This window comes from Mustela nigripes, chromosome 1 (assembly GCF_022355385.1).
Source record: "Mustela nigripes isolate SB6536 chromosome 1, MUSNIG.SB6536, whole genome shotgun sequence".
NCBI lineage: Eukaryota > Metazoa > Chordata > Mammalia > Carnivora > Mustelidae > Mustela > Mustela nigripes.
In genome coordinates this window covers 36,567,099-36,624,725 of record NC_081557.1, presented here as the reverse complement: position 1 = coordinate 36,624,725, position 57,627 = coordinate 36,567,099, and the positions used below count along the sequence as shown (strand labels likewise).

General features: G+C 40.8%; 1 protein-coding gene and 1 pseudogene across 6 annotated transcripts; one reads left to right on the top strand and one right to left on the bottom strand.

The window, feature by feature from the left end:
- The first annotated feature begins 16,344 nt into the window (after window positions 1-16,344).
- LOC132022666 (triosephosphate isomerase-like) lies at window positions 16,345-17,153 on the top strand (annotated as a pseudogene).
- A 6,947-nt stretch (window positions 17,154-24,100) lies between these two features.
- On the bottom strand, window positions 24,101-37,836 carry LOC132022625 (vitamin D 25-hydroxylase). 6 transcript variants are annotated; one of them, XM_059407886.1, is made up of 6 exons: window positions 37,171-37,250; window positions 35,753-35,895; window positions 28,368-28,509; window positions 27,143-27,775; window positions 26,210-26,539; window positions 24,101-25,384 (listed from the first exon to the last, which is right to left on the bottom strand). In XM_059407886.1, exons 2-6 carry the CDS (start codon window positions 35,780-35,782, stop codon window positions 25,209-25,211), a joined length of 1,311 nt encoding a protein of 436 aa, XP_059263869.1. In that variant the 5' UTR covers window positions 35,783-35,895; window positions 37,171-37,250; the 3' UTR covers window positions 24,101-25,208. The 6 variants fall into 6 exon arrangements, with proteins under 6 accessions (XP_059263869.1, XP_059263873.1, XP_059263878.1 ...); XM_059407890.1 differs by lacking the exon at window positions 35,753-35,895 and adding an exon at window positions 34,412-34,532 and having other exon boundaries at window positions 37,171-37,249; XM_059407895.1 differs by lacking the exon at window positions 35,753-35,895 and adding an exon at window positions 34,412-34,529 and having other exon boundaries at window positions 37,171-37,240.
- Between the last annotated feature and the right edge of the window lie 19,791 nt (window positions 37,837-57,627).

Sequence of the window (57,627 nt, the reverse complement as noted above, 5' to 3'; positions counted from 1 at the left end):
CTTGGGGCCCCTGGGTGGCTCAGTGGGTTAAGCCTCTGCCTTCAGCTCAGGTCATGATCTCAGGGTCCCAGGATGGAGCCCTGCATTGGGCTCTCTGCTCACCAGGGAGCCTGCTTCCCCCTCTGTCTGCCTGCCTCTTTGCCTACTTGTGATGTCTCTCTCTCTCTGTGTCAAATAAATAAATAAAATCTTAAAAAAAATTATTTTGTAGGCCTTAAAATCCTGGATAACAACATGTCAATCAAGAGATGAAGTTAAGGGTCTTCCATGGCTTCAAAATGGAAATTAAGATAGTAACTTTAGACTTTGTTAAATTAGGAAAAAATCTAAAATTAAGGAGAACTACTAAAGTTTTAAAAAAGTATATAACTTCTAAACTGATAGGAGAGTAAAAAAAACTTGATCAAAATGTCGTAAATGAGAAAAGAAACAACAGGACAAATAGGGAGAAATAAAGCAGGAACAAATTTTAAAATATTTTAAATAATATTAAATAATTTTAAAATATCAATACTACAAGAAATATAAGAAGTCACTATTTTGGATTGGCACATCTAATCTATCAGGATTTTTTTTAAGCCAGCATTTAGGTAGTACTTACAATGTACTAATGTTTAACAGTGTTCTTAGTGATTTGTGATTTGGTGTTAGTTTACATTATCACCACCCTTCTAAGGTAGACATTGTATTTACTATTCTGTTTTGTAAAGGAAATTTACCAGGTACATAAAATACAAGTACATACCTAATAGTCTTAAAAATGCATAAGCCAAAAGTTGTTAGAACTACAGAGAAAAAAAAATGTCACTTTTACGATCTGGATGGAAGATCTAACACACTGAATAAGTTAAACAGACCAAAAGTTAATAAAAATGTAAAAACAGCATAGTGAACAGTCTTATAAAACTCGACCACACACTTGTGTATAAAGCAAGTCCCAATAAGTTTCAGAGAATATGTATCATATAAACCATGTTCTCTGACCACAAAGCTATTAGTCTTCGGTTATTTTTTGTTACCTATTTCTGTGTAAGCTTAACAGATTAAAGAAATTGCTCCTAAATAACTCCAGGCTAAATAAAGAAATCATAATGGGCACTTAAACATAAGTAGAGGTGAACAGTTAAAATACCTGTACTACTTTCCAAAAATTAACATGTAGTGTAAATGACACTTGAAAAGAAACTGAGGGCATTAGAGGTTTATATTAAAAAAGAAAAAAGGCTGGTAAGTTACTGAGCTAAGGATCTAGCTTAAGTTAGAAAAACAATACAGATATACTACATTAACCAAATGAAGGACAAAAATCATGATCCCAGTAGAGCAGTAAAACATAGGATAAAATTCACCATCTATGTATGATAACACCTCTCAACAAAGTGGGCAATGGAAGAAACATCATAAAGACCATGTATGGAAAAGCCCACAGCTAACCTAAAATAAAAACCAAAGATGCTACACTCACCATTTTTATTCAACATAGTATTGGAAGTCTAGCCGGAGACTCAGAGAAAAAATGAAAACTTCCAATAAGAAAGGAAGAAGTAAAATGGTCTCTACTTGCAGATGACACGATGTTATATACATATGGAAAACCCTAAAGACTTCACCAAAAAAAAAAAAAAAAAAAAAAACAAGTTCAGTAAAGTTGGTGGGTGCAAAATAAAAAATTTCTTTCATTTCTATAAAATAATGAAATATGTGAGAAATTAAGAACCCCATTTACAATTTCAAAGGAAATACATAAAACACAACTAAGGTGAACAACATAGGGGTGGCATGGTTGCTGAAGCAACTGCCTCTTGGTTCCAGGTCAGGTCATGCTTGGTTCCAGGTCAGGCTTGTGAGACTGAGCCCAGTGACTGGTTCTGAACTTCACAGGGAGTCTGCTTGGATCCTTTCTCCCTCTCCCCTTCCACCTCCCCTCCATGCTCATGCATATGCTTTCTAAAATAAAACTACCATCAAAAATCAATGATGTATATTATATGTTGGCTAACTGAGCATAATAGAAAAAAATGAATCTTCAAAAAAAAAAAGGTGAATAACACAATGAAGAAAATTGAATTAATGCAAAATTCAGTGCTCATGTTTGAAAGACTAGTGTTAAAATGTACAGACCACCCAAAACAATCTATTCAATGCAATCCCTACCAAATTCCAGTGGCATTTTTAAGATTGAGATATAATTGGCAAATTGTATGGAACCATAAGACATAGCCAAAGGAATCATAAAAAATGCAAAACTAGGGACACCTGGGTGGCTCAGTCAGTTAGGCGTCCGCCTCTTGATTTTGACTCAGGTCATGATTTCAGGGTTGTGAGATCAAGCCCCACATTGGACTCTGCAATCAGTGTGGAGTCGACTTCTCTCTCTCTTCCTCTGCTATCTTCCTGCTAGCTCTCAAAAAACAAATCTCAAAAAAAAAAAAAAAAAACCCCAAAACTGAAGATACCGTGCTTCCCGATTTTCACCTATATTGTAAAACAGTTATCAACAGATCAAAGGACCAGAAGAGAGAGCCCAGAAATAAATCCATATATATGGTCAATTTATGAGAAAGAAGCCAAGGATATCCAATGCTAAAAGAATAGTCTTCAATTAACAGTGCTGGGAAAACTGGGCAGCTTCCTGTGAAAGAATGAAACTGGACAACTTTCTCATGCCATATGCAAAATAAACTCAAAATGGATTAAAGACCTACATGTGAGACCTGAAACCATAAAAAACAAACCTTGGCATGGATTTTTTTTTCCTTTCTTTCTTTTTTTTTTTTTTTAAATTTTAAAAAGATTTTGTTTTATTTATTTGAGAGAGAGAGATCACAAGTAGACAGAGAGGCAGGCAGAGAGAGAGGAGGAGGAAGCAGGCTCCCTGCCGAGCAGAGAGTCCCATTTGGGCTCGATCCCAGGACACTGAGATCATGACCTGAGGTGAAGGCAGAGGCCTAACCCACTGAGCCACCCAGGCGCCCCGGCATGGATTTTTTTGATAGGTCAGCAGGAACAGAAGCAAACAGCTGGGACTACAGCAGACTGGAAGCTTCTGCACAGTGAAGGGAGCCACCAACAAGACAAACAAGGCAACTCACTGAGTGGGAGAAGATATTTGCAAGGGCCCTTCTCTGATAAGGGGTAATACGCAAACTGTACAAAGCACTCATACACCTCATTAGAGAAAAACACAAACACCATGAAAACCAAAACCCCATCCGGTGTAGAAAATGGGCAGAGGCTCTGAATGGACCTTCTTCCAGGGAGGAGAAACAGGTGGCCAAGATGTGCACGGAAAGGGGCTCAACATCACTCGTCCAGGGAAGCGCAAAATCAGAAGTGCAATGAGTGATCACCTCGCACCTGCTGTCTTTTTTTTTTTTTTTTTTTTTTTTACTTGAGAGAGTGCACAAGCATGAGAGGGGAGATGGTCAGAGAGAGAAGCAGACCCCCTGCTGAGCAGGGAGCCCGATGCGGAACTCGATCCTGGGACTCCAGGATCATGACCTGAGCCAAAGGCAGATGCTTAACCAACTGAGCCACCCAGTGCCCCTCTTTTTTGATAGTAACCATTCTAACAAGTGTTAGCAAGAAAGAGGAGAAAAGGGAATTTTTTTAAAAAAGATTTTATTTAATCATTTGACAGAGAGAGACACAGCAAGAGAGGGAACACAAGCAGGGGGAGTGAGAGAGGGAGAACCAGGCTTCCCGCTGAGCAGGGAGCCCAATGCAGGGCTCAATCTCAGGACCCAGGGATCATGACCTGAGGCAAAGGCAGATGTTTAATGACTGAGCCACCCAGCTGCCACTAAAAAAGGGGAATTTTTTTCTAAAGATTTTATTTATTGGGACTCCTGGGTGGCTCAGTCGGTTAAGCAGCTGCCTTTGGCTCGGATGGAGTCCTTCACTGGCCTCTTTGCTTAGTGGGAAGTCTACTGCTCCCTCTACCTGCTCTGCCTGCCAACTCCCCCAGCTTGTGCTCTCTGTCAAATAAATAAATAAATAAAATCTTTAAAAAAAGAAAAACATTTTATTTATTCGTAGAGAGAGGGGGAATGGTGGTCAGGGGGAACTCTATGAGGGACTTAATCCCAGGACCCTTGTCATGACCCAAAACCAAAGGCAGACATTTAACCTACTGAGCCAACAAGGCACCCCAGAAAAGGGAACTCAAATGTGCTATTGGTGGGAAAGTAAACTGGCACAGCCACTATGACAAATATATGAAGGTTATCCCCAAAATAAAAAGAACTACCATATGATCCAACAAGTCCACTTCTGGGTATTTATCCAAAGGAAACAAAAACACTAACTCAAAAAGGTACACACACCCCTAAGATCATTGCAGGATTCTTTGCAATAGTCAAGACATGGAAGAAACCTAAGTGTCCACTGATGAATGAATGTACAAAGAAAATGAGCTATGTATGTCCAACAGAGTACTATTCAGTCATAAAAAAGGAAGAAATCTTGCTATCTGTGACAACACGGATAGAACTTGAGGTCCTTAAGCTAACAAAGTGAAATATGTGCGAGAAAGAAAAACACCATACAATCTTCCATATATTTTCAATCTAAAAGCAAATGAGCAGAAATAAAAACAGATTTGTAAATAGAGGTATTAAACTGGTAGTTGGGACACCTGGGTGGCTCAGTCATTACGCATCTGCATCTGCGTTCAGCTCAGGTCATGATCCAGGTCATGATGCCCGGGTCCTGGGATCCAGCCCTGCATCGGGCTCCCTGCTCAGCAGGAAACCTGCTTTTCCCTCCCCCACTCCCCCTACATGTTCTCTCTCTCTTGCGCGCGCGCTCTCTCTCTCTCTCTCTCTCTGTTAAATAAATAAATAAATAAACTGGTAGTTTCCTAGAGGAGAAGGTTGGAAGGATGGGTGAAGTAGGTAAAGGGCATCAATGCGCAGGAACTTCCGCTTATAAAATATACCGGTCACATGGATGTGAACTGTAGCTCAGGGAATACTGTCCACAATAACGCGGTAACGTTGTACTGTACATGTTGGGTCCGCAGCTCCAGGAATGCAGGAGGAACAATAGAACCGGCCGCCTCGCCATCGTCTTCCACGCCGCCCCTTCTTTAATCCATGACTCTCCCACGGGAAGGACATATGCGGAGGACATGTCACCAAAAGTAACCCGATACCTAGGCAGGAAACAGGAACATCAGGACTCCCCCTACCCTCCAATCACCAAATACCTTACCTTATATGGCTTATCCGCCCTGTCTTAACCCAGATAAAAGACCCACTCGACCCCTCCCGCAGGGGACTTCCCCGACTCCTCTCTCCGGAGTGTCAAAACCTAGCGGGAGGGCGTCTTAAATAAATCTCGCCTTGCGCCTATCTCGCCTGGTGTCCTGTTCATCTCCCCTGTAAAACCTTACAGTACAGATGGTAAACACCATGGTAAGGGCTCCCAATATATTTCAATGTTGAATCACTGTGTGATAACACTTGAAACCGAGCACAATATTGTAGACCAGTGTTATTTCAATTAAAAAAAAAATGTAATTAAACACATTAGTCCGTTAGAAAAGAAAAAAGATCATCTCAATAAAGGAGATAAATAATTCACCCTTTTATCATTAAAGTAGAAGAAAACAAGAATGATAGAAGGATGGAGGGTAGGAAGGGGGAAAAAGACAAACTTAGAATAGAAACAAAATGAAGCTCTAGGGGCCTGAAGAAAAACTGCAGTAAATGTCCTGTTAATGGTGAATGTAAAGTTTTTCTGGCGAGATGAACACAACACCAGGCAAAGTGGGTGCAAGGCAAGATTTATTAGAAACACTCTCCGGGGAAGTTTCAGGGCTCAGGAGAAGGGGAACCAGAAAAGTTGCCCCTGGAGGAGGTGGGCACCCTGGGGCCAGGTTCCCCGACTCTGGAAAGCAGAGTGGTGGAAGTCGCGCCCAAGGCAGGGAGGAGGGGACTTTTAAGGGGCCTTGAGGGGAGTTCAGGGGTCTTTTGGCAAGTTCCCCTTATTTGGATATTTCGCCTGCTCGTCAGGGTCCCATTGGTCCACTGAAGCCCGGGGCGGGGGGTCTCAGATTCCTGCTTGTCAGGGTCCCCTTGGTCCATGGGAGCCAGAGCCGGGAGGGTCTCAGATTCCTGCTTGGGTCTTTGTTCTCCTGTCCGAGTTCAGGTTTTGTGGCGGGAACTTTTGCCATCTTAAGTAGCCCTTTCGGCCAGGCCAACAGTGAAAGGTCTTTCCTTTAAAAGGGTAAGAGTGCTCACTATCCTCCCTTTCAGCAACACTGACTAGAGCTTCTAAGCTTAGTAAGAATAACCATAGTAATTGGAAAGGAAGACACAAAACTGTCATTATTTATAAATGATATCATTGTTTCTGAAAGAAAGCTTAGCATTTTTGTCATGTGATATCAGTGTACAAATTTCTACTGCATTTTTATAGAACAGTCTCAAATTCTGCTGTTACCTATTTCAGGTTGGAAATGGATCCCAAGCCTAGGGTCTTAGACTCATTTTAATTCTCTTGAAAAAGCTTCACATGGTCCAAATTCCCATTTGGGGCTTCTCAGATTTTTTAGGATAAGATTTTAATGAGAATATTCAAATTCATTTCATCAGAAAAACAATTAAGAAGGCATCTGTTTGCTGGTTTTATCTTTATTTTCTCTGTTTCAGTATTATCAGCCTGAATGAAGACACAGAAGATCAATAAAGATATGAAAATCCACCATCAAGTTGATGAAATTCATGAAGAACAGATTCCTTGCATTATTTAGGTTCAAATAACTGCTGTTAGTAAAGGATAAATGAAGGGCTGGTTTAATAAGACCACTACCATTAAAAACACTGGGAGTTGTTGTTAATTACCTGTTTTTTGTTTTTGTTTTTGTTTTTTCTGGTTTAAAAAAAGAACAAGCTGGGGTGTAGGGGTTTCTTAAACTCCCTTCCTCAAAACAGTGTGTTTGCATACACAAATCCATGGGTAAGGAGAAGAGATCCAGATAAGAATAATAATGACCAAATCATGTAAAGAACCTAGAATATTTAGCCTGTAGAAGCAGATTCACAGTGTAACGCAAGTGAGAGCTTTTTTCAGAAATTTTAAGTGGAGGCCACATATTTAAAGACCAGACAGAAATGATAAATTAATGGTGTGGACTTGGTGCAGTAAATTTGGATATATCATGTAAAAAGCCAAAACTAAGCTATGTATATATATATTTGGGAATCAAAATGCCAGCCCAGGGGCGCCTGGGTGGCTGGCTCAGTCGTTAAGCAGCTGCCTTCAGCTCAGGTCATGATCCGGGGCCTGGGATGGAGCCCCGCAGAGGGATCCCTGCTCCAAGTAAGCCTGCTTCTCCCTCTCCCTCTGCCTGTTGCTCCCCCTGTCCTGCTTTCTCAGAGAATTTAAAAAAATCTTAGAACAAAACAAAAGCCAGTCCAGCTTTGACAGAACTTCATTTTTAAAGACTGATTGATTGATTGATTGATTTGACAGAGATCACAAGTAGGCAGAGAGGCAGGCAGCTGGGCAGGGTGGGGGAGGCAGGCTCCCCACCAAGCAGAGAGCCTGATTTGGGGCTCGATCCCAGGAACCTGGGATCATGACTCGAGCCAAAGGCAGAGGCTTAATCCACTGAGCCACCCAGGCACCCACAGAACTTCATTTTTAAAGAAAGGCCCAAAATACAGAGTTTAATAAAATTCTAATTTTTAAGTGTTAAGGTTTATTTCAAAATTAAACCTAAAGTTTCTAGAACTGATGAGGGAGCAGAAGGCTGGCTGAGGACAAAGCAAAAGGCTGACACCTCGCAATCTCCCCCTCACCCCAAGCAAAAGGCTGACACCTCACAATCTCCCCCTCACCCCCTCCACTCCTGGGTGGGACAAATTTGACATTCTTTGGGAAAGTCCCAACTCTCTTTATGTTAATGGCTTGCTAAAAGGGAAAAACAACCTTGGGACCAACTTTGCCTCTCTGGTCCGGTACCTTATAGGTCCTCTTTAGCATATGAAAGTTCTATTGAACCTCCCTTTTCCTAACCTCCCCTCCAACTCCAGGGTACAGAACCTGCCATCCCTCACAACTCGGGGCAGCAGCTCTTCCTGCCCATGGGTCCTGTCCCCGTGCTTTAATCAACCACCATTTTGCACCTAAGATGTCTCAAGAATTCTTTCTTGGTCATCAGCTCCAGACCTCACCCCACGGAACCTCACCTATGTTCTAGAACTTCATCAGAACCAATTCCAATGTGGGAATGTGGTTTTATCACATTACCACCAAGTAATTAATTCTCCAACGCCAGCTGGGTTTCCTACAATTCAACTCGATTCCGACCCCATTGACCCAGAAATAGCATCACATTCCACAAGTTATGGGCTCAGTTCCACAAGACTGTCCTCTGCTTCAGACACCAATCACTGACCAATCCACTGACTACAGACCGGAGGTTCCCACAACCCCCTCCTTGGGATCTTAATTTGCTAGAGTCCTTCACGAAACTTAAAAAAATCCATTTACTCACAAGTTACCATATTACTACACAGGATATTAGAGGATACTAACCAACAGCCAGATGAAGAGATTCTGAAGTTAAGTTCCCAAGTTAGCTTCTGTCCTTAGGGAACTGTGGACCCAGCACAATAGCACAGGGAAGCATTCTGGCTCACCAGCTGTGAAGCTCTCCACACCACTTCTTCTGGGATTTCATGGAGGCTTTATTCCACAGGCCCAGCTAATTAAATCACTTACCATTGGAGATTGATTCAACCTCCAAACCTGTCTCCTCCCCGGAAATCAGGGGGTGGGACTGCAAGTTCCAACCTCTGGATCATGATTGGTTCCCCTGACAACCAGTCCTCACAGTTAGGCATTACCCTATAGTCACCTCATTAACATAAACCAAGCTGTGGGGGAAAGGGACTTGTTATGAATAACAAGAAACCCATTTCACCTTAATGGCTCTGAAGCATTTATTCAGAAACTGAGGACAAAAGACCAAACTTTATAGCAAAAGATGCTCTCCTTGCTCTTCCCACTCAGGAAATTCCAAGGCTTTTGGGAGCTGTAAGCCCGTAACTATGAACGAAGACCAAATATTTATGAGAAATATATTTTTGTTGTATCAATGGCTAGATATATTTCTTATAAATCTCAACATTGCAGACCTCTTATTAATCATTACTATCAGACAACATATGAAAAATATTCAGTATTCTTCATTCAGTATAAGGCTTATCTGCTTTAGAAGATAATTTATAAATGAAATGTTTTTACATTAAAAATGAGTACAATGAGGAGCACCTGAGTGGTTCAGTTGTTTGAGCATCTTGATTTCAGCTCAGGTTCATCTCAGGGTCATGAGACTGAGCCCTGAGTTAGGCTCAGTGTGGAGTCTACTTGTCCCTCTCCCTTGCCTGCACCCCACTGGCATTCTCTCAAACAAATACATAAAATCTTAAAAAAAAAAAAAAAAGTACAATGTGTAACATTTTTAATGTTTTTGTGAAATATACATGGGAGTATACAGAAATACATGCAGCAAAATGAGAGGCTATGAACACCATTCTGCAGCAAACATTGCTGTCTCCCCAGAAGTTCTCACATGCCTCTTCTCCATCTCAGTCCCCTCTTCTCCCTGCTGAAGGTGCTCACCTGACTTTTTGTCTGAAATGGCTTTCACCTTTTGGAGCAAAGGTTCTCAAGGCTGAGGGTAATATTCTAGATTATTTTCTTGCAGGATTTGAAGACACCAAGCCTTTGTCTTCTGGATAGGCACTGTTCCTATTATGAAGTTAGCTATCAGTTTTATTGTTGCTTTGAAGTGATTGCCCCCCTCCCCCCATTTACCCTGTATGGCCTTCATAGGGCTTCTCAAATTTCTGGCTTAAAAGTCTTTTTATCAGTTTTGGAAAATTCTTAGCCATTCCATCTTCAAGTATTACTTCTGTCCCATTCTTTCTCTTCTCCCCCTCTGAGTTTTCAAGTTCACAAATGTTAGATGTTGTTCTACCCCATACATCTCTTACACTTTTCTCATGTTCTATCCTTTATCTCTCCGTGCTTAATTGTAGCCACTCCTTCATTATATTTCAGTCTACTATTAAATCCATCCACTAAGTTCTTATAATTTAGCTAGCGTATGGTTTAGTTTTAGAATTTTCATTTTATGATTTTTACTTCTCTGATGAATTTTTCAATCTTGAACCTGTTAGGTTTCCTAGAAGCAGAGCCTGAGCTAGGGATTCTCGTGCAACTGACTTATTGCAGGGAAACTTCTGAGGAGCGCAGAATAAGGCATGGGAAGAAGCCTAAGATGTTGATGCGGCTGAAGTCCTCAGCCTGACCCCAGAGGATGGAGTTCTGAAGCACCAAGAATATCACATGGTTGTCCTCTTTGAAGCAAGCTGTCTGTCTATATAACTTAACTACTCCTGGATTAGTCAGTTACTGCCAGTTGGGGCAGGGATGAGGGGGTTCAGGCTAACTTTCTAAGGAATTCCAGGAGAGATGCCCTCATCAATTGAGGACAGTTCTGGGAAAGAGTATGAGCAGCTTACACTTGGGGGTACAAGTAGGGGCATAGGTGGAGTGAGTGAATCCACTTAGTAAATAAATCACGGTAGAGAACTAAGAGTGGGGTGCCTGGGTGGCTCAGTTGGTTGAGCATCTGCCATCCACTTGGGTCGTGATCTCAGGGTCCTGGAATCAAGGCCCATATCGGGCTCCCTGCTCTGAGGGGTAGGGGGCCTGCTTCTCCCTCTCCCTCTGCCTGCTGCTCTCCCTTCTTGTGTGCTGTCAAATAAAATCTTAAAAAAAAAAAAAAAAAGACTACGAGTGTCTACTACAAATGTATTAAGCATGTGTATTGTAAAGTTTGCAGTTGGTAACCCTATTATCTGGATCTGTTGAAGGTCTTTCTGTTGTCTGTTGTTTCTTTTAGTTTCAGTCATTATCTTGTCTCCTGACATGCTAGTTATCAGTGAGTGCCAACAATGTGTATGAAAAATTGAACTTTTTAAATTCAAAAATTTTTTCAGTTCAAAAATATTTGAGGCCTAGGATTTTTATCTTCCTCTAGAGGGGATTTGTTTGCCTTTGACAGGGTGCTGGGGCATTAGATTAGCAATTTTGAATCACCTTTGTCCAACAATGGACTGAAGCAAATCAAACCTGGGCTTCAACTTCAGTGTAGCCCTTTTTTTCACTCAGAGTAAGAATGAAAAGATTTTTTAGCATCCCTTGTTAGGCTATATTCTCCAAGTTTTTGGCCCCTAGCTCTGTGACTCTATCAGAAACTGTGCTTCTCAGCCTGTGAATTGCCTCCCCCAGGTTGGTTCACAACTAAAGGAGAAAATGAGTGTGATACAGTCCAAGCTCACTTCTCCAGATTTCCTCTTTTGTTTAGATCTTGGTCCCAGAATTCTGTATTACCTTGCTGTTATGAGCTTAATTATATACCCCGAAATCCATGTGTGGTCTTAACCCCTTAACTTGAAGTATTAACCCCCCAGTACTTCAGAATGTGACTGTAATTGCAGACAGGGCCTAAAAAGAGGCAATTAAGTTAGAACATGGCTATTATGGAGGCCCTAATCAGATGTGATGGGTGTCCTCATAAGAACATTGGTTATGTGTGTGATTTACACATACCTATTTCTTTATATCTCCATTCATGAGTTAGATTGGCTTATAATTTCCTTTCTTTAAATATACATGAATTTGGTATCAGAGTTATTCTAGCATGAAAAAAAATCATTTGGGGGTGTGTGTGTGTTCTTTTCCTATTCTCTAGAAGCATTTGTATAAGATTGTCATTAGAGTTCACTGGTGAATTTATTTTTATTTATTATTATTATTTTTTAAAGATTTTATTTATTTATTTGACAGAGAGAGATCACAGTCGACAGAGAGGCAGGCAGAGAGAGAGAGAGGGAAGCAGGCTCCCTGCGGGACTCGATCCCAGGACCCTGAGATCATGACCTGAGCCGAAGGCAGCAGCTTAACCCACTGAGCCACCCAGGTGCCCCCACTGGTGAATTTAGACCGAGAATTTTCTTTGTAGACATTTAAAGAAAATTATGAATTCAATTTCTTATTAGTTATAGCACTGTTTAAATTTTCCATTACTGTTCCTGTTAGTTTTGGAAAGTAGAAAAAGAGCTTCTCCTAGGACAGTGTTTCTATATATATAAGTTGCACATCAAAATCATTTGGGACCTTTGAAAATAACCATGCTTAATTTCTGTCCTTCATGCTTCCAATTTAATCTGGGTATTAGTAGTTTGTAAAATTTAAAAAAAAGATGAATTTTAATTTTCAAAAATAGCTTTATTTTGTGTGGTTTCAACTCTATAAGTATTCATCTAATATTTATATAGTCACTATGTATTTGTATTATACACATAATAAATAGTTACTGATAATCAAAAACTTAATAGAAGATGATCATACCAAGAGGTCTCACTTCCCTTCCATCCTCATTTGCCTCTTTCTCTCAGTGTCCTAGGATTGACCATTTTCATTAGTTTGTATTAATCCATCTATGTTTTTTATTCATACCTAAGTGCCTACATGTGTGCACACACACGTGCGCGCACACACACACCTTTTATTCTCCACTTCATACAAAAAGTGGACATATTTTATCCACTGTTCTTTGTACTCATTAGCTAATACTAAGAAATCACCCCACGATATACTGGTAATAATCACCTACTGTAGTTTTCTTGAGTCAAGAAATGGCTGCCCGAGCAATTCTGGCTCAGAATCTCTCTTAAGATCCCAGTCAGATGCCAACTGGGTCTGTAGTCATCTGAAAGTTTGAGGAGGATCTATTTCCAAGGCGGCTCACTCATGTGGTGAGCAGGCTGGTCCTGGCAGCTGATGGGAGGCCTTCAGTTTCTCTGTATGCAGGCCTCTCCACAGGACTGTTTGTAGGTCATCAGCACATGGTGGCCAGCTTCCCACAGAATGAGAGCTCAGAGACCAAGGTGAAAAATTGCAATGCCTTTAGACAGGCATTGGAAGTCACATGGCATGTCTAGTTCTATTTAAAAAACAAAACAAAACAAAACAAAAAACCGAAAACACCTGGTCACATTAAATGTATACATTTTCCCCCATATCCTTGCCATTCAATAGGTCGTCTTTTGTTAACTGTTTCCTTTGCTGTTCAGAAGCTTTTTATTTTGATGTAGTCCCAACAGTGTGTGTGTGTCTGTGTCTGTGTGTGTATATATATATATATAAATATATATATATATAATTTTTAAAAAAGATTTTATTTGACACAGATAGGAAACAAGCAAAGGGCATGGCCAGCAGAGGGAGAGGGAGAACTAGGCTTCCCATTGAGCAAGAGCCTGACGTGGGGCCTGATGCAGGGCCTGATCCCAGGATCTTGGGATCATGACCTGAGCCAAAGGCAGATGCTTAATCAACTGAGCCACTCAAGTGCCCTGCTTTTTTGAAATTCTTTTTAAGATTTTATTTATTTGAGAGAGAGAGAAAGAGTGAGATCATGAGCAAGGGGAAGGGTAGAGGGAGAAGCAGACTCCACACTGAGCAAGGAGCATGATGCGGGATGTGATTCCAGGACCCTGGGATCATCATGACCTGAGCCAAAGGTAGATGCTTAATGTACTGAGCCACCCAGCTACCCCAAGAGTTTATTTTTGCTTTTGTTTCCCTTGCCTGAGGAGGCATACCTTTTTTTTTTTTTTAAAGATTTTATTTGTTTATTTGACAGACAGAGATCACAAGTAGACAGAGAGGCAGGCAGAGAGAGAGAGAGAGGGAAGCAGGCTCCCTGCTGAGCAGAGAGCCTGATGCAGGACTCGATCCCAGGACCCTGAGATCATGACCTGAGCCGAAGGAAGCGGCTTAACCCACTGGGCCACTCAGGCGCCCAAGGAGGCATACCTTTAAAAACTGTTCCTATGGCCAATGTCAGAGAAATTGTTGCCTATGGTCTCTTCTAGGATTTTTATGGTTGTGGGCTTCATTTAGGTCTTTAATCCATTTTGAGTTTATTCTTGCATATGTATAATAAAGTGGTCCAGTTTCCTCAACACTATTTGTTGAAGACTCTCTTTTTCCCATTGCATATTCTTGCCTATCTTGTAGATTGACTGTAAAAGGGTGGGTTTATTTCTGGGCTCTCTATTCTGTACCATCAACTTATGTATCTATTTTTGCACTGGGGCCATACTGTTTTGATTACTTGGGATAATCTTGTAGTATATCTTGAAATCTGGGGCTCTGATACCTCCAGCTTTTTCTTTTTCAAGATTGCTTCAGCTATTCAAGGTCTTTTGTGGTTCTGCATAAATTTTAGGATTATTTGTTCTAGTTTTGTGAAAAGTGCTGTTGGTATTTTGATGGGGGGGGGCACTGAATCTGTAAATTGCTTTGGGTAGTATGGACATTTTAAGAATATTTTTTCTTTTGGGACGCCTGGGTGGCCCAGTTGGTTGGACGACTGCCTTCGGCTCAGGTCATGATCCCGGAGTCCCGGGATCGAGTCCCGCATAGGGCTCCCAGTTCCACGGGGAGTCTGCTTCTCTCTCTGACCTTCTCCTTGCTCATGTTCTCTCTCACTCTCTCTCTCTCTCTCAAATAAATAAATAAAATCTTTAAAAAAAAAAAAAGAATATTTCTTCTTTTAATCCATGAACATGGACTATCTTTCCATGTGCTTGTGTCATCTTTAATTTCTTTCATCAATGTCCAGGTCCTTTACCACCTAAGTTTGTCCCTAGGTATTTTATTATTTTTGGTACAATTGTAAAAGGGATTGTTTTCCTAATTTCTTTTCCTGTATTTCATTATTAGTATATCAGCTCAAATAGTTTTTTGAAGGCTACGTTTTTGGCAACTTCTTCTTTTACAAAAACTTATCTGTTAAACCTATTTCTTTTAGGGTCAATATTGGTATGTATATATGTATGTATGTATGTATGTATTTACTTAGAGAGAAAGAGAGCAGAGAGAGAGAATCTCAAGCAGACTCCACACTGAGCAGAGCCTGATGTGGGGCTCCATCTCATGACCCTAAGATCACAATGAGATGAAACAAAGAGCTGGACACCGAATCGACTGTGCCACCCAGGTACCCTAATATTGGTAAATTCTATTTTCATAGTTTATCAAGTCATTCAAATCTTCAAACTTCTTTGCGTTGAGTTATGTAAGTTAAATTCAAATGATTGTTAAGATTCTGTTTCTGTGATTATTTACCCTCATCATTTCATATTTTGAGTATTTATTCTGTCTCCTTTTTCCTTGATTAATAAAGTTGGCAAGTACTTAGCTTGCTTGTCTAATTCCAGAGTCAGCACACTTCTTTATATGGGGTGGATAGTAAGTATTTTAGGCTTTGTAGGCCAAAATATTATGTTGGTACTTATAGAACAGGAGTGAAAATTTTCTATAAAATTTTTATTGATAACATTCAAAATATAATAATAATTAAGTACTGAAAAGATAATATTGATTCACTAATGAGAAAAGAGGCATTCTTTTCTGGGAGATAAAATTTTGCTTAATTAGGGTTCAAAGTTCAAGTTTCTTATCATCAAAACATTACAAATGTTCATCTGTTAATGTTCATCTGTAATAAGATTTACAGATTTCATATTTGAAAGTGCCTTTTCACAAAGATGGGTACTGTCAAATACTGATATCAATCCATGAGCATCTGGTTTTAATTGAATATATTAATTACTGGGAAAGCATTGTTTTGAATCCTATTAAATTCTTCAATATTTGCCTTTTTTACCTTGTCATTACCAGACTAATCCCCTGCAATTGGAAGTTAGATGGAAGCTCTTTGATCACATAGTTAAATAAATTTTGAAATATGGAAATTTCCTTTCCATTTGCATTCAGGTCTGAAAAAGTGCTGCTGGAACTTTAGTTTGAGCTCACAAACATATCTGCTGTAAAAATGTGTGGGAATGAAGGCCTCATTTCTCATTTTAACTTCTTTTTAAAAAGATTTTATTTATTTATTTATTTATTTATTTATTAGAGATCTCAAGTAGACAGACAGGCAGGCAGAGAGAGAAGAAGGGGAACAGGCTCCCCTGAGCAGAGAGCCAGATGCGGGGCTCGATCCCAGGACCTTGGGATCATGACCTGAGCTGAAGGCAGAGGCCTTAACCCACTGAGTCACCCAGGCACCCCTCATTTTAACTTTTGACAGCACAAGAAGTATATAAAATAGCTTGATGTTAAATTGACACTTGAACAACACAGGTTTGGACTGAGCGGATCCACTTACATGCAGATTTTTAAGCTACAGTACTGTGAATGTATTTTCTTCTTCTTCTTCTTCTTCTTTTTTTTAAAGACAGAGAGTGCATTTAAATAAGGAGGGAGGGGCTGCTTCTGACCTTCAGGGTGTCGGTACCAGCGCCATGGCGCCCTCCAGGAAGTTCTTCGTCGGGGGGAACTGGAAGATGAACGGGCGGAAGAAGAACCTGGGAGAGCTCATCACCACTCTGAACGCAGCCAAGGTGCCGGCCGACACCGAAGTGGTTTGTGCACCCCCCACCGCCTACATCGACTTTGCCAGGCAGAAGCTGGACGCCAAGATTGCTGTGGCTGCACAGAACTGCTACAAAGTGACGAACGGGGCCTTCACTGGGGAGATCAGCCCTGGCATGATCAAAGACTGTGGAGCCACGTGGGTAGTCCTGGGGCACTCGGAAAGAAGGCACGTCTTTGGGGAGTCAGATGAGCTGATTGGACAGAAAGTGGCCCATGCCCTGGCAGAGGGACTTGGAGTAATTGCCTGCATTGGGGAGAAGCTAGATGAGAGGGAAGCTGGCATCACTGAGAAGGTCGTTTTCGAGCAAACCAAGGTCATCGCAGTTAATGTGAAAGACTGGAGCAAGGTTGTCCTGGCCTATGAGCCTGTATGGGCCATTGGGACTGGCAAGACTGCGACACCCCAACAGGCCCAGGAAGTACACGAAAAGCTCCGCAGATAGCTTAAGTCCAACGTCTCTGACGCCGTGGCTCGGAACACCCGTATCATTTATGGAGGTTCTGTGACTGGAGCAACCTGCAAGGAGCTGGCGAGCCAGCCTGAAGTGGATGGCTTCCTCGTGGGCGGGGCTTCCCTCAAGCCAGAGTTTGTAGATATCATCAATGCCAAACAATAAGCCCCCCCTCCCTCCCCCAGCCGTCTTCCCTGTTCTTCTACTAAGCCAGGGACTAGATAGCCCAGCAGCTCAGTAACAGTGCTCCTCCCCCACCCCCCACCCCACACATGCTTCTGATGATGTCGCCCCCTTTGTGGACAAGTATACCTCTTAATGTTTACACCTTCCCCTGTAATGGCTGGGACCAGGCCAATCCCTTCTCCACGTAACAAACAATTGGAACGAAACAGGTCACCAAGGTGGCTTCTCCATGGCTGAAAGATGGAAGGGGTGGCATTTGTTCATGGGCCCCCTCAGACCCCAGTGAGGGCAGGAGAGAGAAGCCATCCTCGTCTCCCATCTCGCTCCCTGAGGCCAGGGGCTGAGAGAACGCCCTGTCCTTCGCCCAGAGGCGCTGCTCTCTCCCATGATGCCAGCGCCTGTGTGTGTTGTGTATGTGAGCAATCCCACGTGTGAGGGGGGCAATAAACACCTGGCACTGAAAAAAAAAATAAAATAAAATAAATAAGGAGGGAGGGGCAGAGGGAAAGGGAGAGAGAATATTAAGCAGGGTCCATGCCCAGTGCTGAGCCCAACAAGGGGCTCAATCTCACCTGACCCTGAGATCATGATCTGAGCTGAAATAGAGTCAGATGCTTAACAGACTGACTCAAGCACCCCTCTTATGATTTTTTTTTAAGATTTTATTTATTTGACAGAGAGATCACAACTAGGCAGAGAGGCAGGCAGAGAGGCAGGGGGAAGCAGGCTCCCTGCTGAGCAGAGAGCCTGATGCGGGGCTGGATTCCAGGACCCTGAAATCATTACCTGAGTTGAAGGCAGAGGCTTAACCCACGGAGCTACCCAAGTGCCCCTTACGATTTTCTTAATAACATTTTTTTCTCTGATTTACTGCAAGAATACAGTATATAATATACATAACATAGTATTAATCGACTATTTTATGTTATCAGTAAGGCTTCTAGTCAAGAGTAGGCTATTAGTTTTTTTGGGAAATCAAAAGTTATGCCCAGATTTTCAACTGCACAGGGGTTAGTGCCCCTAAGTCTTGCATTGTTCAAGGTCAACTATACTATGCTTCAAAGTGTTATTAGGTTGTTGAAGCAACTTCACCTCAGGATGTTTCCTATGCAAGTACTATTTTGCCACATAATTTTAGGTTAAACTCATTAAGAACAATCAAATCTGCTGTAAAAGCTAGTGTCTAAAGCCATTCAGTATCTGGTAACAGTGGCTGACAGTGGTTGTTCTTATTCAGAAAAATTTCACTTTTGGTCCTGAGCTAAAAAGCTTGCCATAAAATGTTATCCCTGCTAAGTCACTGAATTGTGGCTTGGTAGAGCAAGTCAGGACAGGCAGCTTCTATTTCTGAGAAAAATTCACAAAACTAATGATGGTAAAGGCCATCAGAATAAATGAAGCTTCCTGTTAACAACACCAGTTTTGTAATGCATGACAGATTCACGTATTTTGTGCAAAGTACCTGCTGATAAGCCACAATTTGTCTGTGCCCTTTTTGTGAATTAGTGTTTTTTCCTCTTCTTGGAAAATATCCTCTCCTGCAGTTGTTCCAATGCAGACCAGTCACCCAGGCTAAATTTTTGGTCAAATTTGGCATAGATTTCTTGAATAAACAACTGAACAGTATGAGTAACATGTGTTTATTCATCAAGAGCCTGGAAAATCACTCAAAATCATCTGTATTGTTTTTAATTGACTATCAACCTTGCTCCAATGTCCTCAGCTCTGAGCCACTGTTCTCACTGAACAACTAGGAGTCTTATTACATTTTGTTTTCTGGACACATTTCTTTGGCTGCTTCAATTAAATACAATTAATTCACAAGTAATAAATGTCTTTCTCTGCTTGGATAACAAATGAGCCACTCAGAAACTCACTTTGATTGCAGCTTCATTTTCATTTTTCAGGAAGAAATTGTTAGACTGTTAGATATCATTAAAAATACCTAATTTTTCTTACTGTTGCTGTCCTATGTGAGGGATATGGTGGGGAGTGCTTAGTGTGGTAGTGTCAAAGCAGACTGTATTCTTTTGGCAGAGCTACAGTGTTATTCCATTATAAACATCAAGTTTTGTGACCTAATTTGGTGAAAATAATCCATACTCCACTATCCTAAAAGCATGACATTTAAAATCCACTTTTCTCTCTCTTCTTGTTTTTGTTTGATGTGATGCGTATGCACTGGTAAAAAAATTACATTTAAGTTTAAGGTTTTTAAATAAAACGCTACAACATGTAGATATGCACAGAGTTGGGAATGCTGCCATGTTCTAACTACATCACTGACGTGCAGTGTGTCGAGCAGCATGTAAAGGGATAAGACATGAGAGTGCCACATACACTTTCTGTCACACTACTCAATTCTGCCATCACTGCACAAAACGCTGCTGTAGGGAATATATTTTTAAAAATGAGTGTTTCTGCATTCCAATGTAACTAGGAACACTCAATTTGAAATTCAGAAAATTTCCACGTGTCATAAAGTATTTTTTCAACCACTTAAAAATGTAAAAGCCATTCTGAGTTTGTAGGCCATACAAAACAGCCAAATTTTGACTGTAGGGTATAATTTGCTGCCTCTTGATCAAATGCAATGATTAAAAAAAAAAAAAAAAAAGACCTGGAGTGCCTGGGTGGTTCAGTCAGTTAAGTGTCTGTCTTCAGCTCAGGTTATGATCCGAGGGTCCTAGATTCAGCCCTAAGTCATGCTCCCTGCTCAGTTGGGAGTCTGCTCTTTCTTCTGCCCTCTCCTCTGCTCATGCTCTCTCTCTCTCTCAAATAAATAAATAGAATTTTTAAAAAATGATCCAACTTACTAGTTCTATTTCTCTAATGTCTAACTCATTAATTCCTGATTGTCAGGAATTCATAATTCCTTTCTTATGCTTTCCTTTGGTTTTCTATTTTTAAAAATACAGTATGCTTAATTCATTTTCAACATTCCATTCTTCACTGAAATAAGTATTTAGGACTATGAGTTTTCTTCCGAGGACTACGTTAGCTGGATTCCATCGATCCTGATATTCAGTTTTTATCATTTTCTAGAAATTCTGCAATTTTGGTTTGTTTTTCCCTTTTACCCAAAGTTTGTAATTTTTCTTAAAATTTCAAGATATATGGGATACCTGGGCAGCTCAGTTGGTTAAGCATTTGCCTTCGGCTCAGTGATGATCCCAGTGTCCTGGGATGGAGTCCTGCATCAGGCTCCCAGCTCAGTGGCGGTGGGGGAGGCTGCTTCTCCCTCTGCCTGCTGCTCCCCCTGCTTGTGTTCTCTCTGGCAAATAAATATAATCTTAAAAAAAAAAGAGAGAGAGGGAAAATAAAATTTCAAGGTATGGGGCAACTTCATTTTCTGACTTTATTTTTTTATTAATACCCATCCTTGTTGTATTATTTTCAGAGAATGAAATCTGTATTATTTATACTTCTCGAATTTATCAAAGTTCACTTTTCTCATCCACTGATAAAGTCAATTTTCATGACTGTTAGATGGCACTGGTAAAAATGGCATATTCTACTAATACATATTGAATTTGGTGTGTATTTGTCGGATCTACCACTGTACTGATTATGTAGTATGGGTCTTCTTTACTTCATTTTTCTTTTCTTTCTTTCTTTCTTTTTTTTTTTTGGTCCACATAATTTGCCTTAGGCTGAGAGAATTGAATTAGTCTCCTAGTATTAAGGTACTTCTACATATTTCTCCATGTAGCTCTTGTTTTTTGCTTTAAGAAAGATGCTATTATGTTATTAGGTACAATATTTATTCATAACTGTCATAACTTCCTTGAGAATTAGTCTTTAGGATTAGAAAGTGCATTTCTTTGTCTTGCTTATGTTTTCTGCTTTGAATTGTACCTTGTTTTATTAAGACCATGAGTCCTGTTTTCTTTTTATTTGCAAGTTGCCCTTGCCCACCCTTTTTTCACCTTTAATCTATTTTAGATGTTTCTTATGTACAGCACGATACAGAATTAGGTTTTGTCTGTGATCCAACCTGAACACCTTTTTATTTTAATAGAGGAGATACGCCTATTTACATTGCTTTCTGTGACTATTTGTAGAGACTTAGTTTAGTTCTCTCATATTTGCTCTTTACTAAAAAAAAGTAATTTTAGTTTTTTTAAGATATTATTTATTTGAGAGAGAGAGAGCATGAGAGGGGGGAGAGTCAGAGGGAGAAGCAGACTCCCCATGGAGCAGGGAGCCAGGTGGGACTTGATCCTAGGACTCCCAGATCATGACATGAGCTAAAGGCAGCTGCTTAACCAACTGAGGCACCCAGGTGCCCTAAAAAAAGTAATTTTAGTTTTAACATTTAGAAGGGTTTGTGATTTAGTGATTTTCTTTATACTTCCACCTTTCTGTAGTATCTTTGAATCCTGTGTCTTTGGACAGTATCTCCTTTTCTTTTATGAGCAACATTAGCTTGTACTTCCTCCATATCTTCCACTATCCAAGTTTAGGCAATGTTACTATCCTTTACTTTTGTACTCTTAAATATACTTAAAATTCTACTACTTGTCAGTTTTAAATTATTACCTTCGATTTGATTCTTATGATATAGGGGGCAATCAGGGAGCTTTATTCCACATTCTATCCTTTTTTTTTTTTTTTGTAGTTAGCTGTATTATTTCTTCACTGTCAAAGAGTAAAACATTTAGGTATTACTGTCACACTTATTCCCCTTTTGTTTTAGTCTTAGTTCTGTTGTTAAATGTGTTACATTCTTAATGCTAGCCATTTGCTGGCCTCTCCCCTGTAATTACTTGGCTGCTTGAAACTTGCCCTCACACCTGATTAACGGTTTGAATGATATAGCGTTTTAGGATCAAAATCAGACTGAACGAAGGGGCTGCCAATGTCGGGTACCAACCACTGTGTAGGAACACCATCATCTCTTGGCACAGGACTCCATTTATTTAGATTTTTACTTCAGCACTGGGGGCAAGTTCTATAGCTGCACAAGCAGGAACAGAAAGTAGAGTGAGGACAGGGCATCAGCTTGGTTTCTTTCCACTTTTTGTCCTCATGAGCTCCTCTCCTTATCAACTGATTTTCAGCTATGGAGAAAAAGCTCCCATCTCTACTTCAGCCTTGGACTATATATGGTCTTGTCTGTAGTTCTTCCAATATTACTCCATTTGCCTTCCATCTTTTAGAACTTGGAAGTATATAATTCCCTAATATTGTCCTCCAACCCCATTCTCAAAGACTTTATCCCCTTTTCTATCCTTACCGTTATTTCAATGGCATTTGAGGAGAAGTATGCTCAGCTGCGATTTTGAATAGGAAGTTAGATTTCCAACATTCTTGGCTCAGTGAATGACTGATGAGAAAGAAGGCATTTTCACTACAGTAGATCCATAGCCTGTTACTACATAATTCCCCAAAATAAATATTTTCCATTATGGATTACTTACTAATTCATGTTAGTTTATATTTTTCTGGGCACCTGGGTGGCTCAGTTGAGTGCCTGCCTTTGGCTTAGGCTGTGATCTCACAGTATTGGGATCGAGTCCCATGTCGGGCTCCCTCCTCAGCAGGGAGTCTGCTTCTCCCTCTCCTCCCTGCTCTTGCTCTCTCTTGTGATCTCTTTCTCTCAAATAAATAAAATCAAATAAATAAAATCAAAATTTTTTTTTTGTTTTTCCAAAAATTCAGTATTTTATTTCTACCACAGTTACTTGGCTCCAAACAGTCAACAGTTGACACTATATAAAAACCAACCTTACAATAAACTGTAAAGCGTAGTAAAAATCATTTGGAGTAAAAATATGGGATGAAGAACATGCCTTTGTAATGAATTAGGGAAATCACTTCCCCTACCTATCTGAACCCCTATTTCTTGGCTACAACATGAGTACAGTAAGTGAGATTAAAGCTCTTTTACCTTTACAAGTTAAAAATCTACATTTTGTAAAAGATTTTTGTCAGGTTGGTATTAACTTCAGTAAGAAAAATTAGAACATTCCTTTAGGTAATTTCTAACAGTAAAGAAAATAAATAGCATGTTCTTTATTCTCTGTAGATTTATGAAGGTCTTAATCATCCTAGAAAAAAAACAGTGATAGTATTCAAGAGCAAAATAAGACCTCCTTAACTTGGATTATAATCTATTCCAGTTCACTAAATTCTTTGCTCAGACCACAAGCTTACAGAAACCCCAGTCTATAGAGTTCAACCTAAGCATTTATAGGAGAAATGACAGTAAGTAGGAGGCCCGGGGATGACAGATTTGCTGTGTCAAAGTAAAAGCAAAGAACAAACAGTAATCTGAATGACCAAAATTGTCAAGAGTCAGGGAAGCAAGTGGGAAAGTTGCTTGGCTTAGCAAAAGGTTAGAGGGCAGTGAGTTAGATATCATAATTAGTCTGCTAGTCAGGAGTTTCCTCTTCTCCTCATAACTCTCCTTATTTTTGTTTAGGTAACTATACTGCCCCAATGTAGCACATGTACTTTGCAGGAAGCCAACTCCATCCATGGCTCTAGTAGTCAGGCCTAAGTGAACCATAATCCCACTCAAAAGACATAGGTTTAGAAGATGAGCACGTAACTTAGTTAGGACCTAAGGGACACAAAAAACAGTTTTGGGAGAATATCGAAAAAGCTCCCTCACTCCCCCAGAAACAATCCAAGCTCAGACTCAACAAGGAGGTAAAGCACATGTACTTCCGCAAGTCAGTCTTAAGATAAAGCTGAGACCATCTGGGAGGCAAAAATGAGGGATGTGAACAAGAGATCCTTGACGATCTATCCTATGACCTACATGCTCATACCTACTCTCAAACTGCCAAACTACCGCCTAATTTCTCCTTTATCATTCAAGTAAATTTGCCCAGGACTTTTTCCTCTTGCAACCAGAAACATCTTAATATATCAGAGATGCAAAGACTACTGATTCATCACACAGAAACTTGAAAATATTAAAGTTAAATTCATATTCTTAATAGAAGTCATTGTTAAGTGCATTTACTCTAAGGCTGTAACTATTCATGAGCCAAGTTACAAGAGCAGAAATCCTTGATGTATAACATTAGAAGAAATCACGTTACAACAACTATAAATGGGTGAATATACATAGCAGTTTGAGCAGGACAGTCACAGTTCACGCTTATTTTCCTGGCATCATTACTACTAGAAGCCCACCATCCTCAAATATCCCAATGTACACATTTACTCGGGCTCTAAAGCATGTTTTTTGGATTTGTACAGTATTCTCTTCAGAAAAATAACAGTAACCCAAGGAAATGGCTGGAGACCTTTAAAAGGTAAAACGATTCCAGCTTTAAAAGCTGTGATGGTTTAGAAAAAAAAATGGTACTAGGAAAAATGTCTGTGCCTATAAAGAATAATTACTTTTGGAATATCATTTTTTATTATAATTAAATTACTGTGATTTCCTTTTACTGACTTGTGGTAGGATGAATACCCAGGTCACAGGGACCCTCATTTGTAATAAGAACAAGGTAATTCTTAGGCAGACATAATAGGGAGCAAGATTTGAAAGCACTGGCAGTTTCTTATATACATAGATATTTCCTCTATTATCTGCCACTATGTCTAAAATATCTTTGTACTCCAAACTAATTTATTTAGGTTCTAATTTCTTTAGTCCTCTATTAAACTGGACTCCTACCACACTACCCATTAATGATAATATCTTATCAGAAGGGAACTGGCATTGGCATTTGGAAGCAAAGCCCCCTGGACAAGAGCAAGATGGAGTCAAGAAACGAAAAAGGGTACCAGGTGCTCAGAGCACCCATGGCCCGGCTTTCTTAAGCAACATCTGTCATTTGCATGTTTGTTTTCCTCCACAGATAATTCCACCTTAGAAGTCACAAAAGCTTGGAAAAAACCACAGCTAATGCTTATTATTGCTTTAGTACTATTTTCAAACACATGTCTGTGTTCATTTGGCTTTGTGATGCTGTGACTTTTTGTCCAAACACACACACACTGATTAGATAAACAAGGTTCAGGGCTAAAAGGCAACCAGATAACATTGTCCCACAAGATGTCCATGCACTTTCAGCGTCTTTCTGCACAGATGAGGTAGGGCTGGGGTTGCAATGTCATGCCTAATCTGGGCTTCAGATCGGGAACCAGCCCGTGTGGGAAATGCACATGAAACCGCTGGAGCAATGCTGTGAAAAACAGGAACATCTCCAACCGAGCCAGCTGCTCTCCAAGGCAATGCCTTTTCCCTAAACAGAAAAGAACAGACATAATTTTTAAAAATCCATAGTATTTACCAAAATTTACATCTACTATATGGGTACCATTCAGGAAATCTGGTATTTAAAAGAAAGTTAGAGGCAGTTATGCTTATTAAAAGGAAAAACAACTGGCACTTCAGCTCCCAGAGCCCATTTCTTTACCTTCGCTTATATCATGGACTTCTGTAAGCTTATTAATCCCCCTCCACACTTGCCTTGCACGCTGCAACACAGCCCACGATATGCCATGAAAGATCATATCTCAAGCGTGCCATTTTGTTCTATAGACCAGAAGTGCATTTCATTTCAAATGACTAAAAGTGAACCCTTTCCCAATGAAAGGAAGAGTTTCCAGTCCGTCTTCCATGTGTCTTGTGGTCCATGTACTTTTTCACCACAGAAGCAATATTTTTGGAGATGACGTACAATAAACGAGGAGCCAAGAAAGCTATGTTTCAGTTGCACTTCAAATTCTGATGTCATTTCTTCCCCCGTGTCTCAGTTTCTCAAGCTACCTGTTAGTGACTTCTAGCTCTACAGGTTTTGATTACAAGCCAAAATCCACAAGCAAAAAAGTTTCAGAAGAAGCCAGACCTTCTCAACACTTTCTTTCTAGTTACTGAAGTAACTGTTGAGTAGAAACTGGTGTTAATGACCTCTAATTATACCAATCTCTCCTGCAAGAATCACTGCTGTATTTTCAGAGTTGGAATCTTTACTTCTACAACAGAATGCTTCTGATTAAGATGTCATACATCATTAATCATCATTATCCTCTGTCCTAAAGTTGTATCCCTGTGAAAGTTCTCTTACCTAGGGAAAAAGGAACCAAAGCCTCCTTCTTGGCAAAATATCCACTGCTGTCCAGAAATCGCTCAGGAGAGAATATTTCTGGGTTTCTCCAGTACTTTTCATCAAAATGGACAGAATAAAGGTTGGTAATTACTGTTGTGCCTTTAGGAATGGAATAACCACGTACAACTGCATCTTCAGAGGTTGCATGGAAAATCCCTAATGGCACGATATTACAGAATCTTAAAACTTCATGCAAAACTGCCTCCGTATAAGGCATTTTGCTTTTGTCATCCCAAGAAGGTGTCTCAGTGGGTCCCATAATTAAATCGATCTCTTTCTGAACTTGTCCTGTCAGAGAAAAGTGTTCAAGTTATTATGCAATTCTTAGAATTCTATCCAAAGTCATTTCCCTTTGGATAATCTATAATAAGTCAACAAGGTCTGGTGACAGCTAAATTCAGATTTTTCACTATCTGGGAGTTCTATTTGAAAATATGCTATATATTGTGTGCCACCAGAAACCAATGTTCTGAGTATCTCTGTTGTGAAAAACACACTAAAAGTGATAAAAATAAAAATTAAATAAATCTACAATTGGAATAACATCACTCTCGGCAACGGAAATAATGAAACATAAAACTTGAATTAAAAAAAAAAAAAAAAAGCAGGGTTCAGGCCCCAGCTCTGCCACTCCAGGGCCTGAGCTTGGGCAAATCAGCTACTTAGCCTCTCCTTTCCTTTATAAACAAGCATAATAAGACCTATCTCTGAGGTTCTTACATGACTTGAGAGAACAGATATAAAACTCTTTAGAACTATGAAATATTTTTCTTCTTGGCTAGCACAGCAGAAATTCCTAAATAAAATGTTTTATACATAGATAGCCAAAGGCTCTAAAACATTGTGTGAGCCCTAGATGTAGGACAGCCCTGCAGTCAAGAGGACCCTCACCTTGAATGTTAGGATAAAGGGCCATGAAAAGAATTGCCCACCGTAGCACATTGGTTGTAGTTTCAGTTCCAGCAATGATGAGTTCACCCACAGAAAAAATGAGGTTTTCTTTGGAGAAAGTACATGATGGGTCATTTTTACCTTGATCCATCTCATCTAAATAAGCATCGACAAAATGCTGAGGTGACTGAGGCTTTCTGTTGATGGAAGCTTTTTCAGTAAGTCTGGAGAGAAAATCATAGACCACAGCTGCATTTCTAAACAGCTGGTGATGTTTTCCAAAAGGGAAGATGCCAATCCATGGAAAGGCATTATACAGGAAGACTGAGGCACTGGCAGCCAGTTCCACATTTTCACTAAATAACTCAATCATGCGCTGAAAATCAGTGTCTTCATAAGTGAATCGTTCTCCAAAAATGATCAGATTGGTTATGTTTGAAACAGCATTGGTTATTAACTGTTTAAAGTCAAAAGGTCTACCTTTGTATGTTTCAATAACATCAATAAAAAATTTGGTTTCTTCTAGGATTTTAGACTCAAAAGACTTTTGGCCATATCCGAAATAGCGGAAGCTATTTACAGCTAATTTTCTGTGATCAACCCATCCTCGGCCATATCTGGAATTGAGTAAGCCTGGGGGGGGGGGAGGAAAAAAGAATTAAAAAAACTTTATCATTCCTACATTCCTGTATCGAACACCTGAAAATGCTACAGAATAAAAAAGGATGGTTAGTCATGCTTCTCCAAATCTTTCTCTAAAACTAAAACGAGACCTTGTTCCCTGCCACAGAATATTGTCAACAGATAAAGCTTGCCTACTTTTTATCCGGGGATAGGCAGAAAAGACCTGTAATTCTCCCACCACAAGAAACTAGACAGTCCTGTGTAATTCATCCTGGATGAACTAAACCCAGTGACTTTATTATCGAACTATTACAATAAGTCTTATCTACAAAAGAAAAACCACTGCGTGTATCTTAGACTAAGAAAACAACTGAAAATCATCCTTATAGAATCAGAAATTTTCTGTTTCTGTTTCTAGATTTTAGAAGACAGATTTTCTCCCATTAAAGGCATATGCTACTACCAAGGTAACCCTGGGAGAGGCTAAGGAAGCCTGGATGAGGTGTCAGTGTGGTGGAAATACTCAAGGCAAAAGGAGGATACTATGAATTGAGTGTCTGTGTCCCCACAAAATTAACTAAATAGGTGAAAATAAACATACCTCCCATTTTTGTCATCTTCATGAATAAAGGAAGGCATGGTCTGTCTGCAAAAATCTCACTTTGGTGAACAAGGCATTCCTTCACTACATCATAGCCATTTAAAACCACAGCTGATATACCTCCGAGATCTAAACTGAAGATCTTTGAGAAGAAAAGAAAAACAACATTTAAATAACAAAATGGAGAAATGGAGAAATAAACTATGGAAATCCACAAGTGCTAAGCCCAGTTTTCCCAGTATTTGTTACTTCCCTGAAAATGGCAGGATGTACTATTCAACTGACAATTTCTGAGCGCCTTCTGTCTACAAGGCATAGTAACCATGATGATTTCATTACCCGGTCAGTGCCTGAAAACATAATCTTATAAATGGTATAAGGAAGAGAGTACTGGGCTCAGAAAGCCTGGATTCTAGTTTAAGCTTTGTCATTAAACAAATATAGGAACCTGGGCAGAACCCTTTCTGGGCTTCAGGGCAGCTGCAGGAAATATGATACTTGCTTTGGATGCTCTTTTTTAAAAAAAAATATTTTATTTATTTATTTGACAGAGAGAGAGATCACAAGTAGGCAGAGAGGCAGGCAGGAAGAGAGGGGGAAGCAGGCTCCCCACCGAGCAAAGAACCTGATGCGGGGCTCCATCCCAGGACCCTGAGACCACGACCCGAGCCGAAGGCAGAGGCTTTACCCACTGAGCCACCCAGGCGCCCCGCTTTGGATTCTCTTAAGATTCATTCCAACTCAATGCATTCAGTGAGATCTAGGAATCTCTTTTTATTTCCAAGATAAGTGAGGAAGCAGCATCATCTCTATATTATTCATTACTCCAGGCTTAGATAGGGGAGGAGGTTACCTGAGAGATAACTTTGAAGTATAAATGTATTACAATAAGGCTCATTTTATTTGGGTCCCTGACTTTCGTGAAGTTAACAGAGATGGCCCCAAAAGGAATCTGATCTTGGAGAAAAGGCATTTACCACATAGGCACAGGCAGATGCCCCTCAGCTAAGGGGAAGGCAAGACAGAATATCCATCCTGGAGCTTCTCATGCGCTTCACCTCAGGTTCACTTACAACGGAACACCTCCTGTAGTCTACTCCAGCTAGTCCAATGAGCGAACAATACTACTTATCAGTGCAGTGCAAAGATTCTCTCAAGGTCTGGCTGAAAGCTTTTTAGGGCCAAAATACTAAGTCAACCCTCATCTCTGTGCAAATAAGTTAGAGGAGTTTTAACTACGGTTTATACTAGTTTGGGGGAAAAAATCCCAAAAAGGAAGTTTAATGGGAAACAGGAAGTTCAGCAGAAGTAATGACAGGAAAAAAATTGTGGTGAAGACCCCCAAGTAGGAACAGAAGCACCCGCTGAACAAGAGTCTTTGGCATAGGGAAAGGCTCTGCCAACCAAGCAGTAGAAATGTCCAGAACTTTGGGGAAGTAGCATGGACTACGTGTGACAAGCAGTGGCATTAGTCAAAAGTGGTAGTGTAAGAGTTTCAGTGCCAACAGAATGGCTACCAGCTGAGCAAAAGTGGGACTCTTTCAGTTCCCAAAGCAGTAATGGAATGGTCTTAAAGTCATTTCCCAGAAGTGTAATTTTAACAGATATAAAGGGAAAATGCCTCCTCCTGTGTCTCCTATAATCTCAACACTCTACTTCAACTCTCTGACACCAGCTGTGTGGGTTTTCCACACCTCAGCAATTCTGGGACACCAGCTAGGTATCCTAGAATTTAACTCAGTTCTGACACTATCTACCCAGGGATTGTTCAGAGCCCACAAGTTAAGGGTTCAGTCCCTCAGGACTGCTCCCTGTCCCCACTTCAGACGCCATTAGCAAGTCCAGGTGCTTCTGACCAACAGGCTATAAATCAGAGGTTCCCACGACTTCCTCCTTGGGTCCCCTTAATATCCTAGAGTGATTCAGAGAATTCAGGGAAAGCATTACTAGACTAATGGTTTATTACAGCAGGACACAAATCAGGAACAGCCGTATGGAAGATATGCATAGGGAAGGTATGGGGAAAGGGGACTGGAGTGTCCAGGTTCTGCCCAGGCATGCTTTCTATCCTCTGCTCACCTCTACCCATTCACCAACATGGAAGCTCTCTGAACTCTCTAATTCAGAGGTTTTTATGGATGTTTATTAGCTACGCAAAATTAACTACATCATGGGTCATGGTAACTGATTCATCTTCCAGCCTCTCTCCCTTTCCCAGAGGTAGTAGGGGTATGACTGAGAGTTCGAACCCTCTAATCGTGATTGGCTCTCCTGGCAATAAACTCCCATTTTAGGGACTGTCCAAAAAGTACCTCATTAGCATAAACTCAGGTGTGGTTGAAGAGGGTTTGTCATGAATAACAAGACACCTTTATTAGTTTCAACATTTAGGAAATTCCAAGGGAAGAAACAAAAACCAAGTATGTATTTCTTATAATAAATCACAAGTATCACAGCAGGAAAGGATAGCATTAGTGAACAGGCAGTTAGTTGTTCCAATGCAGGAAAAAAACAGACGGATGGTTTCACAAGAATGGTAGAAGACCCCGTGGGTTGAAAGCTGTGTTAACATGGAGCAAAAACAAACAGGAGAGTCATATTGCAGGGGGAAGCTACCAGGTATGGACACTGGATTACAAAGACCAAGGAGGAGCCATGGCTTGAGAAAGCTGTTATACAATCTACCTTCACTCAAATATTTGGTCCCCTATTTGAGGGTAAAACTGGGGAAACTGTCATTTGAAGTAGCATCTATTCTAGTATATGCTGTCTTCAAGGACTTTCAGTAAAGGTTTTTTTTTTTTTTTTTTTAAAGATTTTATTTATTTATTTGAGTGACAGAGATGACAAGTAGGCAGAGAGGCAGGCAGAGAGAGAGGAGGAAGCAAGCTCCCCGCCGAGCAGAGAGCCCGATGCGGGGCTCGATCCCAGGACCCTGAGATCATGACCCAAGCCGAAGGCAGAGGCTTTAACCCACTGAGCCACCCAGGCACCCCTCAGTAAAGGTTTGTGAAACACTTTCTTTCCCTTCTAGAAGTCAGTCTGTGGTCATCAAGTTTCTTCCCCCTCCTGCAAACCAGCTCTGCCCACAATTTTTCAGTGTCTCGGTAATGAGCACTCCATCCAGCCTTCCAGCTGTTCAGGAGCCAAACTGCCTGTGTTGACTCTATTTTTCTCCCAACCCCGCAGCACTGCTTCAAATCCCATTCCTCCTATTTTCAGAATATATGCAGGAGACGGCAATTTCTTACCCTTCCATCCCTGACACTCGGATCCACGCCACCTTCATTTTCCCCCAGGTTATCACAACAGCCTCTCAACTTGTTTCTTTATAAGTGATTCTCAACACGACATCCTCCTGTTTCAGGGCCTTTGTATGTGTTCTTTTGGCCTGGAATGTTCTTTCCCCAGTTATTTCTAGACTTTGCTCCTTCATTTCCTTTAAGGCTTTGCTCAAATGTCTTCTTTGTGGTGAGGCCTGCTCTACCCCCAGTTAAAACTCTACCTCTTAGCCTTCTCCCTCTCCTCCCACCTAATTTAGCTGACTTCACACGCTGTACTCTGATGTATTATAGATTCACCTATTCTATTTATATTGTCCATCTTCTCCTCGCCCACCTCGGCACCCAAGAGAACGTAAGCTACACTAGGACAGGGATTTTTACTACTGTTTTGTTTACTATATATCTTCGCACCTAGGACAGTATGTAGCAGATGCTGGTAACTGATAACTGTATGTTGAATATGGAGACATACATCTAAGTATACTATTACAGACTTGCTAGTAAGAGAGGGATGAGAAAAGAGCCATTGATGAAAACTGATAAACGATTGTCTCCCACTTTTCAACCTTTGCTTGGGCTGTTTTCTCACTTGAAATGCCTCCCTTCACTGCCATACTGTCGACCATACCAAGTCTTTAGGAAACATCCTCTATGAAGCCTTTCTTGGTGTACTCTCCTTCTTTTTATTCTGGGGATGCAAGACTGTTTCAATACTCAAAAATCAATCCAAGTGATGCACCACATAAACAAAAAGAAAGATAAAAATAATACGATCAGGGGTGTTGGGTGGCTCAGTCATTAAACCTCTGCCTTTTGTGATCAGGTCATGATCCCAGGGTCCTGGGATCAAGCCCTGCATGCAGCTCCCTGCTCAGTGGGAAGCCTGCTTCTCCCTCTCCCACTCCCCCTGCTTGTGCTCCCTCTCTGGCTATGTCTGTCAAATAAATAAAATCTTAAAAAAATATATATGATCATTTCAATAGATGCAGAAAAAGCATTTGAAAAAATTCAACATCCATTCGCAATGAAACTTCTCAACAAAGTGGGTTTAGAGGGAATATACCTTAATATAATACAGACCATATATGACAAACCCACAGCTAACATCACACATAATGGTGAAAAACTGAGAGTTTTTCCTTTAAGATCAGGAACAAGACAAGGATGTCCACTATCACCACTTTCATTCAACATAGAACTGGTAGTCCTAGCCACAGCAATCAAACAAGAAAAATAATAAAAGGCACCAAAATTGGTAAGAAAGAAGTAAAACTATTTGTAGATGACATGATACCATATATGGAAAACCCTAAAGACTTCACCAAAATGGTATCAGAAGTAACAAGTGAATAAGTAAAGTTGTAGACCACAAAATCAATATACAGAAATCTGGGGCACCTGGGTGACTCAGTGGGTTAAATAAAGCCTCTGCCTCCGGCTCAGGTCATGATCTCAGGGTCCTGGGATGGAGCCCTGCATCGGGATCTCTGCTCAGCAGGGAGCCTGCTTCCTCCTCTCTCTCTCAGCCTGCCTCTCTGCCTCCTTGTGATCTCCCTCTCTCTGTCAAATAAATAAATAAAATCTTTAAAAAAAATACAGAAATCTGTTGCATTGCCATAACTAATAACAAAGTAGCAGAAAAAGAAATTAATAAATCAATTCCATTTATGATAGCACCAAAAATAATAAAATATCCAAGAATAAATTTAACCAAGGGGGTGAAAAACCTGTACTCTGAAATCTATAAAACACTAATAAAAAAATTGAAGATGACACAAATGGAAAGATATTCCATGTTCATGGATTAGAAGAACCAATATTTTTAAAATGTCCAAACTATCCAAAACAGTCTAAAGATTTATGAATTCCTATCAAAATACAAAGAGCCTTTTTCACAGAACTAGAAATTCTAGAACAAATAATCCTAAAATTGGTATGGAACCATAAAAGATCCTGAAAAGCCACAGCAATCTTGAAAAAGAAAAACAAAACTGGTGATATTGTAATCCCAGACAGATATCAAGATATACTACAAAGATATAATAATCAAAATACTATGATCCTGGCACAACAACAGACACACAGATTACTGGAACAGAAAAGAGAGCATAGAAATAAACTGCCGATTATATAGTCAATTAATCTACAGCAAAGGGAAAAAGAATGTGCAATGGAGAAAAGACAGTCTCTTCAACAAATGGTGCTGGGAAAACTGGACCAATACATGTAAAGAATGAAACTGGATGGCTTTCTTATACCATATATAAAAATAAACTCTAAATGGATTAAAGACCTAAATGTGAGTCGTGAAACTACAAAAATCCTAAAAGAGAAGATAGAGAGTAATCTCCTGGTCATTTCCCTTAGCAATTTATTTATGGATAGGTTTCCTCAGGCAAGGGAAACAAAAGCAAAAATAAACTATTGGGACTACACCAAAAGAAAAGTTTTTACACAGCAAAGGAAACCAATAAAAAAACAAAAACAGCAACAGCAACAAAAAACTGAAAAGGCAACCTACTGAATAGGAGATGGTATCTGCAAATGATATATCCAAAAAGAGTTTGATATCCAAAATATATAAAGAAATTATACAACTCAACACGAGAAAAACAATCCAACTAGAAATGCGCAGAGGACCTGAATAGGCATTTTTCCAAAGAAGACATACACATATCATATGACACATGAAAAGATGCTCAACATCACTAATCAACAGGGAAATGCACATCAAAGCCACAATAAGCTATCACCTTATACCTGTCAGAATGGCTAGTATCTGGGGTGCCTGGGTGGATCAGTCCCTCCTTGTGATCTCAGGTCTTGATTTCAAGGCTGTGAGTTCAAGCCCCAAGTGGCTCCACGCTGGGCATGGGGCCTACTTAAAAAAAAAAAAAAAAATGGCTGGTATCAAAAAGAAGAAATAATGAGTGTTGGCAAAGATGTGGAGAAAAAGGTTCCCTTGTACACTGTTGGTGAGAAAGTAAATTGCAGCCACTGCAAAAACGGCATGGAGGTGCCTCAAAAAATTAAAATTCAACATAGTATAGAGGGGCACTTGGGTGGCTCAGTTAGTTATGTCTGACTCCTGGTTTTGACTTACACAGTGACCTCAGGAATAACTCTGTGCTCAGGCGGAAGTCTGCTTCCTCTCTCCTTTTGCCCCTCCCCCAACTTGTGTGGGCCCATGTGCCCGCTCTCTCTCTCTCTCTCTCTAAAATAATCTTTAAAAAAATAGCATACAATTCAGTAATTCCACTACTGGGTATTTGTCTAAAGAAACTGAAAACACTATTTCAAAAAGATACATGCACTGCTGTGTTTATTACAGCATTAATAAGTACAATAGCCAATGTACGGAACCAATGTAAATGTCCATCAATACATGAATGTATGAAGAAGATGGAATATAGGGGCACCTGGGTGGCTCAGTGGGCTAAGTTTCTTCCTTCGGCTCAGGTCATAATTCCAGGGTCCTGGAATTGAGCCCTGCATTGGGCTCTCTGCTCAGCAGGGAGCCTGCTTCCCCACCTCTCTCTGACTGCCTACTTGTGATCTTTGTCAAACAAATAAATAAAAACTTTTAAAAAAAAGATGAAATATAATGTATACATACACAATGGAGTATTACTCAGCCTTAAAAAAGATGACAACATGAATGGACACAGAGGCTATTATGCTAAGTGAAGTAAATCCTACAGAAAAAGACAAATACCATATGATTTCGCTTATATGTAAAATCTAAAAACAAAACAAACAAAAGCAGAAACAGACTCATAAATACAGAGAACTGGTGGTTGCCAGAGGAGAGAGGATGGGTGGGTGGACAAAAGGGATAAAGGTGAGCGGGAGGTACAATGCTTCAGTTATGGAATAAGTCATGGGAATAAAGTGTACAGCACAGGGAATATAAGAAAAACAATTTCCTATTCTGCAAGACAGCATTTTACATAATTGGTTTAAAGATACTTTTTACGTTATAGGTCTAATAAATTCTTTTGCAATTAATAACCAAGAACATGTGAGTAGCAGTTTACTGGTTCTAATTATTATCATTACTCATGAGGAAAAATTAAAATTCAGAGAAAAGTTGAGTTTTACCTGACAAGAGGACTCAACTTCTAGTCTCATGCTTCCACACTTTAGAATCCTCTCTAGGATATTATGAGAATATTATGGTACCAACATGCCAGAGATCATATACATTCAATGGCAATCACAGAAATCCATTCATTCCTAGAGCACTGGAAGGTTGACAATAAAATGTAAGAATTATATACATCTGCTTTACATAAGACTACTTTCCCTTTTACAATGTCAACCGTTAGAGAGGTGCAGAAACCTAGGATAATTCCTATAAACACTGGTTTAAATAAAGACTTAAGCCCCAACCTGAAATTCCACAACTGGTATTGGTAAACAGCAACACTATATTATTCCTTCAAAGCATGCACAATTTGTGATCGATATTTAGAGGCGCGTGCTCTCCCCGGGCTCCAGCTCCCTAACATCAGGCAGTGTCTGCCTTCCTCACTGCACCCTCAGCACCTGGCAGAGCCTGGCTTGTTTGCTGCACAGGCGTGAAGGCACGAATGGATTCCATACCGAACAGGTGAGCTCAGCCAGCGCCAATGCTCTGGAAACTTCTGTCTCCTTCTGAGGTCACGACACGCTTCCCATCACACGCTGGAGTTCTGGCCTTCTGCTCTGCAGGGAGCAGCGGCCCGGCTGTGTGCAAGTCCCTCGGCATTTCTGTGCTGCACTTTGCTTCTCTGCAAAGGCCGGAGGTAGGTCGGCGGGACTGCTGTGAGTTTAGGTCAGGGCACCTTGGAAGGGAGGCTGGCCCGCCGGCAGCGCAGTCCCAGTGTTTGCTCTGAGGATGCTCCTGGCCAGTCAGGCCCACACTGCTCACTGCGCACCAATTTTTACTCATTAATTCATTTGCTCTTTCATACTTATTTTCCAGAGCCTATCTTGGCCTGGGGCCTTCTCCTGTGCTTTCTAAGACCCACAGTAGACGCCTAGACCAGCCATCCTTAGATTAACATTAATCTGGACCTAGAACTTGGATATCTCATTTTCACGAGAAGCCGCGGGTAGAACCGCACACACGTCTAGCACCCACCAGCCAACCAATAAAAAAAAAAAAACAAAAAAACCCACAAGCAAACGAACCACCACACCCCGAATAGCCCGGGGCCCCACTGCGCAGGTGCAGAGCACAAGCTTGGCGCCCTCGGGACCCGGGACCCACGGCGCAGGCGCGGGAGCACTGCCACAAACTCCCGCTCTGATCCCGCTAGGCGTCGGAAGGGTGGAGGTCCTGGCTGGGCGGGGTTCCCCTGGCGGGGCGCGGCCTCCGGTGGGACTCCTACCCACCCCGACTCCGGAAACCCGTTTCCGTCCAAGTCGCTAGTACGCGGAAGGGGCGTCTCGACAGGAAGGGCCCGGGAGCGGCCGTCAAGCTCCCGCCTGAGGAAGGCCCGGGCCCTCCCAACCCGCAGCCCGTGGGGCTGTACCTCGCCGTATATCTGGCTCTGCTTTCTCATGTAGACGTGGGGAAGCTCGCCGGAGGCGGCCAGTGAGTAGATGTTGCCGATAAATGGCAGCCCCGACGGCCCGGGGGGGAAGCCAGTCGGCCGCCTCTGCTTCAGCAGCTGGCGGATCCCCAGCGCGAAGAGCAGCAGGAAAAGGGCGCCTCCGAGCGCCGCGGCGCATGCCGCAGCACCCGGAGGGTTCCACATAGCCCGGCCGGGGGCTGGGGCTACCAACCCCGCCACCTTGGACCAGGCTCGCCCTCCTGCCCCGCCGCATTCCTATTGGTCGGACACCCCCCCCAGGTCCCTCCCCCATTCCCCGGCCATTGGTTGGCCGCCCGGGACAGCGGCTCCTCTTTCTGCGGGGCTCAGAGTCTAGGCGCAAGAGGCGGGTCCTACCCTTTGGATCTGGGCGTGGCTCCAGGCGAGGTGGAACGTGGGGGCCTTTTCCAGGGTGTTAACTCAGAGCTTGTGGAATGCTGCACAACTTCGGTCTTTGGGGTAGAAGGATCCTTCTTCCCTTGACCCCAGCTCTTTGGAGGTGAATTTTTAGGAACTCTTAAATTTTTAAGAGTGAAAAAACTGCATAGGTTATCAGAACTCAGTCCTGAACTAAACCTGCCGATCTTGAGAATTAACACTTGAGAACTGACTCATCAATAATAAAAAAAAGTTATCTGTGCTTTTTTACTCATTTGTTCATTTTACGCATTGATTTTTTTGTATGTGTTACTCCTAAGAATTCTGATTTCACAACATTCAGGTAACCTGAGTTAATCGTGTATCTTTTCACGCCTTTCTGGTCTTCCCAAACTGGTTACTTCTTGGCAATCACAGAGGACTCAGTAATCTGCCCTTACTTAGGGATGGTACTTGTGTAGGAAACAGGCAGAAGGAAATGTAGACAAAATTAAATGTCCTTATAACCTGCAGCCCATTGACAAATACTTTAGGCAGGCAGAGTATAACATTGTTCCAGGACGCTCCAAACTGTCCTAATGTGAATGCCTTTCTAGACAGAAGAATAACCTTGGCTTGACAAATAGCAAAGTCTCAGGTATTCAACATGAACATCCTTTTGGAACTTCCCTTATATTTACTTCCTCCAGCCCCAAAGTATATAATCAGTTGCTCCTCCCAATTCACTGGTGCAGTAGCTCTGTATGCCCAAGGGTCTTGTCCCTGTGCTTTAATAAAATCATCTTTTCAAGAATTCTTTCTTGGCCATCATCTCCGGACCCCAACAACACTACTCCAAACACTCATCATTTGGTGCTGGAACATGGGGCTTGAGTCTTTTCATCTGGACTCTGAGCCATGGTGCCAACTTGGTGAGTACTTTCCTCTCCCTTGACTCTCATTCCAGGGGTTTTTCGAGGAGTATGGTCTTATTGCAAAACTTTTGTGTTGATTGCTCAGGCTGCAATCATTTAGCTGTGGGTACTCTATGGGGAGAAGCCTGCCTGCCTTCTGGCTGGTAGTAACCTGGCCTGAATGGTAATAAGACCCAGAAACTTGATGCCCTCTCTTTATTCCTGTCCTTATACAAAATTCTGTCTTGGACATGGGATGACCACGTCAGTCACAGGATGGCTGCCAATCTTAAGACTCCTGTGTGAGTTTTCCTCTTCTTTGTCTGTTGTGATCTTCTCCACATCTGTGGTCTAGGCACTTCTGGCTACAAGACCCTTACTGGGAGTCAGCCAAAACCTGTACCCGACTGAATTATAACCCAGTGGGGGTCTATTTCCTAGCAAAGCTGGCTATAAAGACCTAATGTGTTGGAATTGTCGCCTGGATCATGATGGATTTCTATCTTTACTGTTCTCTGGCAATGTTCTCTGCTAACTACTTAAGTCACAACATTGGGAAATTTCCTCTTCTAAAACTCTTCTTAGTGTTTTCCATGGATTAAAAATAGTGAGTTCTTTGTGGTCTTCACTTCAGGGCTGGACCTTCACAGTGAGTCAAACTCATGTTCCATATGCCAGCGCCCATTGTAGTCTAAAATGTGATGGGGAGGCGGGGTGTGCGGGGGCAGGCCTCCCTCCTACAGGACCTTTACAGCTGGTGGTGATCTTAGAGATTTTGTTTGAGGGATGCTTCCTGATGCTTTGACACTCAGAACCTCTGACCTCCCCTGCGAATGGGGGACTACCCATGAGTTGGCAGAGGGATTTTCTTGGTAAAGGACCGTCTCTTTTCAGTTCACAGGAACTCTCTCTTGGGATGACTTTCAACCTACAGGAAACAATTCAGATTGCAAGATTTAAGGAAAGAAAATCTGTGTCTGCTCATCTGTCCAAGCTGACAGACTTTAGGAATGGGAGGCCTCTTCTTCTGTACTCTCGGCTTTTATCTGCCTTTCCCTCCCCACCTAATTCTGCACCACCTTGGTCGCAGGTGGTGCGACCAAGGTCGCAGCTGGTTCTTACTCCATCTGGGTGCCCCTGGCACCACTGGCTCCTCCTTCCCTCTCTGCAGAGAAGCGAAAAGCACCCCTTCGGACTTAACAGCATCCACTTCAGATTTCCTCACCAGTGTCCCCAGTAAAAAATGACAATAGGGAACAAATTGATTGACTTTTAATTGGACTTAGGTGGAACATAATTTGGTATTTAAAGTAACTGAAGGGCACATGGGTGGCTTAGTCTTTAAGCATCTGCCTTCAGCTCAGGTCACAATTCCAGGGTCCTGGGATTGAGTTCCACATCAGGCTCCCTGCTCAGCAGGAAGCCTGCTTCTCTCTCTCCTGCCTGCTAGCTAACTACTTGTGCGCTCTATCTCTTTGTTAAATAAATAAATAAAATGCTTTAAAAATAAATAAATAAATAAACCCAATTCCTTTAAAAGTACAGTGGTATAAGATTGAAATTCTAATTTTCTCTCTGTTCAAAAGACAAAGTTTTCTTGAATTGGTCTGTGCTTGATAAGAAAAAGTAAACAAAGTTTTTTCTCTTTTGTCTGCCTAGAAATCCAGTTTCTAGGTTTTGTCTCTGATCACTTGGTTAAAACTTCTCAATATTAAATGAGCTAAGTTTTGGGGCGCCTGGGTGGCTCAGTGGTTAAGCCGCTGCCTTCGGCTCAGGTCATGATCTCAGGGTCCTGGGATCGAGTTCCGCGTCCGGCTCTCTGCTCAGCAGGGAGCCTGCTTCCTCCTTTCTCTCTCTGCCTGCCTCTCCGTCTACTTGTGATTTCTCTCTGTCAAATAAATAAATAAAATCTTTAAAAAAAAAATGAGCTAAGTTTTGTTAATAACTATATAACCCTACATATTTGCCTTTGGAATCTCTTATTATAACGTTGGTGAAATGAATAAGTTTTGTAATGATCCGTAATCCTATTCAGCCATGTGTTATAACTTGGAGGTTTTATTTTTTTATTTTATTTTATTTTTTAAAGATCTTACTTATTTATTTGTCAGAGAGAGAACGAGCACAGGCAGGCAGAGGCAGACAGAGAGAGAGGGAGAAGCAGGCTCCCTGCTGAGCAAGGAGCCCGATGCGGGACTCGATCCCAGGACCCTGGGATCATGACCTGAGTCGAAGGCAGCCGCTTAACCAACTGAGCCACTCAGGTGTCCCAACTTGGAGGTTTTAAACAATCTTCCCAAGATCTAAATTGTAAATGAGGTCTCTTCACCCATAAGGCCTTTTTATTTGGTATATTAACCCTGTAAGCACTGTTAAACTAATCACAAGCCTTAGGTCGTATTGCTTGGATAAATGCTACAACTATCCTAGAGATGATATGCAATTCCTAATATTTTAATATGTTCTGGTATAAGGTCATCATTTAATATTCTTATTTTGAAGTGTGAAGTGTCACAAAATAACCAGACTTCCCTGACATTTATATTGTAACCTCTCATCAGATCTTCAACCATGTCCATTTTTTGTCTTTCTGTCATTTATAATTATTGTTTGTATTCTCTTGCAAAACATGTTTCATCTTCAAAGAGATTCATTAAAAAGACTTATAAAAATACAAGTTTTTTAATATCTTTAAAATCCACAAACTAAAATTGGTAAGAATTTCCAGAACTAACTAAACTGAGGAAGATTATGGTTTTTGTGACTCTTGTTTAAAACATTGCTGGTTCTCTAATATTTGCTCTTCCAGACTAAGAAAACTTCCTCTTATAATACCTATGGCACAAAAAATAGATAAAATATTCCTCTGTGAACAAACTGAAAACTAACTTTTCTCTTTAACTGAACCCTCTGAAATTTAAAAGGTCTCTGTAAGTATTCTTCATTTCATGGCAATTACAGTCATGTGCACAAGTTCAGTCAGAATGTGTTCTGCTTGTAATGGGACACCACTGGAAACATTAGTTATTTTACCAAGGCTTTGGCTGGAATGTCATATTTGAGAGACATGTATAGACTCAGATATGACCAGACAGCTTTAAGGAACTAAGGTTGACTTTAGGAAGCATGAAGCCAATAAAACCCCTTGGAAATGTTGGCATGATACTTTTTGTGGTTGTTGCTAAAGATTTTATGTATTTATTTGAGAGAGAGGATGAGAGGAAGATAGAGAAGCAGATATCCCACTGAGCAGGGAGACCCACACAAGGCTCCATCCATGGATTATGGGATCATGACCCCAGCCAAAGGCAGACACTTAACTGACTAAGCCACCCAAGTGCTGAGTTGGCCTGATACCTTGCTTACAGAGTTCCCAGTGGTCTTAACATGTGAGTAAAGAATGTCACTTCCTGGCAGGTATGGGAACCTCAGGATATACTGGGGACCTCTAGAAGAGGAATTTGCCCAAATCTACAGGTATTACAGGCATGTCTGACGGCAAGAACTTGGCTTGGCTTCTGGCCTAGAGAGGATACTAAAAGTTCAACCTAGAGATTCCTTATTACAAAAAGTTCCAGCAAGGCAAATTCTAAAAGAGCTATATGATCAATTACTACTTTTGTGGAGCTTACATAAATCATTAGGCCAAGTTTATTAAAATTAGACTTATTTTATGATTAAATTAGTCCTGTTTTGGCTATCTGATTAAAAATGAGAGTTACTATAGAGAGAAAATGTTTCAATAACACATTTTTGTAGATATTAGATTTTAAGCATTGAGACTCAAGAAAACTGGATTATTCTTTTACCATTAAGGCTTCTCAGAAGGGGGATTGCCCCAGAACAATCAATAGGGTTAAGTTCCTTTGAGTTACTATTTGGAAAACCTTTCCTCACTGTAGTCCTATCAACAGATGGAGACTATAAGGCTCCTAATTATTCACTAGGGACCAGGTTAATTCATAAATCTCTAAATGAATGCACAAACCATATCCTCCCTAAATCTTATCTGACAGTCACTAGCAACTCACCCTATATGAACCGCAGAGACATGGTTTAACTAGAGGATTACAAGTCTAATATAGCTGGGGATTTAACTTCAAAATGATAGAGGCCCTATTGAGTGGGCCATATTTGTGCTCCCACTGCAATACAATTAAAGGGACACCCTTCACACTTTATCTAGAGTAAAACCTATATCTCCTTCACAGGAAACCAATGAACAAACTAACATGCCTTCTTATTCCTGTGAACCTGTGGAAGACCTCAAATTTCTTTTCAAATGACAGTAAAGAACTGGAGGGCTGGAAGATAATTTTAGTTAACTATCATAGGTCTTTTTATTCAGAGTTCTCTTATTATAATACTAGCCTTCTTTTATTGTCCTTTCTGGTGTCTCCTTCCCTGGTGCCAAGATTCCTTCATTGCCATAACTTTGAGGTTTATATATGTTGTCTACCTTGGATTGGCTGCCTTTGCCTTTGGTTAACTACTATATATAAATTCCCCAACTGACCAATGTTGACCCAGAGGGTCATTTCTATGCTCCTATTCAGCAGGAAGAAATTACAGAAGGTAAGACCTTCCACCCCCAGCAACCTTAAAAATTTAAGGATCGAAATTCAGGTGGGGGTGGGGATGTGGGAAACAAAGACAGAAGGAAATGTAGATAAAATTAAATGTCCTTCTAACCCACAGCCCATTGACAAATACTTGAGGCAGGCAGAATATAATATTCCTCTAGGAAGCTCCCAACTGTCTTAATGTGAATGCCTTACTAGAGGGAAAAATAACCTTGGTTTGACAATAGCAAGGCCTCAGGAATCCTGTGAGTCTTCTTCAGCATATGAACATCCTTTTGGAACTTCCCTTACCTTTTACTTCCTCCAACCCCAAAGTATATAATCAGTTGCTCCTCACAAACCCAGGGCAGCAGCTCTTTCTGTCTGTAGCTCCTGTCCTGATGCTTTAATAAAACCACATTTTGCACCAAAAACATCTTAAGAATTTTCTTGGCTGTTGGCTTTGGACCCCAACAACACTACTCCAGATCACATCAGTACTTACTATTCAAGTTTGCTAAATTACCTGCTACTAAGCAGATGATTGCTTATTTGGGAATTCCCATCTGGTATTCATTCCTTTTCCTCCTTACTGCTGAGCAGTTCCTTGCAACATAGGACCTATCCATGCATGGGACTCTACTACAGCTGCCTTCTAGCTGTGATCCGCAGTGACAAGAGTGTTATGGTCTTCAACGGCTTAAGGCTCATTGTTATAAAAAATACTTTTTGGATGCCTATTAGGTACCAGTATCCTAAGCAAAGGAGACACATAGGTGAAAAGAGCAACAAAGTCCCCACCCTTCTAGAATTCACATTCTTGTGAGAAGGAAGAGGAATAAACAAAATAACTTTAGATAATTATAATCAAAGGAAGTGTGGTGAGATACCTTAGTGGGTGAGAGATGTTAAGAAATCTCTCTTTAAGATGACATTTGGGAAAAAAATGACTTTGGACGTTTATTAGTTTCCTACTGTTGCTGTAACAAATTGCCACAAACAGTGACTTAAAACATTAACACACACACACAAACACATTTATTATCTTACAGTTTTTGAGCTCAGAAGTTGAAAATGGGTCTTCCTGGGCTAAATGCGAGGTGTGGTATGACTGCATTCCTTCTTAGAAGCTCTAAGAATCCATTTCCTTGTCTTTTCCAGTTGACCACATTCTTTGATTTGTATCCCCAATCCTCCATCTTCCAGGCCAGCTGTCCTTGTCACACTGGATCTGACTCTCTTCTGCCTTCCTCTTCCACTTACAAAGATCCTTGTGGTTATTTTGGGCCTGTCTGGATAATCCAGGTGATCATCCCAGAGTCCTAAATCTAGTAACCTTAATTCCATCTGCAACCTTATTTCTCCTGCCATGAAACTTAACCTATTCATAGGTTGTGGCCATTAAGATGTGGACATATTAGCAGGGAAGAGCAGTATTCTGCTTACCACGGAGGCAAACCTTAGGGAAATCTGGGGGAAAATATTCCAAACAGAGTATCAAAGGCACGGGTCCCCACATATTAAGCAAGCCCTATCTTCTGAAAGTGTTTCCTGTTTCTCACTTCTATATTTCTGATGCAAATAGAGTGGAGATGAAGCCAGCCAATTAGGTAACCTTAGAGTTTGGCTGTTTAACTGTTTGGAGCTCACTGATTGGTATGTGGATATCCCCAGGGTCTGAAGATCTATTTAATTGGATCTCCAGGATTATCTACCTATTGAAACAGGGTGTTTCATAGCATCTCCAGGCACAGAATATTTATCGATTACCTATTTCAAATGACTGACAGATTATTACCTTTAGAGATTCCTTAAGATTCAGCCATGCCTGTTTCCCCAACATCAGGTGTGCCGTGTCTGGGCTGGCTACAACTGTTATTATTCAGTATTGGTATTCAGTTAAAGAACAGTCTTGTTCCATCATTTATTTTTTAAACGTGTTAATCTTCATTTCAAAAATAACCTTCCATTCACTTAAAGTCAGGAGTGTTCCTTTGGCATTCCCCCCTGCTACATTTGTAGGATAACTGGAGTCCTGACAAGCAGCCTGACAGATGAATGGCACTAATGAGCTGCTTCCTCCTTCACCCACACACCTCTTGGGAGATAGTGATGGTGGGGGGGGGAGGTCCTCAGGAACCATTTAACGTTCCTCAGAACACAGATCCTTTCTTGTCACCATTTATCATATTTTTTTCATTGCTCAGCAAAGAAAATTAGCTTACTTTGTTCCCCTTCCTGTATTTTCTCCTTGAGTGGTAGAAAATGATCAATAAAGTTTGTCTATGGATTTTATGATGACAAGGATGTTGGGTGGGACAGGAAGTAAAAGATTTTACTGTTTCATGCAGGAATCCCATCTTCAGTTTGTATGGTGGAATGAATGACTGGGGAGATGTGAAAACCCTGCATATGGCTCTGCACACTTCTGTGTGTGGATCCATCTCAAGAGAGGACAGTGTTGCTGGGCTGGAGCCAGGGCCTCTTTCTTGGTCTTTGAAAACAGTTCCTCCAGGGCTCATTCTGAGGGACAGTGTCAGATGAGTGTCTTGAGGACTCCCTGCCAGCTCTTGGATGGCTGCAACTCTTGTCTGAGCCCTGGGTACTCACCTCACTTTCCTCCCCCAGTGTACAGTGTTGGCAACCAGCACAAATATGTTTCTTCTGAACATTCCATTATGGACACTCACACCTGTGTTTTACCAGAATGGGAAGAAGTGCTCGACCCAAGGACCCCAGGATCACTACCTGAGCCAAAGGCAGATGCTTAACTGACTGAGCCATCCAGGTGTCCCAGTTTGGCTGAGATTCTAAAACACAAACAAACTGCTAGAACTTGAAGGATTAACTTCAGTTACCTAGAAATCTTGCTTTGGGAGCCCTAATTCTCTGACGATGACAAAGGGCAATCAAGATAAGAAGCCTTACAGCAGTGGCTCCCAGACGACACAAGAGGAGTCACATGGCTTCTGCCTTTGAGCCAAAAAATAATTTTAATCATTGTGGAACATAACCTGAGCCATTCTTTGATGTCATGTGTGGAACTTGTCTACTTCTCGGAGTGACCAACGTCGTCCATCACTCTGCATCTTGGACCATCCTATTCAGCTCATTTTCTTCCAAAAACTTTGAAAGTATCTTTTATACTTCAGAAGAGATGTTTTTACATGGCTGGTGGGACAGAAGGTTTATTTCTCTGGGGTTTGAAGACCAGCATTTTGAGTATGAGAGAGGGGATGGGCAACTTTCTGGGCCAACAGGAGATGGAGGGCCAGTGAGACTTCTGACAAGAATACTTGGCTTTCTAAATTCTGCCTATCCCAAATTATCCCACCCGAGACCCCTGCTGTAGGCTACTTTCACTGGAGAGCCTTACAATGTTTGGGGCCATAGTGACCTACACATGTGAGCAGCGCCAAACTTCAGACTCCTTATCACTCCGGTCAGCTTTCACCTTTCAGTGTTTTCTCCTTTTCATTAATCCTTTGATGAGAATGATTTCTGGAGGGTAAGATTCCTGTCTTATTCTCCTGAATCCTCCCATCCTTACACATGTTTAAGCACCAGGGGCCCCAAATCCATGCCAGATGATTGGCACTGGGAATGTCTCCTCTGTCAAGACTAGAGGGCTTTCTGGGGAGAGTATTGCAAGACAATTTGCAGGCTCCAAAAAAAATAAATGTTTTGTCTCTAGGTTGATTCATCAGGCAAATGCTTGGGGGGCATTTGTCCACAGCAAGGTATGGCACGATCCATACTCAAGTTATTCTCAGAGAAGCAAGGGCCTGGACACAAGGGCAGTTGTGTTTCAGAAAGCAGGAATAAGACCTACTGACACCTGGTCTGAGGGCATAGTGCTCTTTCCTCTTTAACATTCTTCTGAGAACCTCTCACTCTTCTGATCTGGGGCACGGAGCAGTAATGCTCTTGATTATGCTTCCCTCCACAATGATACAACATTGTACCCCTTGGCAACAGTTCTGGAAAGCTTAAGAAAGTAGAGTAGGGTCAACATGGCACAATGCTTACAGCAACTTTAGAGGATTTTAGAATTGGAAGGAAACTTAAGAAACATTCAATCTAATTCAAGCTATATTTTACACATGTGGAAGCTGAGGTCCTGAGAGGACAGATTCACTCACGGTTACATACTCAGTTGGAGGGCAAAAACAAAAACACAGTGTATTGATTCCTGGGGTTATCCTCTTTCCATTTGCTCAGTGGCCTCACTTGAGTTAGAGTGAGTTACACACCAGGTTTGACAATGTCAGGCTCTCGAAAGTCATTTCACAGATTTTTGAGTTCCAGTTTAAGCAAAATGGATTAATTTGGTTAAGCATATTTATAAACAGAATAAATTGAGTGGAGAAATTTTCTCCTGGTGCAAAGTGTCTCTTTTACTTTAATCTGTTTAATTATTTAGGAAATTTTAGGATTTACTCTGAAATAAGTGAGTAAATACATAATTTTCTGCTGCAAAACTGAAAGTTTCCCATACATATCCCCATACACATATCCTTGGGTAATTTATGTTCTGACATTTTGTCTTTCATTGTAACCAGTCTGGTTCTGAAAGGCCTGACTGTGTTTTCTTTTGAACACATGTATTTTCCTAGAGAACCGGATGCATTAGCAAATACGACAGAAAATAGAGAAGACTGCTGATGTACTTTAGCAAAAAGTCTATGGTGAAATTGCATAAATGTTGACTTTTAAATTGAGACAAGTTGGGAATATCATTCCTGAATTGAAGTTTAACAATTTATAGAATGTAAGTATCTCATTGTTGGCCTAAACTTTTAGTTTGTGGGCGTTGTATTTATGTGTTGATATCTTTAGAACACAATCCTACAATTAGGTTTATAGTCAAGCTTCCAAAATTTCCCTGTGGTAAAGCTGTATAGATACTTTAATGAATATCTTCCTTCATACTGGTTCTCTGTGTTTGAGATAATTTTCTTTGTGTAGATTTCCAAATTAGAATTATTAAACTTATTAGTCAGGGTTCTCCAGGGAAACAGAACCCGTAGGATTTACATTTAGAGATAGTGATAAAAATATAGAGATGCGTAATTATAAGAGGAAATGTATTATAGGAATTGTGTTACATGATTATGGAGACTAAGAAGACCCATGATTACTCTCTGCAAACTGGAGAACCAGGAAAGCTGATGATATAATTTAGTTTGGGTCTGAAGGCCCAAGAAACTGGGCAGCTGATGGCATAAATCTGAGTCCAAAGTCCAAGAACCAGGAGTGCCAAAGTCTGAGAGCATGAGAAGATGGCACAGCAACAGTAGTTGGAGTCAGCAGCTGGTTAAGCTTGCCATAATCCGCTGTCATTCTCCAAGATTCCTCTCTCTCCTGCACCATCCAAATAGGAAAATTGAATGGGGATGTGTGACAATCACCAGTCTTGCATCACTGTCTTACAATCACTGTCTTGCACAGTCTTTCAAGTCCTTGATTGTGGCACCAATCTCTGTCATCCCTTCAAGGATGCAGTATTGCTTTCAATTTACTATTTTTCTAGGTAGAGGCTGTTCTGATGACTTTCACTCAGCCTTTTCCATTATAGTAGCCTTACTCTATAATTCAGGAAACCAAGTTGGGGATTCTTCTAGTACTAAGAATCCAATTATAAATTCGGGAAATGGAGAAATAACCACAGAATGGGTTCAGAGACCCACTAGACCACTGTGAAATGGACCTGAGCTAAAACTCCATTGATCACCTGACCTCTATAAGCCTATACTCTGCAGGGCCAGGTTCTCTGGAATTAGTGCCAGTTTGGAGCCAGTATCCAGTAGTCTCTAAAAGATCATTTATTTCGTTATTTTGTACAGTTATCCTGGTAAAAGACTGTAGGTGCCTTTGAGGAAGGCTGGGAAAAAGATGAGCAGTATGAATTTTTTGTAGTGTACCATAGTCCTTCCTCAAGGCCTTCATTCAAAGGGTTCTTGGTCTCTACACTGTCTCAACTCTGAGAATTGATTGAGGGTCCATGAATCTCTGCTTTCATTATTCAAGTTAGGTTTTTGTTAATGTGATCTTAAACTTTTCGGCGTATCCAGATCAAGTAAGAATTCAGTAGACTTCCTATCTATCTCGCTTCTAGAAATCCTATGACAAACTATGTAATGCGGTGGATCTGCATAAGTCGGACTCTTTTTTTTTTTTTTTTTAAAGATTTTATTAATTTATTTGACAGAGAGAAAGATCATAAGTAGGCGGAGAGTCAGGCAGAGAGAGAGGAGGAAGCAGGCTCCCGCTGAGCAAAGAGCCCGATGCGGGGCTCCATTCCAGGACACTGAGATCATGACCTGAGCGGAAGGCAGCGGCTTAATCCACTGAGCCACCCAGGCGCCCCAGTCGGACTCTTTTGATTGCTGCTTTCATTCTGTTCTTCGTTACAGTAACCACATGCATCTTGCTTTTGAGGGTGACTGCTGTCACAAGACTCCTGCCACCCTAGGATCCAATTGCTCCCACTGCATTTAGGTTTCCCAGTGGAGTGGCTGCAGTTCTTACTGTAAGGTCTGGCTTACAGAGAAGAGCAACCACAGAGCTCTTCAAGGATGCCAGGGATCACCTATAAATTAATTTCTCATAGTGTTGGTGAAAGTTATATCATCTGGGCTCTCCCACTGTGGGGGAGTAGGTTGTTTTAAATGGCCAGTTCACTCTAACATTCCATCTCCCTAAGCCTCTGGAATTCCTTACTCTACATTAAAGCGAGGGAGGTCGAACAGTTCCAATTCACTCATAAGAGACCATCTTTTGGTCTGTGTTTCAGCTAACTAAACAAAGAATTAGAGCCTTTCTTTCTTCCTTCCTTCCTTCCTTTTTTCTTTCCTTTCTCCCTTTCTTTCTTCTCTCTCTCTCTCTCTTTTTCTTTCTTTCGCCTGAACTGCAAGATTAAGTGTAGAATTTCTGCTTAGTGAGTCCATACTAATAAATTTAGCCTGATCCAACTTTATGTTCCTTCCACTCTTATCTCTCACTCTTAACATCCATTCCAACACATATTCCCCAGATTTCTGCTTGTATAAATTAGAAACTCAAATAGTTCTTTTGGAGTGCAGTACACCTCCTCATGGGTCATGGTTTGTATCTCATGTTTAGGGCCCTGTTGGGACTTGAGTCTAGTTAGAAGTCTGGAAGCAAAGAGAGGAGGTGGGGTTGGGTTCTGAGGAGAATCAGTGTTGTGTTGCATGTCAACTGCCTCATTGGGGGGGATTATTATTTCTTTGGCTTACATATCTTTTCATCTGTATCCTTTATCATCTCTTTTCAAGAACTGGTAAATATGTTTCCCTTAGTTCTGTGACCCACACTAGCAAACTAATTAAACCTAAGGAGAGGATCATGGGGAACTCTGGTTTGTAGAAAAGTCAGACAGAACCTGTGGGTAACCTGTGGATCTACCACTTGGAATGGGAATCTTAAGTGGAGGGGGGCACTCTTGTTGGACTGAACCTTTAACCTGAGGGATCTGACACTATCTTTAGGTATATAGTGTCAGAACTAAATCACAGGCCACCCAGCTGGTGTTGCAGACAATAGTGTGGTGGGAGAAAACCATTACATGTCTGGTGTCAGAAGTGTTGGGAGTATGGTAGCAGTTTGAGTAAAGGAGATAAACAAGGAAAACTGGATTTTTCCCTAATATGTGCTGGATTACTAAGAGTTCCCATGTGGGTATCCTACTCCTGGATTCTGGATTTGTTGGCTTCCCAAGAACAAGTGCCACATTTCTCTCTGATCATATCCTAAAATACAGCAGAGTAGCAACCATTTCATTTTCTTTCTACTTTCTTTCTGAATAGGTCCCTTGATAGAAGGCTTTGGTTCTATCCTTCCAAAACTATAATCTCTATACAGTTTGGAACGCCCCAGTTAATTAGAGCTCTTCACATCCTCCCAAGATAGAGAAAGGGCCAGGCTTAGAAAAATATTGTCTTGCTCACACATAGGTTGATCCAAAAGCAGTATTTTAACCTAAGCTCTGAAATATAATATTTCACTATCATCTTAGGGGAAATGAAACTTAGAAAAAAATGTATTTTTGCCTTCTTGATATTTTACTCAATTTCAGAACTTCATAATAAGCTTTCAGCTATGAGCCTAGTGATTGCCTAAACTTGCACATAAATTTAAAATAAAAGTTAAACCACTTATTTTGTTTCTGTCAAGGGATGTGTGTGTGTGTGTGTGTTCCTGGGGTAAAGGTATTAAATTTCCAAATAGAACAAAATTTGTTTAAAATAGATATAGTTAATCCTCTCAGATTATTCATATACATGTACATATATATACACACATTTATTATATATACATATACTTATTTATTTACTAAAGATTTTTACTTATTTAAGAGAGAGAGAGTGAGGGAGAGAGAGAGAGCACATGCAGGGGGAGAGACAGGCAGAGGGAGAAGCAAACTCCCTGCTGAGCAGGAGCCCAATTCAGGACTTGATCCCAGGACCCTGGGACCATGATCCGAGACAAAGGCAGCCGTTTTAACTGACTGAGCCACCAGGCACCCTATTTTAGAATATATTATAAAATAGAACCTAATTTTATAACTACCTTTTTAGGATTGGCCATCACTGCCAAAATAAAAATTATGAAAATAGTTTAATACCAAACTACAAGTAAGGTAGTTACAAGATAATGCCTTTACTATTTTAAAAAGTTCTTAAACATGTTTTTAAAAAGTTTGAAATGAAAAGAAATTATTACACAAAGGACACGAGTAAATATATATGATTAAAAAGGAATTACAACTTATAAAGTGAAAGTGTATAGCCTTATTCTTTACAATAAAAGCAAAATAAAACAACTCTGAAATTCATGGCAGCTTTGTTCAGAAATGACAGCTGGCCATGGCTCAGATGTCTATCAACAGGAGAATCAATCAACACCTGTGGTATATTCATGCCATGGGATACAGCTCAGCAATAAAAGGGAGAAGAAAATCTACTCATACTTGAAACAATAGGGAGGAATCTCAAGAACATTTTGCTGAATGAAAGAATTCTTATTCCAAAGAGTACATGATGTATGATTCCACTGATGTGAAGTTCTGGAATTGGTGTAAGTAAAGTAAGATGTAAAAAACTGGAAACAGTGGTTGCCTTTGGTATGCAGGTATTAGGAGCAGGGTTTGATGGAAAGAGTCATGAAGCAACATTTGGGCATAATGGTGATCTCTTGTATCTTGATAGAGGTTTGTGTTTCATAGGTGTATGTATTTGTCAAAACTCATCAAATGGTACATGTAAGATTGCCAAAGCAATCTTGAAAAAGAAAAACAAAGCTAGAGGTATCACAATCTCAGATTTCAAGATACACTACAAGCCTGTACTTATCAAAACAGTATGGTACTGGCACAAAAGTAGACACAGGGATCAATGGATCAGAGTAAAGAGCCCAGAAATAAACCCATATTTTTATGGTCAATTAATCTATAACAAAGAGGCAAGAATATGCAGTGGGAAAAAGACAATCAAATGGTGTTGGGAAAACTGGACAGCTACATGCAAAAGAATGAAATAGGACCACTTTCTTTCACCATACACAAAAATAAACTCAAAATTAAAGACCTGAATGTGAAACTTGAAACTATAAAATTCATAGAAGAGTATATAGGTACTAATGTCTTTGACACTGGCCATGGAAACATTTTTCTGGATATGTCTCTTCTGGCAAGGGAAATAAAACAAAATTAAACTATTGAGAATAGGGTGCCTGGGTGGCTTAATGGGTTGGGCCTCTGCCTTTGGCTCAGGTCATGGTCTCAGGGTCCTGGGATGGAGCCCCGCATCAGTGAGGGTGGGGGCGTGTCCCTGCTCAGCAGGAGGCCTGCTGCCCCACCCTCCACCCCGGCCCCGCCTGCCTCTCTGTTTACTTGTGATCTCTCTCTCTGTCGAATAAATAAATAAAATATTTTTTAAAAACTACTGAAAATACATCAAAATAAAAAGCTTTTGCACAGTGAAAGAAACCACCAACAAAGCAAAAAGACAACCTAAAGGGAGAAGATATTTACAAATGATATATCTGATAAGGTGGTAATATCCAAAATATAAAAAGAATGGATAAAGAAGATGTGGTATATATGTACAACGGAATATGACTCTATCATAACAAAGAATAAAATCTTGCCATTTGGAACAATGTGGATGGATCTAGAGGGTATAATGTTAAGTGAAATAACTCAGCCTGAGAAAGACAAATATCACACAATTTCTCTCAGGTATGGAATTTAAGTAACAAAACAAATGAACAAACAAAGAAAAAAAACCCCAGACAAACAAAAAAAAGCCAGACTCTTTAAAAAAATGTTTAAATTTTAAAAATTTCTTTTCAGTGTACCAGAATTCATTGTTTATGCACCACACCCAGTGCTCCATGCAATATGTGCCCTCCATAATACCCACCACCAGGTTCACCCACCTTCCCACTACACCCCCCTATCGCCCCTTCAAAACACTCTGATTGTTTTTCAGAGTCCATAGTCTCTCATGGTTCATCTCCCCCTCCAATTTCCTTCAACTCCCTTCTCCTCTCCATCTCCCCATGGCCTCTGTGTTATTTCTTGTGCTCCACAAATAAGTGAAACCATACGATAATTGACTCTCTCTTTTTGACTTATTTCACTCAGCATAATCTCTTCCAGTCCCATCCATGTTGATACAAAAGTTGGGTATTCATCCTTTCTGATGGAGGCATATCCATTATCCATTCGTCCGTTGAAGGGCATCTTGGTTCTTTCCAGTTTGGCGACCGTGGCCATTGCCGCTATGAACGTTGGGGTACAGATGGCCCTCCTTTTCACTACATCTGTCTCTTTGGGGTATGTACCCAGTAGTGCAATTGTAGGGTCATAGGGAAGTTCTATTTTTAATTTCTTAAGGAATCTCCATACTGTTTTCCAAAGTGAAAAAGCCAGACTCTTAAATAAAAAGAACAAACTGGTGGGAGTTTGTTCTTTTTATTCAGAGGGGAGATGGGTGGGGGTATGGATGAAACAGATAAAAAGGATGAGGAGTACATGTACCTTGAGGAGCACTGAGAGTGTATGGAATTGTTGGATCATCTTGTGCACCTGAAACTAATAAAACACTGTATGTTAATTACACTTGAATAATAATTTAAAAAACCAAACAATGTGCTTGTTGAAATGTTGCAATGCCGCTTCAAGACAAGGAGCCTGCCCTCCTTTGAACAACACTGTTCCTCAAGTCTCTCACATACAGATTCCTCAACTGCCACGTGCTTACCAGTTTGGGGGAAACACTCAAGTTATACTCAAAGGTATATTTAAAAATCACAAATGTATTAAATAACTTTTTAATGGTCATATACTTTAGAGAGTTGAGAGTTTTTATATGTTTAGATACAGTGTCTGAACATGAATCTTGAAAATAACTCAAAGGGAAAGGTTAATACATAACTTCTGTACAGGAAGCAACTAGTCACAGTGAAATTAAAAAGAGCAGGATAAATATTTGCTTTAAATGTTAGAGAAATGGATTGTTATATATAAAATATAGAAGTTTATTCTGATATATATAAAAATCATAGATGCACCTTTACGGGCAAATGACATACAGAATGAAACACCAGTAGTGAGCAAATGGGAAAATATTCAGGCCATAACAAAACTCGAATAAACAATGAGATATATTTGTAGAACTATTAACTTGGCTAAGAAGATATAATAGTGGGGCACCTGGGAAGCCTCTGCCTTCAGCTCAGGTCATGATCTTGATCAAGGTCCTGGGAACGAGCCCCGCATCACATCGGACTCTCTGCTCAGCAGGGAGTCTGCTTCCTCCTCTCTTTCTGCCTGCCTCTTTGCCAACTTGTGATCTACCTGTCAAATAATTAAATAAATAATCTTGGGCGCCTGGGTGGCTCAGTGGGTTAAGCCACTGCCTTCGGCTCAGGTCATGATCTTAGGGTCCTGGGATGGAGTCCCACATCGGACTCTCTGCTCAGCAGGGAGCCTGCTTCCTCCTCTCTCTCTGCCTGCCTCTCTGCTTACTTGTGTTCTCTCTCTGTCAAATAAAAAAAAATCTTTAAAAAATAAATAATCTTAAAAAAATAAAAGAAGATGTAATAGTAATACTGGTGCCAGAGTTTGCAATTAAACTGGTGTGCTCATACCTTTCTTTCTTTTTCTTTTTCTTTTTTTTTTTTTTTAAGATTTTTACCTATTTATTTGATGGAACAAGAGAGTACAAGCAGGGGGAAGCAGCAAAGGGAGACCCGATGGGGAACCCGACCCTAGAACCCTGGGATCATGACCTGAATCAAAGACAGACGTTTAACAACTGAGCCACCCAGGCACTCCACAATTTGCTTCTTTATTTTTTTAATTTTTTTTAAAAGATTTTATTTATTTATCAGAGAGAGAGAGGGGGAGAGAGTGAGCACAGGCAGACAGAATGGCAGGCAGAGGCAGAGGGAGAAGCAGGCTCCCTGCCGAGCAAGGAGCCGGATGTGGGACTCGATCCCAGGACGCTGGGATCATGACCTGAGCCGAAGGCAGCCGCTTAACCAACTGAGCCACCCAGGTGTCCCCACAATTTGCTTCTTTTAATGTTGTTTATTCACTAACAATTTATAGTACTATAGTTAATTTTACTACTATTTCCTTAAACCTTATACTACAGCTGGTGGTTAAAATAGTTTCCTAAACCTGACTGTACATTCTTTTCACCTATACCAGTGTGCTGTGGTACTTTCGTACATTTTCATGTTGTTTATTGTCTTTTGTTTCAGCATTTCTTTCAGCATTCTTGCAACACAGGTCAAGTGGTGATGAACTCCTTTAGCTTTTGTGTCTGGTAAAGCCTTTATTTCTCCTTCATATATGAAGAATAACATTGTCAGAAAACATATTCTTGGCTGGCAATTTTTTATCTTTCAACACTTTGAATATGTCATTCCATTCCCTCTGTCTGTAAAGATTCTTCTGAAAAATCCATTGATTGTCTATTGGGGGTTCCTTTGTAGGTTCCATTGGTCCCCTGCCCCAGCTGCATTTAGGATTGTTGTTTTATCTTTGATTTTTGATAATTTCATTATAATATGTCTTGGGGAAAGTCTTTTTCATTAAGCTAATAAGGTGATTTATTCGCTTCCTCGACTTGTATATCCAAGTCTTTCGCCACATTTGGGAAATTTTTTATTACTATTTCTTTAAATAAATTCTCCTCCCCCATCTCCCTCTGGAACCCAAATTATTCTTGTCTTTTGATAAATTCCCATAGTTCATGCAGGTTTTCTTTGCTTTTTAAAAATTGATGTTCTTTCATTTTTGTCTGAGTGTGTTGTTTCAAAATTCCTATCTTCCTAGGCACATATTTGTTCTTTTCATCTGATGCAGAGGCTTTCAACTCCATTCTTCATCTCATTCATTGACTTCTCCAGCTCCAGAATTTCTGTTTGGTGCTTTTGTATCATTTTAATCTTTTTGAGAAATAACTCATTTTTTTCATATATTTCATTCCAGATTTCACTAAATTGACTTTCTGAGTTTATCTTATTTTTTTTTTCTAAAGATTTATTTATTTATTTGAGAGAGAGAGCGAGCCAGCACATGCAGTGAGGAGGGAGCAGACTCCCCGCTGAGCAGGGAGCCCATGTGACCTAAAGGTCTGGCTCCCAGGACCTTTAGATGGAGACCTGCGCTGAAGGCAGGTACTTAATCTACTGAGGCACCCAGGCGCCCATTTTCTGAGTTTTCTTATAACTCCTTGAATCTTCATAACTGCTATTTTAAGTTCTTTATCAGTTAGATCGCAATATTCTGCACCTTTGAGCTCAGTTGCTAGAGAGCTGTCCTTTTCTTTTTGTAATGCCCGTTTCATATCCCTTATTTGGAGTAGTGCAGACCTCCTGAACTCTGTGCTCATTGCTTCCAGCAGTTATATTCTATGGCATTGTTATTATCTAAGTTTTTCCTCTGTGCTTGTGAAACTGAATCTGCTCCACTCTTTTTCCTCTGTCCTGTGGCGGGATTTTTAAGTTTTTACGTTTTCTCTGGTTCTTGAAATTCACCAGGCTGGTCACTGGAAACCTCCCCTATATCCCAGAAGGTGGTGCTATAGCTCAAGTTTGTGGTTTCTTCCTTGCCAATCCCCGATTATATTTTGAGGTGCTCTCTGCAGAGAGCTCTAGCAAACACACCTGAAAGCAGGCAAAGGGAGCCTGCCCCCAGAGTGCCCAGAAGTGTGGGGTTAGCAGTAGTGCTCCGGGGGCACCTAACGACCAGGCAGGGGGATCTCGTACTCCGGTACTCCCAGGGGCTGGTAACTGGACTTCCCGCTGAGCACAGCCCCTTTAAACTGGTTTGAACTTCATATCTGCCTCGTTCCTAAGATTCTCCCTTCCCAAGTCTTAGAGTTCCCGTTTTAGTACTCCCCGCGCCGATGGAGACAAAAGCTTTGGGTCTAAAGCTTTGGGTCAAGAAGTAGATGTTAAGTTTATTCTTAGGGAAATCCTTAGTCATGGCTTAATCCAAGTGAGCTGTGATACTCTCCAAAAAA

Bases quoted from the DNA above. Each gene is read 5' to 3' on its own strand.
- LOC132022625 (XM_059407876.1), bottom strand. From the start codon at position 37,395: ATGTGGAACCCTCCGGGTGCTGCGGCATGCGCCGCGGCGCTCGGAGGC. The intron at 27,776-28,367 runs GTATGTTTATTT...CCCCCCCCCCAG, and splicing joins GAAGATGACAAAAATGGGAG to GCTTACTCAATTCCAGATAT. The intron at 25,385-26,209 runs GTAAGAGAACTT...TTTTCTGTTTAG, and splicing joins TTTGGTTCCTTTTTCCCTAG to GGAAAAGGCATTGCCTTGGA.